This window comes from Mustela nigripes, chromosome 6 (assembly GCF_022355385.1).
Source record: "Mustela nigripes isolate SB6536 chromosome 6, MUSNIG.SB6536, whole genome shotgun sequence".
NCBI lineage: Eukaryota > Metazoa > Chordata > Mammalia > Carnivora > Mustelidae > Mustela > Mustela nigripes.
The window spans coordinates 107128136-107199347 of NC_081562.1; the positions used below are offsets into that span (position 1 = coordinate 107128136).

At 46.4% G+C, this 71212-nt stretch overlaps 1 protein-coding gene across 10 annotated transcripts; it reads right to left on the bottom strand.

Moving 5' to 3' along the window:
- Positions 1 to 3041: 3041 nt before the first annotated feature.
- On the bottom strand, positions 3042 to 48352 carry ADA2 (adenosine deaminase 2). Of its 10 annotated transcripts, none has more exons than XR_009404882.1 (13): positions 42055 to 42161; positions 41273 to 41444; positions 37510 to 37839; positions 36315 to 36540; positions 34425 to 34635; positions 24745 to 24872; positions 23020 to 23110; positions 21769 to 21877; positions 17761 to 17918; positions 16983 to 17185; positions 16629 to 16724; positions 7722 to 7884; positions 3608 to 3663 (listed from the first exon to the last, which is right to left on the bottom strand). XR_009404882.1 is itself a non-coding variant. In XM_059403920.1 (13 exons), exons 3-12 carry the CDS (start codon positions 37823 to 37825, stop codon positions 7763 to 7765), a joined length of 1656 nt encoding a protein of 551 aa, XP_059259903.1. In that variant the 5' UTR covers positions 37826 to 37839; positions 41273 to 41444; positions 42055 to 42161; the 3' UTR covers positions 3608 to 3663; positions 7722 to 7762. The 10 variants fall into 10 exon arrangements, 8 of the variants coding, with proteins under 8 accessions (XP_059259907.1, XP_059259903.1, XP_059259902.1 ...); XM_059403920.1 differs by having other exon boundaries at positions 7722 to 7880; XM_059403919.1 differs by lacking the exon at positions 3608 to 3663 and adding an exon at positions 4799 to 5222 and having other exon boundaries at positions 7722 to 7880.
- Positions 48353 to 71212: the final 22860 nt, after the last annotated feature.

A 71212-nucleotide genomic window follows, 5' to 3' on the forward strand; every position in this document is an offset into this window, starting at 1 on the left:
CTACTCAAAGATGCAGGAAACAAGCTGGCAGCTCAGCCTGGCACACCCAGCCTGGTTCTCCGGGCCTCACCCGTGCTCTGTCCAACATGTCCATGCGAAACACAGGTGGATTTCTGAGCATGGGGAAGGAGGAGAAGGGTTGAATGAAAGAAAGGGGAAGCTGGAGAGGGAAAGAAGAGAAGAGAGGAAAGAGGCAAGAGAAGACTGATCAAGGAAATGCTGAAAACCCTACCCAGAGACAAGTGAAGAAAGAGGAAGAAAACAACCGAATGGAGAGTCCTAAATATCTTGGAAGCATGTGATGTCCGAATGAATCCCCGGGCTGGGTTCCTAGCAGCCCCAGGGGTCCATCCCTCCCTGCTCAAAGCCTGTGGCCCTTCTGCCGACTCCCTGCAGCCTGCCCTTACTAGACTTTTTTTCTTTTCTTTTTTTTTTTTTTTTCTTTTTTCTATTTGCTAGTCAAATGAAGCATGGGGGAGTGGAGAAGGAACAAAAAAATCTGTAACTGGCTGTGATCAATTAATTGTGAAACTACTGCACTCAGACCAGCCCCTCTTAGAGATTTTCAGCTCCTTCCTGGACTGGGTCCCCAGGCTGCACTGAACTTCTGGGTCAGGGAGGCGACAGGATCCTGCCAATATGGCTCCTTGTCTGTTCCCTCTCTTGCCAAGCCCTAAGGGGAACGCTGGCCAATAGCAGCCCAGCCCTCACACCCTTCTGCCACTGACTCCCAGGGAGCTTCTGAAGGGAACCAGTGGGGCCCCACTCTGCCAGCTCCATCCCAGCTGACTAGCCCCCACTCCTATGGAGCCCCCAGCCCTGACAAGGAGGCAAGGGGATTCAGGGGGGATAGGGTGGGGAGGAGTCTGACCACCATCCAGAGCCCAGCCTCTTGAGGAAGCTGAGCAAATGGAGGAGCTGCCCCTCCCCAAGCTCTGACCCAGGGATCTCCAACTAGTTACTGCCTCTGCATCTCCATGGACAGGCCATGGGCTGTCAGGACTGGTTGCTCCTCACTGGTAACAGGTAGGAATGAAATAGTCCTATGGGAAGAATTACACCTACATCTTATCAAGACTCTGAGTTGGGTCTCTGACTCTTGAGTGCCTGTCTGGCTCAGTCAGTAGTGCATGTGACTCTTGATCTTGGGGTCAGGGGTTCAAGCCCCACATTACGTGTAGAGATTACTTTTAAAAGACTCTAATTCCAACTACCAATTTGCAGGAAATATGCCGGCCAGAGGAACATGTTAAAGAATACTCCTGGGCTCACTTCATTCAGTGGACACAACTAGATAACATCAGTATCAGCATAAATAACCCATAAAACAACAAGAAGTCTGGCAGAATATACTCCCCACAGCAGAGAAGAAGCACATCAAAGAGAATAAGAAGGGTAGAGACATGGTCAGGAGCTAAATGGACCCAGGGACCATCTGCAGGAGGGAGGGACGCAACAGGCACCGAAGAAAGAGAAGCAGATCCCTAAGCCGGGCATCCCAGGCATAGGGGGCCGACAGGGGAACATGAATCTTCATAACCCTTAGCCTTGAAAACAAGAGGCGCCCAAACACTCAGGGGGGCTTAACACCTGAACACTAAAACTCCGTGGGTTTAGCTCTAGAAGAGCCAGGAGGGTAGACCCCTTGCCCTTAAGAGACAGTACAACAAACAGCCCCACTGAGAGGTAGCATAGAAGCAGCAGTTTGAAAAATGCCTGGAGTTTATGGGAAGATATATTTACTGACCTGAGTGTGTGCTGGAGGAGCAGGAATCACTGGGAGACCTCTCGCAGGATAAAAGAGCTGGCAGACACCATTTCCTTCCCCTGCCTCAGCCTAGACACAGGGACACCTGTGGGAACCTGTGTGGGGCCAACATTCTCTATCTAACTTGCTAACGTGCCCCTATCCTCTTCTACAGACCCACCACCAACAACCTAGCCTAAGCAGGAGTTTTCCTCAGCGGCTACAGGTCCCCTCCAGCAGCTGACTGGCTAGGACCTCACTGACACCACATGCTCGGTCCCTGCATTCTCCTGAAGAGCTGTCCCCTCCAACACACCCTTGACAGGAGTCTGTCCAAAGCAGCACCACAAGCGCAGCAGTGTACAAGCAGCCCCAACAGGGCCAGCACCACCCCAATATGACCACTACCTGAGGGAGGAGGAAGAAAACCACACACACACACACACACCAGTTTCTAGCCCAGCAGTGGGCTGGGCAGACATCTAGTCTGACTGCAGGACATGCCCACCAAGGAAAGCTTCTCAGAGGACAACACCAAAAGAACACCAGCAGCTGTGGCAAATGTCTGGTCTGACCCAACTCAAGTCCAAGATGGCCCTGGACTGGCCCACTAACAACACAGGGACCAAACCCTGCCTACAACAGGTGAACAGAGCCATAGCAGATGACTGGACTAAAGGCAAATGTTTCTGAGCCACACAGCAGGGTACACACAACAAACACAGGAAACACCCCTGAAGCGCCAGTTTATGAACATAAGACTTCTTCACAAGGCCACTACTTCCAAGAGCAGAAGACATAGATGACTTTCCTAACACACAGAAACAGACACAGAGAGTTAGATAAAATGAGGAAACAGAGGAATATATCCCAAAGGAAAGAACAGGACAAAATCACAAGAGAGTAAATGAAACAAAGGTAAGTAATATGCCTGACAGATGACTTAAAGTAATGGCCATAAATGTATTTGCCAGATTTCTCAAAATATTCCAAAAAATAGAAGAGGAAGGATAACTTCCAAATTTACTCTAGAGGCCAGTATTATCCTGACACCAAAATCAGATAGAGACACGAGAGAAAGAAAGAAAGAAAGAAAGAAAGAAAGAAAGAAAGAAAGAAAGAAAGAAAGAAAAAAAGGAAGGAAGGAAGGAGGAGGGGAAGGGGAGGGGAAGAAAAGGACAGGACAGGACAGGACAGGACTACATGCCAATATCCCTGAAGACTATAGATGTGAAACTCCTCAACAAAATACTAGCAAATTGAATCCAACAATACTTTAAAAAAACTCATTCGCCACAGTTGAGTGGGATTTATTCTTGGGATGGGAGGGTGGTTTGATGTTTGCAAGTGCATTTGTGTGATACATTATGTCAATAAGAGAAAGGATAAAAAAAAAAAGTGACATTTCAAGAGATGCAGAAAAAAACATTTGACAAAGTAGCACATCTATTCATGCTAAAAACTTTCAACAAAGTAGGTTTAGAGGGACCATACTGCAACATAAAAAGAACCATATATGAAAAACCCACAGTGAACATCATTCACAATGTGAAAAAAAGAGAGATTTTCCCCTAAGATCAGGAACAAGACAAGAATGTCCACTTACCACTTTCATTCAATGTAGTACTGGAAGTCCTAGCCACAGCAAATAGATAACAAAAAGAAATAAAAGGTATCCAAATTGGTAAGAAGAAAAGTAAAACTTTCGCTATATGCAGATGATATGATACTATATACAGGAAACACTAAAGACTCCACCAAGGGGTGCCTGGGTGGCTCAGTTGGTTGAGTGTCTCCTTTTGGCTCAGGTCACATCCCAGAGTCCCGGAATCAAGCCCTGTATCAGGCTCCTTGCTCAGTGGGAAGTCTGCTTTTTTCTCTCCCTCTGGCTGCTTCTCCCTCTGCTTATGCTCTCTCTGTCAAATAAATAAAAAAAAATTTTTAAATATATTTTATTTATTTATTTGAAAGAGAGCATGAGCAGGATGAAGGACAGAGGGAGAAGCAGACCCCTGCTGAGCAGGGAGCCCAAAGCAGAGTTTAATCCCTAGACTCTGATCCTGAATAGCCAAAGCGATCTGGAAAGAAAATAAACCAGGAAGTATCACAGTCTCAGATTTCAAGATATACTACAAAGGGCAGTAACCAAAACAGTATGGTATTGGCACAAAAGTGGACACAATAAAACAGAATAGACAGTCCAGACATAAACTCACAATTACATGGCCAATTAATCTTTGATAAAGCAGGAAAGAATATCCAATGGGAAAAAGAAAATCTCTTCAACAAATGGTGCTGGGGAAACTGGACAGCAACAAGCAAAAGAATGAAAATGGACCGTTTTCTTTCTTTTTTTAAATTTTATTTATTTGACAGAGACCACAACTAGGCAGAGCAGCAGGCAGAGGGAGAGGGAAAAGTAGGCTCCCCAATGAGTGGAGAGCCCTTGGTGGGGCTCAATCCCAGGACACTGGGATCATGACCTGAGTCAAAGGCAGACAACCTACTGAGCCACCCAGTTGCCCCAAAACTGGACCATTTTCTTACACTATATACAAAAATCAACTCAAAATGGATTAAAGATCTAAATGTGAGATCTGAAACCATAAAAATCCTAGAAGAAAGTGTAGGCAGTAATTTCTCTGACATCAGCAGTAGCAGTATTTTTCTAGATAGGTCTTCTGGGGCAAGGGAAACAAAAACAAAAATGAACTATTGCTGGAGCGTCTGGATGGCTCAGTCAGTTAAGCATCTGCCTTCAGCTCAGGTCATGATCCCAGAGCCCTGGGATCAAGCTCTACCTCCAGTTCCAGGCTCAGCCAGGAGCCTGCTTCTCCCTCCTACCCTGTTAGTGCTCTTTCTCACTATCTCTCAAGCTCTCAAAAATAAATAAATAAGTAAATAAATCTTTAAAAAAAAAATAAAATAAATATTTTTTAATCAGGTCAGCATCATGACCTGAGCCAAAGGCAGATGCTTAACCCAACTGAGCCACCTGGTTGTCCCTTTCTGTACTGTTTTCCACAGTGGCTGCACCAGTTGCATTCCCACCAACAGCGCACAAGGGTTCCTTTTTCTCCACATCCTTACCAACACTTGTTTCTTGTATTGTTAATTGTACTCATTCTGACAGGTGTGAGGTGATATTGTAGTATAGATCTGCATTTCCTAACGATGAGAAATGTTGATCATCTTTTCATGTGTCGTCGGCCATCTGGATGTCTTCTTCTGGAGATTGGTTCACATCTCCTGTCCATTTTTAATGGGATTATTTGGGTTTTTGGTGTTGAGTTGTATTAAGTTCTTTAATATTTTGGATACTGGGGCGCCTGGGTGGCTCAGTGGGTTAAGCCGCTGCCTTCGGCTCGGGTCATGATCTCAGGTCCTGGGATCGAGCCCCACATCGGGCTCTCTGCTCTGCGGGGAGCCTGCTTCCTCCTCTCTGCCAGCCTCTGTGCCTACTTGTGATCTCTGTCTGTCAAATAAATAAATAAAATCTTTAAAAAATATATATATATTTTGGATACTAAGCCTTTATCAGATATGTCATTTACAAACACCTTCTCCCACTCAGTAGGTTTGTTGATTCTAATTTTCTTTGCTCAGCAGAAGCTTTTTATTTTTATGCAGTCCCAATAGTTTATTTATTATTTATTTTAAAAAGAAATCTTTATTTCTAAGTATAAAGGGGTAACATAGACCACGGGATAACATCAGTCTCTGCCATATTACTCCTGAAACAGAGCAGAAGAGAAGGAGTAGGCCTTCATCCAAGACCACCAGGTCCTATGGTTGCCCAACTTGCCCTCACCATGTTTCTTTCCAAGATTAACTCAGGGTCTGGGGTTTTTTAAATGATTTTATTTATTGGGGTGCCTGGGTGGCTCAGTCATTAAACATCTGCCTTTGGCTCAGGTCATGATCCCAGGGTCCTGGGATTGAGCCCCGCATCGGGCTCCCTGTTCTCCGTCTCCCACTCCCCCTGCTTATGTTCCTTCTCTCACTGTCTCTCTCTCTCTCTTTCTGTCAAATAAATAAATAAAATCTTTTTTAAAAAAAGGATGATATCTCCCTTTATTCGTTGTGCCCATTGCCTTCCTATAGACTGTGGTTTCTCCCTATAGTGTTAACTTTTCCTGAAGAGCAATGAAGAAGAGAATATCAGAGCCAGAAAGGTTCCTAAGAAAACACCCAGCCCAGACCCTCTAGTGACAATGCTTGCGAACACACACACACACACACACAATGGGAATAGAGGCAGAACTAGAGCTAGAGCACCAGCACTCTGTTCTCAGCCCAAGGTGAGTTATTCAAGAGTAAAGGAGGGCAGGACTTTTCTGAATGAGGTCTGGAAACTTAGATGAGCTCCAAGCATCAGGAGATGATTGAAGGAAGCAAAGAAAGAGTTTCAGGAAAAGGCCATTACCAGAGCTCACAGTCTAGAAGGCATCGACTCCTTGAGCCCTCCACCCCTTTTACAGAACAGTCAGTGTTGCAAAAGTCCCTTATGTACTACAGAAAATTGTGTCTGATAGAAAAGAAAATTGGAGCACAGTCAGTTGAGCGTGGGACTCTTGGTTTTGACTCAGGTCATGATCTCAGGGTCCTGAGCTTGAGCCCCATGTTAGGATCTAGGCTCAGTGAGGAGGCTGCTTCAAATTCTCTCCCCCTCTCCCTCTGCCCCTCTCCAATGGCATTCTCTCTCTTTCTCTCTCTCTCAAATAAATAAATCTTAAAGAAAAAGAAAGAAGAAAGGAAGGAAGGAAGAAAGAAAGAAAGAAAAGAAAGAAGAGAAAAGGAAAAGGTAAAGAAAGTGATTCCTTATTGTTCCTTAAAAATATCATTGGCACATTGTTCTTTTTTCCATTTCTATTTCTAATCTACGTGGACCAAGCCTGTGACCTATAAAGGAAGACCCTGCTTCCCATCAGCCAGTGCACAGGTGATGACAGCACCTTCTCTGGGCCTCACCTGAGCTGCCATCATGGAGGAATCCGGAAAGACACAAGTCTATAAACCCAGGGAAGTGTCTGCAAGGCTCTTGGTACTTGGCCTCTTCTTCATTCATCAAATAAAGCAGGTACTTAATCTAGTGCAACAGTGTTTATAATAAAGGATATTTGAAGGCTATCCAGATGCCAACTTGTTGGGGCTTTGTTAACTATGGCATGTTACCACAATGAAACACTGAGTTAGAAAAAGGAAGTACTCTCTGTAACCCAAAATGGAAAGATTCCCAGGGCATACTGTTAAATAAAAAAACCAAAATCCAGAACAGTATGCATAATATGCTGTCTTTTGTATCAGAAAAGGGAAAACAGAACATTCATATTTGCAGTCGTTTATTTTGCATAAAGAAACACGAGAAACTACTAATTATTGTGGGAAAAATAGGTGGGGGGCGAAAGAGGAAGGGGTGAAGTTGGGATGGACGTAAGGCTTTCCAATCTGTTCTTATCACATATTTTTTTCTTTTTAAAAATATGATTGTATACTATTCAAAATTTTTATTTTAAATACAATAAAATTTAGGGGCGCCTGGGATGCTCAGTTGGTTGGGCGTCTGCCTTTGGCTCTGCTCATGGTCCTGGGATAGAGCCCTGCTTGGGGCTCCCTGATCAGTGGAGAGCCTGCTTCTCCCTCTCACTCTGCTGCTCCCCTTGCTTGTGCTCACTCACTCTCTCTGTCAAATAAAGAAATAAAATATTTTAATAAATAAATATAATACAATTTTAAAATTATTATGGCACTACCCCCTCATCCTATACTATGTGCTCTAAATTTGTACATACAGGATGGCCCAAAGTCAAGAGCAGACGTTTCTACCTGGGAGGGGAAAATGAGGCAGCTAAAAGCAAAGCATATGAGGAAAGTAGTGGCAAGAGGTAAGGCAGAAGAAGGGAACTGGGATGAGACCTTGAGGACTATTATACTGTGGGTAGGGAATGGAGCAAAATAGTAACTGTAGAGCTACCTGTGTGGCTCAGTGGGTTAAGTGGCTGCCTTTGGCTCAGGTTATGATCTCAGGATCCTGAGATCCAGCCCCGCATCAGGCTCCTTGTTCCACAGGGAATCTGCTTCTCTCTCTCCCTCTGCCTGCTGCTCTGCCTGCTGGTGTGCTCTCTCTCTCTCTCTGTCTGTCAAATAAATAAATAAAATCTTTTAAAAAATAGTTTCATTTATTTAAGTAATCTCTACACCCCACTTGGGGATCAAACCCAGAACCCAGAAATCAAGAATCCACACTCCTCTGACTGAGCCAGTCAGGTGCCCCCAAATGGTTAATTTTTGTTTCATCTCTACTTTTTGGAGTTTACAAATTTCGCTACTACAAGCATGTTTTACAATCAGAAAGTATTATTATTAAATGTTACATATTGTCTTAAGTGTTACTCCCAGCAGTGACAGGAGGCGACAGCAGAGGATAAGGGAACGAAAAGGAGAATGGAGCTGCGGGAGAAATTTCTTTGGTCCCGCGGGTGGCCACCAGGGGTCAGCAGCACGCCGCAGTCAGCCTGCCCCTTGCCACAGGTGAAGAGAACGAGGTTCCCGCCAGGAAAGGTCCTTCTTCCCATCCTCAGTCTCACACTAATCGCCATTTGCTTTCCACATGCTTCGGTCTCGGGCCATTTCCCACTAAATGGCAGTCATGGGGGCCTCCGAGGACCACAGCTGTCTGCAAGCTGGGGAGCGGTGAGGGTGGGGGCTGGCGGAGATTCCCAGGACCTGAGTTCTGCCTTCCCAGGGACAAACCCTGGACAAACCCGACAAAGAGAAGGCCCTAGACGCCAAGGATCCATTTCTCCTGGTAGGGGACAGGAAATTGAGCAGGTTTCCGGGACTGGAACTCGGCCAAAGGAGAGCCAGGGGTCACAAGAGGGGTCAGCCTGTCCCAGGAGGAAGATCACTGCTCCCAGTAGGGCTAATGGTTCTGTCCTCATCAAGCAAAGGGAATGGTGGAGAGTTTGTCTGAGGGTGAGTTGGAGGCTGCAGTTGCCCAATTCCACCCTCTGAGTCGAGAACTGACCTAGGCCTGCCAGGAGTTTCTGGAAACCTGTTACTGAGAGGTGCCTCAGACAAGAAGAGAGAACAGCCCTGTGTTGTAGTATGAACCCCGACCTAAGAATCTAGAAACCTGCTGTTACCTACTGTGTGACCTTGAGAGAGTTGTTTACCCTCTCTGGGCCTTAAGTGAGTCCTCTGTTAACACAGAGTTAGATAAGATGATCTTTAGGCCTCTCCCAGCTCCAGTATGCGATGACTCTAAAAATTCCAGTCTTCTACCCTTCCCTGCCCCAGAAGGGCCTTAGTCCTGGGAAGATCTGGCTGGACCAGGACAGACCTCATCTGCCTTACGTATGATCTCTGGCCAGTCCCCAGGCAAGGTCCCTTTGGACTGGATCCAGGCCACCCTGAAGGTGGAGGAGGAAGAGGTTTTCGGCTGAAAGCTGAGATACACTGAAACGCAGCAGCTCTGGTCCTCACCCTGCACACCATTACATGTAAGCATTGAGTACTCAGGATGTGGCCCCCATCCCCGGAAAGCCAGCTGGAAACTGCTCCCTGTCCCCACTGGGCTCCCAGATACCCCAACAGCTCTGCCAGCCACCCCCTTCCATTTACCCCCTTTCTGCACAGAGAAGAAAGGACCAAGAAGGTTAAGTCATTTTTAGGGTAACTACTATATAAAGAACATACTACGTATGGGAAACAATATTTATAAGCCAGCATGCTAAATTACTGTTGGTCTGTGGATACAGTTCTATATATCCAGTTCCCCAATGACGGAGTCTTGGGAGAGGCAAGGATCCCAGCAGTCACACAAAATCTCAAACTTGTGGAAAGGGACACTCTGTGATTCTGGACTGGGTGGCTGGGGCAGTTTACAGAATTCTGTTCTGGTGAGCTTTAAAAATCAAGCAGGCACATCTTCCTGATTCTTTGGGTGGCTCTTCCAGAAGCGGCTATGGTTTACATAGCTTTCAGGATCCCTTCCAAGTGGAGACCCTGTAACACTTATCTCCAGTTTGCTAGTCTTATCAGCCAACATACATTCCCCTTGTTTTCCTTTTTTTAAAAAAACTTGTTTGGGGGCGCCTGGGTGGCTCAGTGGGTTAAAGCCTCTGCTTTTGGCTCAGGTCTTGGTCCCAGGGTCCTGGGATCAAGCCCCGCATCAGGCTCTCTGCTCAGCGGGGAGCCTGCTTCCCTCCCTCTCTGCCTGCCTCTCTGCTTACTTGTGATCTCTGTCTGTCAAATAAATAAAATCTTCTTTTAAAAAAAATTGTTTGTTTGTTTGTTTGTGAGAGAGATCACAGAGGGAGAGGGAGAAGCAGGCTCCCCACTGAGCAGGGACCCTGCCTTGGGGCTCAATCCCAGCGCCCTGGCGATTATGACCTGAGCCGAAGGTACACTTAACAAACTGAATCTTCCAGATGAAGAGCTGAGCTAGAGCAAGACCCAGATCCAGATTTTGTGGAACCCTGAGGCTTATACATATTTGAAGGACCCTCTTAAAGTATTTTTTTTAATTTTTTATTTTTTTAAGAAAAAATATTTTAAATTACTACTCCATGGGTTCTCTTAGAAGAGGTCCATGCATGTGCAAGGCCCTGAAAGGAGAGCTTCAGTACCACCAGTGAATCTGTTCCCTTCTAGAGATCTCTTCAAACTCTACAAGGCCTGCCTGCTTCTCTCCTTCTTCCTAATCTTTTCCCCTTTCCTCCCCTCCCTTCCCCTCCTCTCCCCTTCCCCTCATTTCTCTTCCCTTCCCTGAGTTCATCCCCTCCCTTCCCATGAACCAGAGGGACCTGCAGGGCCAGAGGAATCGGTGTTAGTGGGAGGTAAGGAGGGACCACATGCCCAGGGAATCAGGAACTAGGAAGATGCATCGGGGGTAGCAGGAGTCAGGTTTCTCACAGCTGGGGAACAGAGTTAGATATGGGAAGAGCTGAGGCTGGAATAAACCCATGGTATTGAATGGAATGGGAGATACGGGTGTAAACTTATGTTTGTTCACTTTTTTAAAGTAAGCTCCAGGTCCAACATGGGGCTTGAATTCATGATCCCAAGATCAAGAGTCACAGGCTCTACCAACTGAGTCAACCAGGCACCCTGCAAACTCATGGTTTTTTAATATACATAGATAAATTTGGAAATAGATATTAATGTATATGTGTAAATATATGTGTTCTAATATATACAGTTAACAAACAAAAATTCAACTGAGTAAATACAAAGATCTAATTGGCTTTATTAAGTGACTCACAGAATCAGGCAGTATCCCAACTAGCAAGTAGAAGAGCCCTATAAAATGGAAGGTTTTCATAGGAAAGGGGGTGACAGGGGTGGGGGCAAGGTACGCAGGGGTGGGGGCAAGGTAAACGGCACCTGAATGGTTCAGTAGTTAAGCAGCTGCCTTGGGTTTAGGTCATGATCCTGGGGTCCTGGGATGGAGCCCCACATCAGACTCCCTGCTCAGCCCGAAGCCTACTTCTCCCTCTCCTGCTTCCCCTGCTTGTGTTCCCTCTCTGTCTGTGTCTCTGTCAAATAAATAAATAAAATCTTCAAAAAAAAAAAAAAAAAGGAACGACAGTGGGGTGATGGGGTAAGAAGTTATTAGCAAAAGAAAAGATAAGTCCAGGCAAGGTCATCTCCCCTTAGGGTGAAGGGCATAGGCTCTTATTAGGTGGATGACCTCATCTTTGGGAGATGGAGAGGGCCTGTGTGGTAGATTATCTTACTGGTACTGATTAGAAAATTCCTGACTGACCAGTTAAGACTTACATTTCCAGGGTTGGGGGGGGCATTGAAAATGCGGTTAGATTAGGTATTAGGCCCCAGTTTGGTAACTTATCCTAAGTGACATCATTTTGGGAGTGTGGTTTTCTTTTTAACAATATAAGTTACAGTCACATATGCACATATATAAATTACATTTATGTATGTTTATACACACAGCAGCACATCTAATGCTCAGGTCAAGGTTTTCTTTTTTTTTTTTTTTTTTTTAAAGATTTTATTTATTTATTTGACAGAGAGAGATCACAAGTAGGCAGAGAGGCAGGCAGAGAGAGAGAGGAGGAAACAGGCTCCCTGCTGAGCAGAGAGCCCGATGTGGCACTCGATCCCAGGACCCTGAGATCATGACCCGAGCCGAAGGCAGCGGCTTAACCCACTGAGCCACCCAGGCGCCCAGGTCAAGGTTTTCTAACCAAGGAACCAGAGTTCTTTGGAGAAGAGCTCATGTCCAGTATGAGATGAGGAAAGTACAAATGAACGTAGGATATTTAATTGTGTCAAAAAATAAGGAAGTTCTCAAAAATTTTAAGAATTTATCAGTCACAGGAGCCAGCTTAACAGAGTTAAGCTGGAACAGTGTGAGCATCTTAAAAGAAATAATGATAGTGTTCGAGTAGAGTCCATTGAAAAGAATCAGAATCCATGGACCCTAGTGATAGAGCTAACATTTAAAAAAAAGAAACAAAAAACAGTTATAGGGGTGCCTGGGTGGCTCAGTCATTGTCTGCCTTTGGTTCAAGTCATGATCCCAGGGCCCTGGGATGGAGTCCCACATGGAGTTCCCTGCTTGACGGGGAGCCTGCTTCTCCCTCTCCCACTCCCACTGCTTGTATTCTCTGTCAAATAAATAAAATCTTAAAAAAAAAAAAAAGTTATTCAAAATGCCACAAAGACCGATTTCAGACCACCGTTGGTTTCACAGCAGGTGACTATTTGTTGCTTGCTAGTGCAGACGGCCTCCAGCAGGCCATGATCCATGTGCCCTGCCCCACCTCCCACCCCCGCCCCATGTGATGCACAAAGCATCCCTTCTGAGGCCTTTCCCCTGAAAATGTATAAATTGGAATCTCTTCAGAAGGAAACATTACATAGACGTGAAATGAGACACACTCTACCAAATAATTGTTTGTACTCTTCAAAAATGTCAAGGTCACAAAAGACAAGGAAGACTGATGAACTGTCCCAGAGTAGAGAGACAAGAGAGAGCAAAACTAAGTGTAATATGTGATCCTGGGTTCAGTCTTTAAGATCTTTCTGGGCCAGAAAAGAAATATGCCCAGAAGGGCCAGAGCCGGATGGTATTATCTAATCAATGTTAATTTCCTACTTTGGGTGGTTATACTGTGATTACATAGGAGAATGACACCATCTTTGGTAAATGTGCATGGCAGTGTTTACAAGTAATGGGTCATAATGCTATCTTAGGTCTCAATTGGTTAGAAAAAATAGGATCTATTATGCAGACATTGAAAGAGATACAGAGACAAACCATAAGAGACTTAATCTCAGGAAACAAACTGAGGGCTGCTTGGGGGGTAGGAGGGAGGGGGTGGCTGTGTGATGGACACTGGGGAGGGTATGCGCTATGGGGACAGTGCTGTGAATTGTGTAAGACTGATGAATCACAGACCTGCACCCCTGAAACAAATAATACATTATATGTTAATTTTAAAACAAGAGATACAGATATATATGCAGAGAGAAGGGTATAGCAAATGTTGTAAATGTCAATAATTGGCGAACCTAGACAAGGAGTATGTTAGAGTTCTTTGTACTATTGTTGTGAGTTTTCTGAAGGTTGAAACCTTCATTACTTCAAGATAAAAAGAAAAATGTTCCATGGTTTTCCCTAAGGCTGGATCCCAAATTCTCACCTGCTGGGAAACAGGATGATTTGCATCTCCAACAACATTCCCTCAGTTTGAGAAGTCTCCCTGTCCTTCCCTGGGAGCTATGCCAGCTGATGAAAAGTTCCAGGATGGAGCTAGACTGGGGCATTCATCAGGGGCCAGATAATAGGGACTTATACAATAAGCCTGGCATGTCAGGGACTCTTGGTGTCCCTGGCCATTACGTTTTTCCAGACCAGACAATTCACCTGACAAAGAAGGAAAAACCATTTAACCTTATTCCAATAAATAAATAAATATAGACTATATAATTCAAATTACAAAATATGTTTAACAGAAGGTTTTGCTTCAGATTTCCGTTAAATAAGTAGCAAGGCCCCAGGTGCAGCATGATTTCATTTACAAAAATTCAATTAACACACGAGTTCTCCCCAAAAACATATGTCAGGGTAACTTCTGGGAAGTCCTACAGGAGGAATAAGTGAAATCAGATTTAACGACTCAACTCCTGGCAGAAATATTACTTAGTTCCAAGGGGGTTACAACCTGTTTCTCAGATCTTCATAACTTAGCATCTGGTTCTGTTGATGTTTCTAGTTCACTGTTAGGACTTGGCCTCTTGAACCAGGCATGAAGACAAGAATAGTAGCTGGTTTAATTTGCCAAATCAGAGATCACACCAAGCCCAGGCCAGAGACCTTACACTCCTGGGAGAACTCTAAGTCATGACAACTTGCTGCAGAAGTCCATTCTGCTACGTTCCACTTTCACCATTTATTAAATTTAAGTCAGCTGAGTTGGGACCTATATTATGGGATTGGCTAAGGCAATAAATCAAAGACTGTCAGAATTAGACAGGATCTTAAAAATCATCTTGTACCATCTGGGTACGAGCCTGTGGTTGAGGATCCCTAATCAGCAAGACTCTTTCCAGTGTCATGAACCAAACAGTGATAAACCACTCATGAAGAGACAGTGGGCTGCTGCCTTTTAGCTCAGGTGCAGGTGATGGGTGATGGATGAGAAGACATTTGAATCCCCCTGCAACATCTAAGGAATTCTTTCATCCTCCTTCACCTCCTTTAGTCAAGTAAAGACAAGGCTGGCGTCTTGCTTTCCTTCTCCTGAAGACCAGGCCAGGTGCCAGAATTTGATCACATGAGGTCTTTTCTTAGGGGAGCCTTGGCTTTGTTCCCTCCTGCTTAAGCAACCAGCTCAATACCTACAAGTTATACCCATTTCATTCAACTTATCTTTTATTGAGTACTGACCAGGTTTGGGGCATGGAGCTAGGCTCTGGGTTCACAGTGTGCATGAAACAATCATTAGTACCTGCCTACACAGAGTTTACAGTCTAAGGGAGGGAGACTATAAACACAGAAATAAATATATAATTACAAATTACAGTAAGAGTCATGAAGGGGAAAAGCAAGGTGCCATGAGAGATATTAATATGTTAGGGGTCTAGAAAACTTCTCTGAGACAGTGACATTAAAGGTGAACCCTGAAGGATGAGCAGGAGTTAGTTAGACAAAGTGGAAAGAAAGAATATCCCAGGCAGAGAGAATGGGAGAAGACTCTGATGCAGCATAGAGTTCAAGATATTTGAGAAACAAAGGACCAGTGTGGCCAGAATCTGGTACAATCAGAGGGACCGGAGTAGGATGATGCTGGAAGGGATTCAGGTTAAAAAGGAAGCTATGTGCCCTGCTGAAACATTTGAATTTTCATAAGTGCACTGACTTGTAAGCAATGGAGTAAGGTGATTTAATTTAATTTTTAAAAAGTCATTGCTCTGGGGGCTCTTGGGTGGCTCAGTGGGTTAAAGCCTCTGCCTTTGGATCAGGTCATGATCCCAGAGTCCTGGGATCGAGCCTGAGTCAGGCTTTCTGCTCAGCAGGGAGCCTGCTTCCTCCTCTCTCTCTGCCTGCCTCTCTCCCTACCTGTGATCTCTGTCAAATAAATAAAATCTTTTTTTTTTTTTTAAAGATTTTATTTATTTATTTTACAGAGAGAAATCACAAGTAGATGGAGAGGCAGGCAGAGAGAGAGAGAGAGGGGGAAGCAGGCTCCCTGCTGAGCAGAGAGCCCGATGCGGGGCTCGATCCCAGGACCCTGAGATCATGACCTGAGCCGAAGGCAGCGGCTTAACCCACTGAGCCACCCAGGTGCCCCTAAATAAAATCTTAAAAAAAAAAAAAAAAGTCATTGCTTTGCAAAAAATGAAAGGAAGAAGGCAAAAAAAAAAAAAAAAAAGAAAGAAAGAAAAGAAAGAAGAGATCAATTAAGAGGCTATTATAACTCAGACAAGAAGTGATAGTGGCTTGAACTCAGCCAATAGCAATAGAGATAGAGATACGTGGAGGATTCAAGATACATTTGGATGTAGGGACCAAGTGGAGAGAACAGTATCAAGAAATTCACTGAAAAATTCTACGTAGAGAAGCTGGGTGGAATGGAAGGAGGTCCCATTTACCAAGATGAGAAAGTCCAGGAAAAAGTTGAAAGGGAAGAGATTGTGAATTCAGAATTGCACACAGTAGGTTTCTGAAATTCTTGTGACCCTTCCAAGTGAATAAATATATTGGGAATCATCAGCAAATAAATGGTATTTAAAAGCGAAGGAGTGGATGAGACTATCTAGGAAAAGACTATAGAGTGAGAGAGAAGAAGAGAGAAGCAGAGACATAACAGAGGAGAGGCAAAACTAAGCCCCAAGGAAATGCAACACAGAGATCTGAGAGAGAAGAGCATCTGGAAAAGGGACCCTGGGAGCAACTGCCAGAGAGAAAGGAGAAACCAAAAGAGTTGATGTCACTGAGGTTGAGAGAAAAGAATATTTCAAAAAGATTAGTTTGGTAGACTGTTTGAGTGTTTCTGAGAGGTCAAGCAATGTAGAGACCATTGATGACAAGTCAGTTTTGATAAAGAAATGGAGGTAGAGGGGCACTTGGGGGGCTCAGTCGTTAAGTGTCTGCCTTCGTCTCAGGTCATGATCCCAGGGTCCTAGGATGGAGTCCCACATCGGGTTCCCTGCTCAGTGGGAAGCCTGCTTCTCCCTCTCCTACTCCCTCTGCTTGTGCCCCCCCCACCCACCCCATCAAATAAAATAAAATAAAAAAGAAATGGAGGTAGAAACTATACTGGAGTGGGTTCAAGAATGAATGATAGAAGGTGAAAACAGCTTGCAGAGGGAAGCAGAGGAACAGGGTAATAAATGGCTATCTTCTCACTTTGGCCTCCTAGCCAGGTTGGCTACAAACTTAGTCCATCTTTCCTCCCAGGTTTTCATGGCAGCCTTTTTCTCAGTATCCAACAAGGTGCTGAACCTACAAGAGAAAAGGCACTCAGGTCAGGAGAGAAAAGCTGAGGGAAAAGCTGAGGGGGTCTCAGATGTTTGCAGAGCACATTTCTCCCCAGTCCAAGAGCAATAAGGAAACAGAGGCAATGTAAAAAACAAACAAACAAGCAAGCAAAAAACCATAAAAAACCTTCCAGACCTCTTCCCCAAAACTGTAAGAGAGATAAACACAAGTCATAGGGCAGAAGAGGGAGTTGGGGATCTGGGAAGTACACAAGATACTCACTTGATAGAGTTCATAGCCAGCTGTTTAAGGGTCCTCAGATCAGCTGCCATTCCCCCAATGCCCATGAAGGCCTCATAGAAATCATAGGATAAGCCTTTGGCACCAAAGACAGCTGGGTCATCAGAGCTGATCACCATGGGGTACCCAGTGGCCATCAGAACAGCAGCAGGGTGATTTCTCAAGTCAGACACCAGTTTCAGAACCTGCCAATAAGAGGCAAAGGAGGACAAACTTTGACCATAAAAAGAGCTGTCCCAAGAGAGGCAAGACCCTGAGGATAACCAGCTCCTTTCTTACCCTCATCATCCCTGACTACTGGAATGACTTCTGGGCACAACACAGAAATAGAGCCAGGCCTTGTGTTCTTCCTAATTTTTTCCAGGTTTCTTTACCACCACAAACATTTGGTCTCTCTCTTGGTCTGGCTCAGAGCTGCTCTCCTGAACACAGGAAGATAGACAGGTACACAAGAACCCCAAGCAACTGTGAAAACAGCAGTATCCCATAGCTCCTCCCACTTCACTAGGCTTCCTCACTGTCCCTTTAGCTTTGTCTATAGCTTTGCCCAAAATTCCACACCACTGGGGACCCTCACTGCTGCCTCATTGTTATGAATGGGTTAGGCAAGAGGCCATTCCTAAATAACTTACTAATCGGAGTGAGACAGTGGAGGAATACCAAAAACAGGTGAGCTGAGGAGCAAGAAATTATACAGGAAAGTTTGGGAAATCAGAACAGAGGCTGAGATTGGAGGGTTGGTTGCATGGATCACACATACCTGGTTGGAGATGGGACAGACTTCCATGGGGATGTTCTTCTTCCAGGAGTCAGCCCAGACTGCTGGGTGTTTGGTCAAAGCAAATCCATGGCCAATCCTGGTAGAGTTCAGTATTAGAGCATCCAGAAGATTTCTATCTATGGAAGTACCCTGCCAGTCTGGGGGAAAGGGATAGTTTTTAGTCAAATGGATCTGGCCCATAGACCATACTCAGATAAACACTTCCAATCCCCAAGCAAGAAAAAGAACACACAAATGTGCATGCACAAGTGTGCATGCGCGCGCACATACACACACACACACACACACACACACACACACACACAAACACACACACAATTTTCTTGGTAACAATGCTAGCAAAAGGTAATAAAAGCCTTTATTTTATGTATGTATATACCAGATGAGGAAGTTGAAATTTAAACAGACTTTATAAATTGAAGGAGTGTACTCAATTAAGTATTACTAGGTTTCGAACCTTGGTCTGTCTGACTCCACAGTCTATCTTCTTTCTTTCCATTTGTTTGTTTCAAGAGCGATTTCTTGGGAACTTTGTTTATTATCTTTACAATAATGTGTTGCAAACTCTCCATATAATTACTTGGATGTACCTACTCAATTTGTATCTTCACCAATTCGAACTGCAACATCGACTACAAGATCACAATGACCAGCAAGGTGGTGGCAGGTACTGCTTATTTACCAGCCAGCCCCACTGTATCTTTCTTGCCGGCAGGGCTTTCTTTGGAGGGTGAAAATTACAGGTCCTGACTCTGCTGGCTTCCCTTGCAGCTAGAATAGTCCTAATGCTGGCATGGAAGGTAATTGGTGGAGAGCTCTTGGGCTTCTTCCCTGATAAAAGAGATGCCCTGGAGCAAATATCTTGATTCTTGCTTCACTGAATTGGTTACACCTAAATGTAACTTGACTATCTGACAACCAAGTACAGTGAACCCCTGGATTTGAAGAGGAAAGCAGAGGTCACTTATTATGTAAAATAATAGGTGACTCAGTCAGTTAAGTGATTACCTTTGGCTCAGAATATGATCTCGGGGTCCAAAACAGACGATCCAAAATAGATGACCTTGTTGCAAAACCTATTAAATGTGCATATTCCATTCCTGGAAGCCAAAAGCATTCTAACTGATCTACATGTAAAATATGAAAATTCTAGGTTTTTTAAATTATTTTTTATTTTTTTAAAGATTTTATTTATTTATTTCACAGACAGAGATCACAGGTAGGCAGAGAGGCAGGCAGAGAGAGAGAGGGGGAAGCAGGCTCCCTGCTAAGCAGAGAGCCCGATTCGGGGTTTAATTCCGGGACCCTGGGATCATGACATGAGCTGAAGGCAGAGGCTTTAACCCATTGAGACACCCAGGCACCCCAATAAATCCTTTTTAAGAATAACTTATTTATTTATTTGAGAGAGAGAGAGTGAGGATAAGCCAGGAGAAGAAAAGAGGGAAAGGGAGAAGCAGACTCCCTGCCCACTGAGCAGCGAGCCTGATGCAGGACTCGATCTTGGGACTCCAGGATCATGACCTGAGCCAAAGGCAGGTGCTTAACTGACTGAGCCACCCAGGCACCCCAGATCACTTTTGTTTTATTTTATTTAATTTTTTGAAAGATTTTATTTATTTATTTGAGAGAAAAAGAGAACACATGAGAAGGGGGAGTGGTAGAGGGCGAGGGAAAAGCAGGCTCCGCTGAGTGGGGAGCCCAACATGGGGCTCAATCCCAGGACTCTGGGATCATGACCTGAGCTAAAGGCAGATGCTTAACCAACTGAGCCACACAGGCACCCCTCTTCTTTTTTAATTTTTTTTAAATTTTATTTATTTGCTTAACAGATAGAGATCACAAGTAGGCAGAGAGGCAAGCAGAGAAAGAAGAGGAAGCAGGCTCCCTGCTGAGCAGAGAGCCCGATGTAGGGCTCCATCCCAGAACCCTGAGATCATGACCTGAGCCGAAGGCAGAGGCTTAACCCACTGAGCCACCCAGGTGCCCCTCTTCCTTTTTAAAAATAAGAACATGACTCTTGGTAATAGTATTAATACCCTGTATTTCTCCTGGCAAAATCCTCTCTTAGGGCCATGCATCTTAGAATGTGGTTAGATCCTGGTACAGTGTTTCATACTGTTGAAATTATTTCACACAGGTAAGTATGGTTTTTCCAACTAGACCACAAGCTCTTAACGGTTAACAACCCCTAGCCCTTATCACATCCCCACAAACAATTCTTCAAATCTCCTACAAATCTGATCTAAATTGGATCCAAATGACTTAAAATGTCAGGGAAAAAGAGATTAATGCACACGGACCCTTCCTCTGAGAGGTGGTGTGATAAACGAAGGGTTGAGCCTGGTTGTGAAATTCAAGCCCCCACTACTCTTCACTTCTAAGGATGACAGGTGCCTAAGGCACTCAGGGACACCAGGTGAGACACAGCAGCAAGTTTTCCTCCTGACATCTTCATTTTGACCTGGAATTGCAGCCATGATCTGGGATTCCCTTGGCTTAGGGTTTACATATTTTAAGGACTGTAAAATGGGAAGGTCTCAGAGATGACCCATGAGCCTGTAGAGTGAGCTTTGGGGAACAAAGCTGTGGCTAGGCTAATGGCATTTCAGAAACAATAGCAGTGGGGACAGCTTGAGCTGGGTGGGGTCTCCTGTTCAGCACTGACAAGTGTGGACAGAGCCTCCTAGCTACTAGTGCAGGCCTGGTTCTAGACTCCTGTGTGACTTTGGACGAGTGCATTAATTTCTTAAGCACAATTTGCTCATTATAAAATGGAGATCATCAGAAAGGGCTCAAATTTAAACTCCACTAATGACCAGCTCCTTACCTTTGGACCAACCACTCTGTGTTTGGAGACTTGGGCTTTTCACCTATAAAATGGGAAGGGTGCCTGGGTGGCTCAGTTGGATAAGCACCCTACTCTTGATTTCAGCTCAGGTCATGATCTCAGGGTCATGATCTCAGGGTCTTGAGATGGTACCTGCTGTCCAGCTCTGCATTCAGCGGGGAGTCTGCTTGAGATTCTCTCTCCCTCTCCCTTTGCCTCTCCCACCCAAAGAAATAAATCTTTTAAATAAAATAAAATAGGGATTAAAAACACCTTCCCAGTAGGACCAGGGTGAAAATTAGAAATAATACATGTGGGGCACCTATGTGGCTCAGTAGGTTAAGCATCTGCCTTTGGCTCAGTTCATGATCTCAGGGTCCTGGGATCGAGCCCCACATTGGGCTCCCTTCTCTTCAGGGGGCCTGCTTTTCCCTGCCCCTCTGCCTGCTGCTCTCCCTACTTGCATACTCTCTCTGTCAAATAAATAAATAAAATCTTAAAAAAAAAAAAAAAGAAAAGAAAAGAAGGGGCACCTAAGTGGCTCAGTGGTTAAAGCCTCTGCCTTCAGTTCAGGTCATGATCCTGGGGTCCTGGGATCGAGCCCCATGTCGGCTTCTCTGCTCAGCAGGGAGCCTGCTTTTGCCTCTCTCTGTGCCTGCCTCTCTGCCTACTTGTGATCTTGGTCTGTCAAATAAATAAATAAAATCTTTAAGAAAAGAAAAAAGAAATAGAGGCGCCTGGGTGGCTCAGTGGGTTAAAGCCTCTGCCTTTTCAGCTCGGGTCGTGATCCCAGGATCCTGGGATGGAGCCCTGCATTGGGGTTCTGCTCAGCAGAGAGCCTGCTTCCCCTCCTTCTCCATCTGCCTGTCTCTCTGCCTGCTTGTGATCTCTGTCAAACAAAAAAATAAATAAATAAATCTTAAAAAAGAAAGAAAGAAAGAAAGAATGTATGTAAAGATACTGTTATTATCATTGTTATTCCTTCTCCAGGGGTTGCCATTAGGATTAAGTGAAATAATGCATATGAAATTAACAAGTGCCACAAAAAGACTATCAATAATACTAATACTGCCCCAGAATTCTATCAGTTCTCTTGAATGAGGAGCCGCCCTCCTATCCATCACCTCCTTTGTTCTGCTTGTCTTCAGATGGCTCACCTGTCTCTCCAGCATGGAAAAAGTAAGGCAGTTTAATGCCCTGCAAGGTGGGTATCATCAAAGCCTTCCTGTAGTCATACAAGGTATGGCCAGTGTCCTCACGCCCCACCTGCAGGACAGAGAGGAGGGGACATGGAGCCATCTGCTTGGTCCATGCCTCAGCTGTCACTACAACAAAATTATACTTCTCAAACTAAACCACACATACCCCCAGGGCTTTGTAGCTATGTGCCAAGAGGAAGTGCGCCTTAGGATAACAAGCATATCTCCTTCAGAATGCTGATTTTAATTTGTTGGGGGGGGCAGACAAAGACACATTTTTATAATAAGTCAAATACGGATATTCAACGTAGTAGAATGGAGTGCAGGCTCGCAATAGAGCTGGAACTTGTGAGTAGATCCCTTTGAACAACTACCTAGCCCCCTTCCAACCCTAATTTCCCTCTAGGGCTTGTCCATTACAGCCCTTGTAGGGACTGTTCTGGAAGGTCTATACTAGAGGTGCTCTTTCCCAGCCTCCTTTGTCCGTGCTGCACGCAGAGGGAAGAGGTGAGATGAGAGGGCCTTCTGCCCCATTCAGGAGAGGCCAGACCCTTTGAGCAACCCCCAGGGATCCCAGGAGGGCATCCCGGGTCCAAACAAAATCAGTCTTTGAAATCCATTCCTGAGCTCTGGATGGTCTGAAAACAGGAGCTTAAGCATAGACTCAGGTAAAATGTACAGATTCTGTAAGAGGGAGTCAGGAGCACCTTTTAGCCAGTTAGTTCAAACTACTTGACCTTCCCTAACAAGATTTAATGAGTTGTCCTCTGGGAAGTGTGCCCTGGCTGGCAGAACCTGGTGATGGATTTTATTTGGTGGAGGGGCAGAGGACAGTTTTGCCCAAGGCTAGCCCCATCTCTGCTTCCAGTCCTCCTCTTACACTCCCCTGCCATGTGCTCTGGTTTTAAGAGCCAACCGTGGGTGGGCAACGTGGGCTAGAAAAAGGGCGGAGGGCAGGGGAATGGGAGTAAGCCCACCATTCCTGCCCAACCTCCTTGAATTCTCCTTATTCTGCAACTCCCCCTTTCAGCCTTCTGGCCCTTTCTGCTCCCCTTTCTCTTGTGACTACAGGCCCCCAGAGAAGGTCAGTGCTAAACTCTGGCCAGGCCTGTGCCTCTACAGAGTGCTTCCATGGGAGCCAACAAGGCCTACGGGAAGAGCTGCCTGCAGGGCCCTGCTCTCAGACAGCTTCGTCATGCAGTCCATTACCAGGTCAAAGCCTGCCACCATCCTGGGGAATGTGGCCCGAAGCATCATAGCTGTTTGGACGGATTTCATGATGAAGGACACATTTTTTAATCTGCGAGAGAGAGAGAGAGAGAGAAGCAGGGGCAACAGCGTGACTTGGCGTTGGTGCTGCTGTGTACCCCAGAGTGGCTCTGCCAGTGCTTGGACCTGGGCCGGGTCAGGGTACTCAGCAACCACTCCCCATCGCCCATGTGACCCTCTCCTGACTAGACCATCGTGACTCCTGCCAGGGGCTACCTCTGAGAGATGCTTCACTCAAACTCAACCCTATCGAGGACTCTGGCTTGCTCCAGGATGACCCACAGTGTCTGAAAGGCAAGACCCATGGCATATGCTTCATTATCTACATTCGGATGAAGCAAAGAGGCCTTGTCCAAAACTTGCCCTGCCTCCCTGAGAGGATGGCTCCTGGAAGCGGGTGCAGTACAGAGCCTGGCTCTCTGTCCACTGGGCACCTAGGAAATGCAATAGATGACCAAGTCCCCATCAGGTCAGCAGGACCTGGCAATGATGGGTCCTTTGCCCCCAATTAATTCAGCAAGGCCCTGGGCACTCCAGAAACCCTATGACCGAACTTCTGTCTTCTCTTCGCACCCTCTTTGTTCCAGTCCAGGAAAAGGATGAGGCAAACAACGAGACAACAGAAGCACTGAAGGGAAAAGTCTGGTACATTTCTGTGACAGGACAAAGGTCTCTGCACAACAGCTGGCTCACTTGTCCCTCAGTGACAAAATTTCTGTGGGCCTAAATTTCTCTTGCCCCCTACGCCACATTGCTCACTCCCTCTCCTGCAGAGCTCTAAGGGAAGACGATCAGCTGCAGCCCAGCCCTCGCATCCTCCTGCCATCGGCTCCCAGGTTGCCTCTGCGGGGAACCAGTGGGGCCCCAGCCTGCCAGCTCCATCCCGAATGACTAGCTCCCGCTCATGCATGCCCCCACTCCCAGCCCTCACAAAGAGGGAAGGGGATTCAGCGGGGATGGGGTGGGGAGGAGTCTGACTGCCCCCCAGAGCCCAGCCTCTAGGGTAAGCTGAGCAAATGGAGGAGAGTCCTGATTCCATGTGGTCTGCATTTGAGAACCCCGCATCTCCAGCCCAGTGCACAGTCACAGGCCTCAGACTGGTGGCCCTCTGACAGGAGGAAACAGCTGTCCTTCAGTATAATCAATAGGAAAATTCAGCTTTAAAGCTTTCTGTGCTTGCTTGGGGGAAGAGTGGGTCCTTGTTCATGCTACCAGGTCCCACATACATGCTCCTGTGGGACACAGACTCTGAGATAGCGGTCCCTCAGGGTTGGGTCACCAGTCAAGGCCTTGCACACAGCCATCACCCACGGATGACATTAAGCAGAACCCCAGAGGCAAACTGAAACAAGGAAATGAGCCAGTTATCTGAACACATAGGCCAGAACATATCCCAAGCCAACATGGGGCCTAGAATTAATAAGGAAAATTGCCATAGGTCTTCATTTAAGCTCAGTGGCAAAGATTCGAACTAGAAGTGACTTTAGAGGTAGATGTTTGCACCCATGCATGAATGTACCCACTGAGTCCATGGTTCTTTGGCACAGGGTGTAGGTCTCTGATGCCAGCCTCCCTCTTTTTCCCTCTCTCCTCCCCTCTCTTCCTAGAGGCTCTGTCTGCATCCTATGCTCCCAAACCCTGCACTTCACCCATGTCCTCTCTCACCTGCGATCTGAATAAATGAGTTTGATTCCAATAAATCCAGGATGCTTTTTCGCAAACATATAAGCCACTTCTCTGTAAGTCCTCACTGACCACTCTTGGTTATGGATGGTCCCATTCAGTTCATATACCTGGGAAGGAAGCATGGTCATGATCAGACATCAAAGGTGAGCAAAACTTCATTCTCATTGCCAATAATCTCTAAAACCACGTTGGACTTTTCAATTTCCTTGCCTAGTGCCTTCAGCAGTCTCTGACATTTCTCAGAAGTCCTAGTCCTATCTGGGATAATGCTCTTGAACACCACAAAGTGGGCTGTCTGCCTGTCTCTTTCATTGCTGGGTCCTCGCACCTGGAACAGTGCCTAGTGCTCGATAGGCATGTGTGTAATGAATGAATAACAGGTCAGCGGGGGACAGCACCCACTTCATCTCCCTACTTTCCCATCCCTGAGGTGGACATGGTTAGGGGCAGAGTGAGAAGAGCCAGCAATGGACAGTGGGTAAGGCAAAGGGGAAGGAATGGGTAGAAAGAAGTCCCCTCTTTGGAGGTTGGGCCTCATGAAACCCACTGAGAGGCCAGAGAGCGTTGGTGTGGACATGTCCCCTGAAGCTCCCTCTGCCCTCCCCTGCCACTGGGTCAGCTCTCACCCCTGCAGTGATTGGCAGTTCAGGGTCAGGACAGGATGTGGGAGTTTTTTCCCAAGAGATTGTGGAGCGAGAGAAGATGGGAAGAAGTAATATGCAGAAGTCATTTCCATGAACATCAGTTAAAAACCTGCCATGGGCAAGGAACAAGGCTAGGTCCTGGAGGGGTAGACAAATGCTAGTAAGACAAGATGCCTCCTGCCCTTAAGGAGTTCCCGATTTAGTGGAAACAGGCTCTGTCCATATTTATGATATAAAGCAGGAAGAATTAAGTGCTAAATAGAGGTTTACAGGACCTCAGAAGGAAAGGGGCTTCCTTTGAACTGGGTAGGGTCAGAGACGCTTTCTAGGGGAACTGGCACTGAAGCATTGCTAGGCCTGTGTGCGAAGCAGTGGCCCTACAGGGAGCCAGACCTGCAGGGTCAGGGAGCAGAGGCTAACAGGCAGAGAGACAGAATGGAAGTCATGGAAGTCCACAACCTGCAGGAGAAAAGTCCTTTTCCCTCCCTGGGGTCTGATATCCTGGAGCTGGTCGTGTCCAGGAAGCTCTGCTCATTGCCCAGCCAGTCACTTGCTCACTCTCGCCAGCCCACAAGGCCTCCCTTTTCCCTCCTACCTGTACCCCGAGGTGTTGCCTTCTGTCTTGGGGCAGCCTCCCCAGCACCCTCTTCTCCCCAGGCCCACAGAGCAGCCTCTTGGCTCTTTTTCACCTCCAGGGGTCCTATTTTGCAGCCTGGCTTGGGGGAAGTGGGGTGGATGGGCAGCTCTTTCTAGCCCCTTCTCTTGGCCCCATTGGCCTTGGCTCTTTGGTTTCCTCTGCTGCTGCCCCAGTGAAGCCTGGCCTCTCACGCAATCCGCCACAAGGCTGCCTCAGCCAACTGGGCTTGGTAATGGCAGGTGGGCCTTCCCTGACTGCTTGGCCTAGGAGTGGACATTCTCAGGCTTACTGAAGGTTAGAGCTGAGCTGCCAGAACTTTCCAGAGGACAGAATCTTAGAAACTGCTAACTCAGTATCTAGTATAGCCTGTTACTACTATTAATATTGTTACCAAAGGGGATCAGAGTATGCCACCCTAAAATACGCTCCTTTTGCATAAGGATTACTTTGAGTGGAAAGCAATTAAGCAGCAAACACAGAGCTCTTTGCCCTCCTCCTATCTGCCTACAGGCAGGACCAACAGTTGCTGGTGAAGGTGCTCCCCCTCCTATCTCCCATACCAGAAGAACAAGGCTTATCACTGGAGACAGAAGGTCAGCACCTAGAGGAGTCTGCATAAGCAAACCTTACTATTATAACCCTTATCTTCTATGAGTGTCCCCCATATATTTCCCTCACCACAATTTACTGCCCCAGAAACCCAAACCCCTTTTCCTTTGTATTATCATTTCTCCACAATTTATCACCACTGGTTAAAATCATGTATAAGCTTCTGTTCTACCCACTTCTTTGGGTCTCACTTTTTTCTACAAGACCTCCATGCACACAAAAATTAAACCTTAACATCAAATACAATGTGTATGACTTTTCTCCTGTTAATGTGGCTTTTGTCAGTTTAATTTGCAGACCCCCAAAACAGAACCTTAAGAGGGTAAAGGAAAGTTACTTTCATCCTCTCCTCAAGCATTTTTTATTTTATTATTATTTTTAAAAGATATTATTAATTTATTTGACAGAGAGACACAGCGAGAGAGGGAACACAAGCAGATGGAGTGGAAGAGAGAGAAGCAGGCTTCTGGCTGAGCAGGGAGCCCAATGCAGGGCTAGATCCCAGGACCCCAGGACCATGACTGGAGCTGAAGGCCTAACAACTAAGCTACCCAGGCGACCCTTACCAAGGATTTTTTAAAAGAGAACTCTTCCTGCCGCTGATCAAAGCTTCAACATGGGGCACCTGGGTGGCTCAGTGAGTTAAGCCTCTGCCTTTGGCTCAGGTCATGATCTCAGGGTTTTAGGATCAAGCCCCAAATTGGGCTCTCTGCTCAGCAGGGAGTCTGCTTCCCCCTCTTTCTCTGCCTACTTGTGATCTCTCTCTCTGTCAAATAAATAATATCTTTTTAAAAAAGAAAACAAAAGCTTCAACAAACTTCCAGGTGCTCTGTTAGAATCTTCACATCTTTGATGCTCAAAGAACCTATATCCCGTACCCCAGCAGTACTCAAAGTGTAGTAAGGGAACCCCTGTGGGTCCCGTAGACTTTTCTAGGCAATCTGCAAAATTAAAAACTCTTTTTATAAAAGTTTTAACATATTATGTCTTTTTCATTCTCATTCTCTCACGAGTGCGCATAAATTTTCTGGAAGTTGTATCATATGTGACAATATTTCTCTGACAAATAATGGGTTATGTGCTTGTGCAGTCTTGTGTTTTGAAATTTTCTCAGTTAAATTTTTAACACAGGCTGGATTATACAGCAAAGAGTAGATATAATCCATATAAACAAAGTTCTTCGGGATCCTCCAAAATTTTTGAGTGTCAAATTTTGAGAACAATGCATTAAACAAACCGAGATTGATACTCGAAGTTGTCTTGGCATTCTCCAGCTGATTTGCAGAAGGGCAGAACAGAATTCTTCCTCATGCCTTGACTGCTGTGTCATTACTGAGTCACCTGCCCAGACACACCCACAGGATTCTAAACCGATGACAGGGAGGATCCGGGTCCAGGTCCTTTGGCTCTTTCCACCTCCCCTCCCACAGCACCAGAGTAGGAGCTCCACAAATAAGCATTAACTTAGGAAAAACACTCTCTGCTTGGAGTTCCAAAAGTACTAAACCCCAGGCAGCACGTTTTTAGAGAAGGGATGAATAGTTGGAGATTGGAGGGGTGGCCAGTAGAGTCTAGAGTTGGTAGAGTCTTTTTTTTTTTAAAGATTTTATTTATTTATTTGACAGAGAGAGATCACAAGTAGGCAGAGAGGCAGGCAGAGAGAGAGGAGGAAGCAGGCTCCCTGCTGAGCAGAGAGTCAGATGCGGGGCTCGATCCCAGGACCCTGAGATCATGACCTGAGCCGAAGGCAGCGGCTTAACCCACTGAGCCACCCAGGCGCCCCTAGAGTTGGTAGAGTCTTGATCGCAGAACAGAAGGGAAACAAACGAACCTTAAAAAAAAAAAAAAAAAGACAAAGGACAATTCTGTCTAAAAGAAGATACTTGGCATATGAAAAAAGTAGGTACAGATATGCAAATGAAACACCAGAGGCATGATGGGGGTTTGTATATGGCCACAGTTTCAAGCCATCAATTCTGTCATTCCAGCACTTACTGCTGGAGAATCTGGGCCACCTGCATTGCAGGGTTCCAATCCCACTGCCAGTTCCCATAGCATGGAGAGACTCGAAGATGGAATCTGGCCCCTGGGGCTATAGATGCCAAGCCCTTGTCTCTTGGTGTCTCACTCAGTAAATCACAACTGGGGCTGCCCAGGGCCTTGTGCTCCTGGGCCTCTGGCTGAGAAACTGTGGACTTTACAGAAGCACCCAGGGCAAGATCTGAATGCTCAAGAGCACCCCCATTTCATGGAGCAAGAGACCTTTTTCATGGGGAGACCTGCAACTCCTCACAGCCTCACAGCCATTCCACTACCCATTAAACGGTTACAACACAGCTGCTAAGCCAGGCACTCAAGGAAAGTTCTCACCTAGTTAGGGGGCTCTGGGCAGCCTTCTGGGTTGGGGCTCCCAGTGGAGGTATGTTTTGCCCCAGTAAATCATACCTCCCAGGGTCGCTACAAGGATCAAATGAGTTAATATTTGTAGAGCACTCAGAAATTGCAACTATGAGGGCGCCTGGCTGGCTCAGCCCGAAGAGCATGTGACTCTTCGCGCCCCCCACTGGGTGTAGAGATGACTTAAAAAGATAAATGAAAACTTTTCAAAAAAAGATAATTATTAATAATAATGTTACTATTACCAATCTTATTATTATCACCAGATACAGAAAAACAACTAAAAAATCTGCAGTTACCCTAGGAAGATGAATTAATATCTAAGAATTTAACAATTAGTAAGTACAAGTAGGTGGTGGGAGTCATTGACCTAAGACCATGTGATACAAAGCTGCTATATCCATATACTAAGCCCCCTTGAGTTGAAAACACTGGATTCAATGTAGATTATGATCTCCATTTTCATTATAGTTCATTTTTTTAAGATTTTATTTATTTATTTGACAGAGAGAGAGCAAGAGAGCACAAGCAGGGGAAGTAGCAGAGGGAGAAGGAGAAGCAGGCTTCCCAATAAGCAGGGAGCCCGACAGGAGGCTCAATCCCAGAACTCTGGGATCATGACCTGGGCCAAAGTTAGTTGCTTAACCAACTGAGCCACCCAGGCACCCCATGTTCATTATAATTTAATTGTGAAACTATAAAGTTGGCTATTTATACAAGCCAATATAAGATTACAAAATTTTATTGTCTGTGATATCGTGGAATTATAGAATTTTGAAGCTGGAAGGAACCGAAGGGAAATGTGAGATTGGACAGTTGCTCAAAGTCACACAATTAGTTTGTATCAGACCAGAAGCCAGGACTCAGAATTTCTAACTCTCAACACAACTGGAACACCATGCATTTCACCTGCATTAACTGAGCTTCTATTATGTGCCAGGTAATGCGAACAGCCTTATATAATCATCTCCTTTAATCTTCAAAACCACACTATCAGGTAGTATTCACTTTACAGGTGAGGATTTTGAGGCTGAGAAAGGTCAAGACGAATTTCAGAACCTTGCTGACCCTCAGTGTCTCCTGTCACCAAAGCAGCCCCTGTCTTTACCTTTATACTCCAGTGGCAGGTAGGGGTCTCAGTGTCTCAGCTCTGGGACACATTAGAACCTGGGGGAGGGAGATGCCTGGGTTTCACCCTGGACTAATTATATCAGAATCTCTGAGATCAAAGCTGGTTATTTTTATTTTAACCTCCCCCTAATGTACAATGAACAGCTAGGGTTAAGATCTACAGTGTTTGTGGACTTGACAGAGAAGAAAATGCTTGATTACAGCATAGTAGGATAAGTGCTATCATCAAGGGAAGCCGTTAAGGTGGTCCCCCCAACCTCGCTTGTCAATATTCTCACAGAGTCACACCAGTAACGTCACTTCAGCAACAAGCCAGGTGGGAATTTTCAATGGACGATCTGCCAAGAATCCAGGAAAAACCCCAGAGTGGGGGCGGGAGTGGGTAGGGGAAGCCTGCCTGAATAGTGTTGGTTGTACAAGGGACAGTATCCAAGAAAACGTCTGAGGATGACCATCGTGGGTTCTCTAGGCCACTGACACGTCTCTCTCCTAAGACCTCCTGTCAGGAAGTGCCAGCAGGGCAATCTCCTGTTGATAATCCTCTGGGGTCTCACACCAGCTCCACTCTGAAGCCTGGCCGGGACCCAGTCTGGGCCTCCGATTCTGGCAGTGGGGGAAGGGACTGGAGCCCAGGAGATAAGACCCGCCTAGCAACTGTTGCTAGAGGCAAGTAGCCTTTGTTATCAAGCATTAGTAACACAATAGGAGGCTGAGCAGCCAGGATAGTCCATCAACATCATCCCAGGCCCTGAATTAGCCCCAGAAGCTAGAAGGGGGAGGTTGTGCGGCTCAGCAAAAGGATTCCCGTGCAGACGGTTTTTAGTTGTTAATGTGCTGACGGCTCCCCCTACTCTGGCTAATGGGGGCATTAAGGCAGAGACTCTATTGCAAGAGGCCTTTGTTCCAGGGTCAGAGCAGAACAAATGGTCAAATCCCATCCCCCTCAGCCTCTCCAGAATCCCAAATCCCAACCTTCTAGGATGGTGGGGGTGGGCAGAGAGGGAGGAGAGGTTAGGGGCTAGTCAGGGTCCCCACGTGAAATGCCCCCAGAGCCCACTCCTCCGCGGGGTAAGGAGAAAACAGTCCAGCCGAAAAAGGGGAGGGATGAGACAGGAAACTATTGGCTTCCCTCCAGTTTCTCAGCATCTTCCCCTAAATGCTTCCCCACCGAGCTCAAGATGAAAGTCACAGCCCTCAAAGCGACCAACACCCAAAGCCTCTGCGATTTCCCCCTCCCCCTCCCTCCTCTGCCCTCCGCCCCCAAAGGCACCCAGGGCTCTGACAGGATTGAAGGGCTATCTCCCCGGTGCTCCACACTGGGAAAGCCTCCGGGATTGCGCAACAGGAAGTGGTCCCCCCAGCAGGGGCCAGCACCGCTCTGGGTGAAGCATCCGCTCAGCCAATCCCAGGGGCTCTCTATCCCCTGCGGAAGGGCGAGACTGGAAGCCGCATGCCCTCTCTGGCAGTTCCTTTTGAGCTGGAGCATGGGTCCCTCAATGCTCACGAAATCCAGCGCCCTGGCCTCTGTCTAGTCACTCCTTACCACCAACACAATTTTGGCCGAGCTCTCTGACCTTCCCGAGCCTCAGTTTCCACGTCCATAAAACGCAAGCTCGCTATGCAGCTCAAATGCTTTGTAAAGGTCAAGGCGAAGACGGCCTTTGCTACAAGTGCGGTCTGGGTCAGATCATCTGCATTAGAATCATCGGGAGGAGGGGAAGCGCTAGTTAATTCTGCGGCTTCCCGGCCCTACTCAAGAGCACAGAACTAGAATCCCGGCAGGCTGGGGCCCAAGGCGAATTTTAAAGAGCACATCCAGATGATTCATCTGAACAGCCAAGTTTGAGGACCATCATCAGCAAGCATCACTATCACTACTGGTGCCTCTTAGCAACCTAAGATGTGGTGCCGGTCTGAAATATCTCACAGTCCGACATAAATAACGGGGCAACAGATGCTGGTGCCGGAAATCCACATTTCTAGGAGGCAAAGAGGGAGATGTGGGCTGCCACAGTCCCGGGTCAGGGGCGAAGGAGGGGTTGGCGGACTTAAGAACCAGTTTCAGTGGAACCCAGAGGAGAGGACAGGGCTTAGATGGGGGTGGAGCGGATGCTTGGAGAGAAAAGGATTTTCCAGGCCCAAACCTGGCAATAAATTGTTTTGAGAGGTGCAATTTCTTCTACCCCACACAGTCCAGGCCCAATGCCAGCTCCTCTCTTTTAGAAATTCTTCTCTTTATAGATGGATAGACCCTGGCTTCCTGTAAAAGGATCCTTTGTCTCCAGGTCTTATCTACTTGGCTCACAAAACTGAGGAAAGCTCTACTGAGGGACAAAGGTCAGCCCCTCTCCCACTTCCCAAAAACTGTCCTCAGAGCTTTCACTACCAAACAATGCAGTCAGATCCCAATGGTGATAGGCACCCTTAGCTAAGTGCCAACTCTTCCCAGCCCTCCCAGGCTGGCCTTGAGCTAAGCTCAAGGATTATATTAACATATCTCAGGAGAAGGGTGGGTCAGTCCTGAGAGTTGAGCCTTGAGGAAACTTGGTCACCAATGAAGGGAAAGGAAGCCTGGACCCACAAACTGGAATTACTGGTTCTTGAGACAGGCATATACTTCATCAGAGGGTCCTTGATCATTCTAGATCAAACTGGGGGAGTAAAATCAATTTAGGAGTCCCAACAAGAATTAAAAATTTTTTAGAATGCAAAAATACCAGAATCTCTGTACATTGCATTGTTTCCTAAAATATTTTATAGATACATACGGATACATGTGGAAACACTATATAAATAAAGTCAACTTATTGTAGCACTTTCTCCCCCCTCCTGGCAAAAGGGTGATAATTTTCATCAGATTTTCCAAAGATTAAGTACGCTATTACGGACTCCCTTAAATTCTCAGAGCCCAGGGACAATAGGGCTCCCCACTCCACTCACCAACATCCTTCTGGCTATACCTTGGCTTCAGGAAAGGCTAAGAATTACCCTCAAGGAGAGAGAACTTGCTGGTCAAGAAGGGAGTCTAATCTAATTGAGAGTTTTCTCTGAAAACCAGCACTCTGACTTTCTTGTTTATTCTTCTGTCTTTTATGAATTTGGTCAATGTGTTTTGGTCCTCTGGAGCTCTGCCACTTCTGAGTGTACAAACAATAACATTTCTGAGCCTATAAAGACCATGGAATATGGTAACAAAGCCAAAATGCCACCCTGTGGATTTTTCCACAAACTTGAAGGTTAGTCACCAAGGCGTTGATATGCTCAACAAATACTTCAGAGAATAAGCAGACTAGTTAGGATACCATATAGGGGAGAGCTCTACACAAAGGTCACATTCCCCAAACCACTTAAAATATTTAACCAGCTCAAACTCTTGGTGAGCGCACCAAATGGAACGTTCAGAAATCCTGCCTACTCCCAAAATACCCAAATCCCTCCCACAAATAGTCTTCAGGGAAGTTCTGTCCAACAGACATCGCAAAAGAATGGTCCAGTAGCATCTGATCACCTGGGGCTGCTCTCCTCAACGATGTGTCCCCTAATGTGGAGACCATCCTCGTTCTCTCCTTCTACAATGGCTCCTTCTCAGCCCACTTCATGAACTTTCCATCCTATTTTTGTTTGTTGGGCCCCTTTCTTGACCCACTCCTCTTTTCAACTCACAGCTTCTGTGGGAAACTCACCCCTCTGACAGTTTGAAGAATTACCTTTCTGCAGACAAATGTTAAACATCTGTTTCCAGGCTAGAACTCTCCTCCGGGCTCCACAGTCATATTTCACCATTTCCCAGACATCTTCACAGGATTATCTCATAGACCCCTCCAATTCTACAGGTTCAAAACCAAAATTTCTATTCTCCCTCCCCATCCTGCTTGTCCTCTTACTTCCCCTATCTCCATCAATGTCACCACCAGTCAACTCAACTCAAGTTCAACACCAGCAAGTGGCTCTAGAGCTTCACCCCAACACGGTCAGTCAGGAAGACCTCTAGAGTCCTCCTCATTGCTCCTGCTCCCCCAGCCTTGTTATCTCATACCTGCTATTGCCCCACTCTCCCAGTCTCTGTCCCCAACTCTCTCAGCCCGCAACCCTCTCATTGTGATCTGTTCTCCCCAGTGCTACCAGGGTGATCCATTTGCCAGACCCATCAGCTGTCCCAGGACCAAGAATGTAGTCTTGAGCGACTCTGGGAAGCTAAATTTTGATAGTCAAGCCAGAGCAGAGCAAAGAGTTGGGCTCACCGGGAGCAGCATGGCTCTGAGCTCCAGGTAGAGCACATTGTCCTGGTAGAACTCCTCTAGAGCCTGGAAAATATAGTCTCTGAACACCGGTGCATAGTGGACAAGGCCAGAGATTGTGAAGAAGATGCTTTGAAACTTGGACCAGACGATATTTTGGTTTGCATAATCCACCTCTGGGTTCTCGGTCATCAGCGTGAAATTCCTTAGCAGTCTGCCCAAGACACAAAACCAGTAAATTGAGGAGGTATATTTCAAGCCATCAACTTCAGGCACCTGCAGGATTCTTGCCCACCTTGCTTCTCCCACCAGAAGCAAACCCAGATGCATCATAGTGAACAGTGATGAGAGGCCATGGGAAGCACCCTGGGTTCTCTCATTGAACCCCTCCCTGAGACCTACTTTGTGCTCCTCAGGACCCAGCTCAGGTGGGATGTTTCCACTAACCAGGTTCTCCTGCTCCCTTCTGCATGCTTAGCCAGTCTGACCCCACTGTACTTCTATTCTAGACCAACCTCTCTTTGGGGGGGCAGTGTGTTATACATGGAATTATACACCCTAAAATCTGTATGTTGAAATCCTAACCCTCAATGTGACTATATTTGGAGATAGGGCCTTTTCAGTGGTAATGAAGGTTAAATGAGGTCATAAGGGTAGGAGCCCCATAGACTAGGACTGGCATCAAGGACACCAGTGACAGGTGTCACACACACAGGGGAAAGGCCCTGTGAGGACCCGCTATCTTCAGACCAGTGAGAAAATAAATTTGGGGGGGCATCTGGGTGGCTCAGTGGGTTAAGCCTCTGCCTTCAGCTCAGGTCATGGTCTGAGAGTCCTGCATTCGAGCCCCACATTGGGATTTCTGCTCAGCAAGTAGCCTGCTTCCACCACAACCCCCACCCCCACCTGCCTCTCTGCCTACCTGTGATCTCTGTCAAATAAATAATAGGGGCGCCTGGGTGGCTCAGAGGGTTAAAGCCTCTGCCTTTGGCTTAGGTAGTGATCCCAGGGTCCTGGGATCACCCCGCAAGGGGCTCTCTGCTCAGCAGGGAGCCTGCTTCCCTTCCTCTCTGTCTGCCTACTGTGATCTCTGTCTGTTAAATAAATAAATAAATAAATAGATATCTTTAAAAATAAATAAATAAATAAAATATTTTACAAAAAGAAAAAGAAAAGAAATTTCTGTTGTTGAAGGCACCTGGTCTGTAGTATTCTGTTATGGCAGCCCTGGCAAGCTAATACAGGAGGTAGGATGGAAATATGGGGACTACACAACCCAGGCTTTGCCCCTGAGTAGCCATGTACTAGCTCTGTGGCCTTAACCTTGAGCTTTACATTTCTTATTCGTAAAAGGAAGTAAGCTCATAAAAGCACTCTATAGATGATTCTATGCTGAAAACAGCTATTACTTATAATATCACTTTACAAGTGTGTTGGGAAGTTGCTACAAAACATTTTCAAGCTGTTTCACCCACCAATGCACTGTCATTATTCCAGGAGCTGGGAGCTTTTCATCCTTCTGGTATTAAGCTTCTAGGCAAAATTCACCTGATGCAACAATAGTGTTACTGTTAATACCTCTTACAGGTCAAATGAGATTTTAAATGAACCAGGAACTTGCTATTTGAATGCTTTTGTGAAGCAAAGTATCTTATAAAGTTAAAAGCCTCCTTATTTTTTTTTATAAACATATATTTTTATCCCCAGGGGTACAGGACTGTGAATCGCCAGGTTTACACACTTCACAGCACTCACCAAAGCACATACCCTCCCCAATGTGATTTTTTTTTAAGGTCCGATTTGCATATATGGTTTGTACCAAGGAAGACACACCCACACACCACCCACTACGTCCTAAGGCCACGTGACACATTCTTTCGGAACCACACTCACCCGTAGTCAAACTCAGTGACGTTCTGCATCTCCTTTCGATATTTCTCCAGCAAAACCCACTTTGAACACTCTGCTGGCATAGGGGTAGGGGGTGTTGGATAAGCAAATTTGAACTTCAGGGCCCCCTTCGGGGTAATACAGAAATGACAGTGAGGTCTATAGGTGACATTTTTTACCAGCCAGTTCATGCTCAGGATGCCGAAGTCATGGACATGTAAGGCAGCCCCTGGAAGGGAAGAAGGGCAGGGGATGGGGTGAAGCAAAAGAGGTGAAGTGATCCAACCCCGCATTGTATTCCCTGCTTGATGGGCAGCCTGCTTCTCCCTCTCTGCTGCTTGTGTTCTTTCACGCACACACTGTCTCTCCTGCACACATACTCTCTTTCGCTCAACTAAATAAAATCTTTTTCTTTAATAAAGACTCTATTTATTTATTCATGAGAGACACAGACAGAGAGGCAGAGGGAGAAGCAGGCTCCCCACTGAGCAGAGAGCCCGATGTGGGACTCAATCCTAGGACCCCGGGATCATGACCTGAACCAAAGGCAGAAGCTTAACCATCTAAGCCACCCAGGCACCCTCAACTAAATAAAATCTTTAAAAAATTAATGTAAATATGCTCTAGACATACCATACTAGAAATGCATTTATCCAAGATGCTCGTTCGTACCATACCCTGTTTGTTACCTTAGCCTCTGAGAAAAGGCAGAAGAGGCAAATCAAAGACATGAACGGAGCAGTAGGTCCTATGGCCCAGACACTGCCTTGTGGGTGGAGGCATCTGCTTTATCAGGAAAGACAGTAAAGCCCAGCTCCCACTCCCCACTGTCTCTCTGAGGCAGAGTCCCTTCTGAAGCTGGGCTTTTGGTAAACCAGAAGACACCTTGGATGTTTGCCAAGGAAGAACAAAGGTGCAGCGTAGCGGAGTGGGGTTCTCACTGCTCCACTTATTTATTTATTTTTATCTTATTTATCATTATTTTTTAAATAATAATGATAAATATTGGCTCCACATCCAATGTGGGGCTTGAACTCACAATCCTGAGATCAAGAGTCCCATGCTCTACGGGCTGAGCCGTCCATGTGCTCCTCCCTGCTCCATTTACAACAGCAACAGCTCCAATAACAATGCTAGTTCCAACTTTAGTTCCCCCTCCCTGCCCAGCATGTGCAAACCATCCCCTCCAAACCTCTACCTTTTGGCATCTTCTTCAGGATACTAAACACCTCACTTTTCTCGATGAGATTCTTGGCCTGGAAGAAGTGGATGCTGGGAGGGAAATTCTGGATCTTCATGGCCTGCACCACCTCAGCCTTTTTGAGAGCCATGAGCCTCTCGTTGGCCAGCTCCTCCTGCTCAGTCAGCACCAGCTGTCCCCCCAGCTGCAGCATCTTCTCTCTCATCAACAGCTGGGTCCGTGCTTCATCTATGGATATGGCTGAGCAGAAAAAAGGTATCGCCACCACCAAAAGCAGGGAGATCAGGGCGGGCCACCCCGATGGGCCACCCATGGACACTGGGATGCCTGGAAGAGGAAATTGCTCAGATGGAAACCCAACATGGCTAAAGAAGGGAGTAGATCAGTGCAAATCGACAGATTTAAGTGTCAAACTCTGATTTTCCTTCTCCCACTCTGTTCTCAGGTAACCAGGAGGCAACATACTTCTCTAAGCTCGCAGAGAAAAGACCTCCAGGTACAGACCTAAAGGGGTTTCCCAAATCATAAGTCACCATGAGCCCTCCTTGAACAAAGTAGAGCGTTTCAGTTAGTGAGACATGTTCACACATAGAGGAGTATACTGCAATCAGATTTTTAGTGTTTCACTTTTAAATATCATCAGAGAGTAAGAGCTCACAAGGCACACAAAGAACATCTCCAGCATCATAAAGGAACTTCAGGAAAAACACAAAAACAAAAACAAAAACAAAAAACAAAGAGAAACAGAGACAATGCATGAAATAAAAGTAAAATTCAAAAGAACCATACTTAATAGCCTAAGAAGGATATGAAAAGATACTGTGTCCATAAAACAACTACAGGGAATTATAAAAAATGTAATTTCTTTTATATAATGGCTTGCTGGCTCAGTCCATAGGGCATGTAACTCTTTTTTTTTTTTTTTTTAAGATTTTATTTATTTCTTTGACACAGAGAGAGAGAGATCACAAGTAGGCAGAGCAGCACAGAGAGAGCGAGGGGGAAGCAGGCTCCCTGCTGAGCAGAGAGCCCGATGCAGGGCTCGATCCCAGGACCCTGGGATTATGACCTGAGCTGAAGGCAGAGGCCCTGGGCATGTAACTCTTGATCTTGGGGTTGTGAGTTCAAGCCCCACAGTGGGCATAGAGATTACTTAAAAATTTGAAAAAAATTAGGGGCACCTTAGTGGCTCAGTTGATTGAGCAATCTGCCTTCAGCTCAGGTCATGATCCCAGCATCCGGGGATCCAGCCCCCTGTCTGGTTCCCTGCTCAGCAGGGAGTCTGCTTCTCCCTCTCCCTCTGCTGCTCCCCCTGTCTGTGCTCTCCCTCTCTCTCTCTCTATCTCTCTCTCTCTCTCAATAAATAAATAAATAAATAAATAAATAAATAAATAAATTTAAAAATAAACAGAATGAAAAACAGCTTTTAGAAATTAAAAATACAAAGGTTGAGGGGCTCCTGGGTGACACAGTTAGTTAAGTGTCTGACTCTTGTTTTCGGCTCAGTGGTGGTCTCAGGTTGTGAGAATGAACCCTATATCAGGCTCCATGCTCAGTAAGGAATCTGCTTAAGATTCTCTCTCCTGGGACACCTGGGTGGCTCAGTCATTTGAGCGTCTGCCTGCAGCTCAGGTTATGATTCCAGGGTCTGGGATCAAACCCTATATCAGACTCCTCGCTCAGGGGGCAGCCTGCTTCTCTCTCTGCTTGTTACTCCCCTGCTTGTGCTCTTGCACTGTCTCTCTGACAAAAAAATTTTTTAAATCATTAAAAAAAAAAAAGATTCTCTCTCTCTCTCCCTCTGCTCCTCCCCCCATGTTTTCTTACTCTCTCTCTCTCAAATAAATAAGTGAATAAATCTTTTTAAAAATACAAAAGCTGAAATTTTTAAAATTTCCTAGCAATATTATAAGATGGAATTGAAGACGATCTTTTTAAAATTAGGACGAAATAAGGTGCGCCTGGGTGACTCTATGGGTTAAGGCCTCTGCCTTCAGCTCGGGTCATGATCTCAGGGTCCTGGGATCAAGCCCTGCATTGGGCTCTCTGCTCAGCGGGGAGCCTGCTTCCTCCTTTCTCTCTGCCTGCCTCTCTGCCTACTTGTGATCTGTCAAATAAATAAAATCTTTAAAAAAAAAAATAAAATTAGGACAAAATAAGAAAGAAACAAATGAGGTGATTTTAACTCAGGAAACCCAATCCCAAATAACAGACATATCAGAAGAAAAAAGAAGAAATAGGAGAAAAAAATAAATAAATAGTAGAAGAAATTGGGCCAGAACAGAAGACCTAACTCTGGTTTAATGAGCTGATTTGTTGTTGAGCTCCTAGCAAAGCAGAAGCAATTGCTCAATAGCTACACCAAGATAGTCATTGTGATATTTCAGAATGGTAGCACTAAAAGCTGCTTAAAAGCTTCTAGAGAGTAGCTAGTCCAGGTTGGCAGTGAGCAAGGATTTAAGGGGAGAAGGAAAGAAACTAGCTTGTATTGGGTCTCCACATGCCAGGCACTCTACCTGGGTCATTTATGTGAATTACATTTAAGAATTACGGGGTGTCAGGCCGCCTGGATGGCTCAGTAGGTTAAGCCTCTGCCTTCAGCTCAGGTCATGATCCCAGGGTCCTGCGCCCCGCAGCATCAGTCTCTCTGCTCAGCAGGGAGCGTGCTTCCACCCCCTGCCTGCCTCTCTGCCTACTTATGATCTCTGTCTGTCAAATAAATAAGTAAAATCTTTTTTTTTTTTTTTAAAGATTTTATTCATCTATTTGACAGACAGAGATCACAAGTAGGCAGAGAGGCAGGCAGAGAGAGATGGGGAAGCAGGCTCCCCACTAAGCAGAGAGCCCGATGCGGGACTCCCTCCCAGGACCCTGGTATCATGACCTGAGCTGAAGGCAGAGGCCCTAACTCACTGAGCCACCCAGGCACCCCTAAATAAATAAAATCTTTAAAAAAAAAAAAAGAATTATGGAGTGCCTGCATGAGTCAATGAGAGGAGTATGTGACTCTTGATCTCAGGGTTGTGAGTTTAAGCCCCATGTTGGGTATAGGGATTACTTAAACAATTAACATATATAATATAATATATAAATTAATAAATATTAATCAATATCTATAATAATTAATTAATAATATATTGATATATAATATAGGTATTAATTGTTTTGCATACTTGAAAGTATGATATGGTATCCTGGAAAGAATCAAGGCTATAAACTGGAAGACCTCATGACCAGTCCCAAATTAGGATGTCTTCAACAGTGAGACTTAGGCAAACTGCTTAATGTCTATGGGTCTCAGTTTTCTCACTTGTGAAAAGGGTGAATTACACTAAATCAGTGCCTCCAAGTGGGATACCAGTATCATCAGTGATACAAAATACCACCGTTTAGGTTGAATTAAAAAATTTAAAAATAAGTTAATTGAAAGAAAAATATTAAGGAGGGGCACCTAGGTGGCTCAGTCGGTTAAGCCTCTGCCTTCAACTCCGGTCATGATCCCAGGGTCCTGGGATTGAGCCCGGCAAGGAGCTCCCTGCTCAGCAGCAAGTCTGCTTCCCCCTCTCCTACTCCCCCTGCTGTGCTCTCTCTCTCTCTCTGGCTCACTCCTTCTCTCAAATAAATAAATACAATCTTTTTTTTTTTTTTTTAATAGAAAGATATTAAGTAAAGAGAGCTGCAGAGATATGACGAAGGTGAAAAGCTTGCTAATCATTGAAATACAATATATCCCAGATTCTTTGCAGGGCTATTGACTTACTCTAAGCTACACCAGACACCAAGAGGGAATTTTCAGAAGGAACAGGATACTATTTACTCTTGTGCCACAGCTATGGCAGGTGTACCATCCTAATCAGAGAGCTGGACTTTAGAAGAACCCTGCAACTTCATGAAGTCTTTGAATCTCTCTTCAGACCAGTGTTTGCCAACAGCTAAAAGAGAAGAATGACATATATGTCACTGTCCCATCCATCCCATGCTGTGTCCTCCAATCAATGGCCCCAGCCCCTTGTCCCTCTTTCCTTACTGACATGTAGCAGAGGCCACTAAGTACCACAGCCTCCAATTCTGCCATCTCCACAGACCCCAGAAGCAGTTGTGTGGCCCAGCATTCCAGGACTTTTCTTGGCCTGACAGACAAAAGCTTATCTAACACCGGTCCTGGCCAAGGCTGACTGAGCATCACGAAAAGTCATCTCTAGAACACTTGTCACTAAATTTACTCCATCTCTCTCCTCATGAAAAGTGTCTTTTACCTTTAAAAGAAGGTGCATGAAGACACTATAGTTTGTCCCCAGGGTAAGAACAAAGAAATAGACCATGTGCCTCTAGGACTCCAAGTCAGTGTCCTGGGGTCCACAACCATTTCAAAAGCCTATTGTGGGGCCAGGCTATGCCATTCCTCCCCTCTGGAAGGCACAGGCCCACTTGCAGTGGGGGCAGGGAGGGCAGCCAGCTGGGAAACAGAGCCCAAGTGCCAGCGTCCCTACTCCCTACCGTAACCTCATGAAATAGACCCCCACCCCAGGGGATCCCAGGTACCTCAGAGCAGCTCCAGAAACTGCAGACTGTTTGCTGAGTCCCCCGACAGCTGTGTCACAAGCACCAGAAAAGCTCACCATCCTGTTTTCACTTCCTGTCAGGGCAGGTTTCACTTCCTCCCGCCTCACATTGCTCAGGCCTCCAGAGAGAGGCAAGGAAGGCAGGGTCTGGCTGAGCTGAGGCAGCAAGGAGGCCTGAGAATATGCATTTACGTGCGTGTGTGTCCATGTGCACACTTATGTGCTTGTGCGGTGATCTCTGTGTGTGTATGTGTGTGTGGTCACGTGTATGTGTGTGGGAGTTACAAACATCTGTGTGAGTGTACATGTGGGTTAATGCATGCAGAGGTTATGTATGTGTTTGTGAGGCAGTTATATGCATGTCTGTGTGTGTCTGTGTGTTTGTGTGAGTTTATGTGTGTGTGTAGGCTTCTGTTTGCTTGGGGGAGGATACCTGTGTATTTGTGTTTGAGGTGTCTTTGTAGGGTCCAGAGCATAGTTTTAGACAACAAGCACCACAAGGAGGCACTCCAAAATTTGCTCATAAACTTTGCAGAGAATAGCTCTCCTCTCCTCCAAATGTGGTCATGGATCCTGAAGCAACCCTCTAGACACAGGGTGAAAAGGTAGATATAAAAGAAGGTAAATACTTTAGGGGAACAATTCAGGGATCTGGGGGCGGGACCGTTGAGAAAGTAGGGAGGTGTGAGGCAAGAGCAAGGGGGCGGGGAGGACGGGCGAGAAGGCAAGAGGCAGAAGTTTCTGGAGAGAGAGCAGAGGAGGCCCAAGCCCTGACACCCCGATGCCGGAGTCAGACCTACCTTTGCACACTGGTCTGGCCTTTCACAGCTGTGTGGCCTTGGCCATGTTATTTAAACTCTCTATACTCCAATGTCCTGATCTGAAAATGGAGGTCATCAAAGTAAGGACTACACGCCGTCCACTGTGAGAATGCAGGCTAAGTGCCCCGTGCATTGTAAGTTCTCAAGAGATAGCAGCCGTTCCTACTTTTAGAAATAACTCTTGTAACATATCATCCAAGTCAAGCTAAAATAGAAGGGTCAGGACACCTGGGTGGCTCAGTGGTTAAAGCCTCTGCCTTCGGCTCAGGTCATGATCTCAGGGTCCTGGGATTGAGCCCCACATGGGGTTCCCTGCTCAGCAGGGAGCCTGCTTCCCCCCCACCCTCTCTGCCTGCCTCTCTGCCTACTTGTGATCTTTGTCTGTCAAATAAATAAATAAAATCTTAAAAAAAAAAGAAGGGTGAAACTGTACCAGTGACTTCAGCAACACACGCCTGCTCCACAAACTTGCTGAGTACCCCTCCTTCCCAGCCCCCTCTCATGGCCTTCTGCCCCACAGACACCCACAAACCCTCAGTAGTTCCACTTCTGCTGTTCCTAAACCTCTGGAACACTGGGGCCCCTGGCCATCATCTTCTCCAAAAAGTAAAAAGGTCATCTGTTTCATAAACAAGAAGAAATTCAAAAGTGAAAATACAGAAGAACTAGCAATTCCCTCATCACAAGTTCAAGATTAATTTGTTTACAAGTCCGTGAAAACAGAAGAAACAAACAAGTGGTAAAGACAGATCAAACTGACCTACGGAAGGATAGGAAGGAAAAAAATCACCAATTTGAACATAAATCATTAGAATTTGTTTTTTTAAGATTGTATTTGTTTATTTGACAGAGAGAAAGCACAAGCAGAGGGATGGGCAGGAGAGGGAGAAGCAGGCTCCCAACCAAGCAGGGAGACCCATGGGGGACTTGATTCCAGGATCTGGGATCATGACGTGATCCCAGATCACGTCACCTAACCAACTGAGCCACCCAAGCACCCTAGAAGATTTTTTAAGATACCAGAGCAAAACTAAGATAACGCTTTTCTTTCCAAAACCTTTGGTTAAATATAAGACCTAATGTTCACATCTCAAAGGATTGGCTCTGGAGACTCCCGGCTCATGACTTGGCAGGGAAGGGCAGAAAGCCAGGGGACGGCTGTGGGTCTTGAGGCTGAGGTTACTGCCTCAGGCAGAAGCTGTTTGGACCAGGGGAGTGGAGGCCCCAGCTATTGAGACAGAAGCAGAGGGGGGAATGGCTGGGACCGCACGCCTGGACACAGGATCAGAAACAATGAACTGAACAAGGAGACTCATCAGCGGAACCTGCAAACCTCTTGGCCTTCTGAGCCACCAGCCTCTTTGCGGCTGTGGCAGTAAGCACGAGTAGCAGAAGAGGTGTGCCATCTGACGACAGCACGCCCTGGTGTAAAAGGGTGAGGCCGTTCTGGAAGAAAATTCTGCCAAGCGCAGAGATCATAAAATGTAGAATAGGGCTCTGCTATTTATGCTTTATTGAAGACAACCATCAGAAGCAGAGCTGGCCTTGTTTCAGAATCTGAAAAATCTACAGGGCAGAAAAAGGGGACCCAAGCATCTTTTGGTGATTTCAAAGCTTAACCTAAATGGATGAAGTCTGAAAGGACAGGCAGGTTATGACCCCAAAACTGGAGACAGGAGAGGTTTTTAGAATTAAAGATGGTGTATGGCTAACACAAATTTTTGAGAGGTATTTTCTTTTCTTTTCTTTCTTTCTTTTTTTGTTTTTTAAATTTTATTTATTTATTTGACAGAGAGAGAGAGAGAGAGAGAACACAAGCACAGGGAGAGGGAGAAGGAGAAGCAGGCTTTCCTCAGAGTGGGGTTTAATCCCAGGACCCTAGGATCATGACCTGAGCCAAAGGCACATGCTTAACAACTGAGCCACCCAGGTGCCCATGAGAGGTATTTTCTTTAAAACATTGTTTTGTCCCCTCAATACCATGAATTATATGTCATTGCTACATGTAACCTACAGCAAACTATAGGAGCGTTACCTACAGTGGAAGGTTTACAGTGCTGATTATACCACTTCTAGAGAAGATAAATAAGGTTCTCTGATCCCAGAGTTTAGAAAAATGAAATACTAATTGCTAAAGTTTATTGAGAATTATATATATTTACTAATCTAATTCTTGCAGTGATCTTATAAATTGCTACCTCTCCTTGACAAGTGAGGGCACTGAAACACCGGGGTGGGGGTGGGGAGGTTGCTAACTTGCTCAAGGTCCCACAGCTGGACTTGGAAGTTCCCACCTACAGCCTTCCCTGGCAGCAAGGAAACAGGAGGTCTTCAGGGTGATGGAGAGCCACTGGTGTGGGGGAGTGCCCCTCAAGACAGAAGGGCAGATCCCTGGAGGAGAGCCCAATTCCCAAAGATGGGACACAGAAACAGATATTATCAGGCATAACATGATTTTTCTAGATACTGGGAGCTTGTGCTTTTAATAACCAAAGTTTTTCAGGAAGCAAAAAATTAGCTCTTTCAAGGAATTGTTGTGTGACAGATTTTACTTATTTATGTGACAGAGAGATCACAAGTAGGCAGAGAGGCAGGCAGAGAGAGGGGGGAATCAGGCTCCCTGCTGACCAGAGAGCCTGATGTGGGGCTCCATTCCAGGACCCTGAGACATCATGACCTGAGCCGAAGGCAGAGGCTTAACCTACTGAGCCACCCAGGCACCCCCCACCAAAAAAATTCTTAACATCTATGAGCTTAATGCCTTTATCTCCAATAAGGGAAGAATAACATGTTCTTCCTAAGTTTTTTACCAAGTAAGTTTGTGTGTGTATGTTAAATAATACAATAATACACATAAAAATATCTCTCTCACTTTTTTTTTTTTTTTAGGGAGAGAAAGTGCACAAGAGGTGGAAGAGGCAGAGGGAGAGAGAATCTTAAACAGGCTCCATGGTCAGCGTGGAGCCCCACATGGGGCTCAATCTCACGACCCTGGGATCATGACCTGAGCTGAAATCAACCCTGGGATCATCCCACGACTAAGCCAGTCAGGCCCACCCAAACTAGACCCTTTAAACACAAAGACAAAATCCATAGAGCTACAGACATTCTTTCCCAACTCTGTTTAGAAGATCACTGCAGATTTCTTTGGGGGAAGAGAAACAGTTTCTAACCTACTTAAGGAAGGCGTACCCTACTAAAAATGAAGATAATATTGAAATTTTACACACTTAACAAGACTTTTCCCCTACTAGTCTCCCTGACATCAGCAACCAGCTTCATACCCACAGTGAAGAAAAGAGAAAAGCCTTCCGCTGGGGCCTTCACCAGCCCCTGACAATAGCCCTATAGATACAGACAGGGACTTGCCAGATCACTTTATAGCACAAGGCATGGCCAACAACCACCCCTCCCCCAAATACACAGAGCTTGTAGCATCCTTTTATTACCCCACTCATTTTTTTTTTAATATTTTATTTACTCATTTGAGAGGGAAAGAGACAGTGACAGAGAACAGAGCAGGAGAAGAGGGAGAAGCAGGTTCCCTGCTCAAAAGGGTCCTGGCCCTGGGATCATGACCTGAGTTGAAGGCAGAGGCTTAACCAACTGAGCCACCAGGTGCCCCTACCCCACCTAGCCCACTCTTAAATATAAGCAGACATCCAGGAGCTGCTACACTTGAGATATGCTATTTTATGACAGAGCAAAAAGTATCTTGAAGGAAAGAGAATGGGAGAGAGAAGAAAACTCCATCTAATATATTAGTCTTGGAGAGGTAAGAGAAGATGTCATACCTATAAAACAAGGACAGGATGTTATAAAGAAGGGAGAGTCAAAGAGTGAAAACTCAATTCCACACAAATAATGGAAAGTAAGAATGAAAAACTACAGAAAAGTTGAATGATAAAGTTAACATCTTCCAGAAGGCAGAACAAAAAGACAAAGAAAAGAAAAAGTGGAAGGGAAAGATTTATTTATTTATTATTATTATTATTATTATTAAAATTTATTTATTTGAGAAAGTGAGAGCATGAGTGGAGGGGCAGAGGGAGAAGGAGAAGCAGACCCCCCACTGAACAGGGGGCCTGACACAAGACTTGATCCAGGGACCCTGGGATCATGACCCGAGTCAAAGGCAAATGCTTAAACGACTGAGCCACCCAGGCACCCCAGGAAAGGATTTTTTTTTAAAGTATAAACAGTTGAAAAAAATCAAAGGTATGAAAACATCATGTTCCAGAAACAGAAAACAGAGCAGAGAAATGCCAAAGAAATAATTCAAGAAAATATCTTAGAACAGAGAGACAGGTGAATCTAGACTCAAAGGGTCCTTGGAAGGCCCACAAGATAGCTGAAAATGAACCTGGGCAAGGCCATGGTGGTGAGAGTGCAGAACACTGGGGACAAAGTAAAGAAATCCACCTCATCTAAAAAAAGAGGGTTGGGGGTTCCTGGGTGGCTCTGTGGTTAAGCATCTGCCTTCCGCTCAGGCCATGATCCCAGAGTCCTGGGATCAAGCCCCACGTTGGGCTCCCTGCTCAGCGGGAAGCCTGCTTCTCCCTCTTCCACTCCCCATGCTTGTGTTCCCTCTCTCGCTGTGTCTTTGTCAAATAAATAAATAAAATCTTAAAAAAATAAAAATAAAACAAGAGGGTGAACCAGAGAAAAGTAATTCAGGGGACCCGGGAGACCAAGATCCAACACAAGAGGAGTTTCAGAGAAGAGAATCTGGGGATGACTAAAGGGAAAAGACAGAAAACTAAGTTAAAAACAAAAAACAGTGACTAACTCCATAAAACACAAAATTGTGGTGACAGGGGAGAGTTATCACAGTGAACCACACAGCTTAGCCGTGTCTAAACAGGATCCCTAAGACAGCCCTGAACATAGAGCTGACAAAATCATATAAATCCATCAGGATGATGGAGGGATAGAAAAATTAGGGTGTGGTGGTAGAAGTAGAGGGAAAGCTGAGAGAGACGAAACTTTCTGGAGCAGGAAGCCTGCCGCTCACGCCTAAAACAGAATAAATCAAGAAGGGGAGCAGTAGAAACAGTTATGAGGGGTATGGAGGAAGATGCCAAACGATTCGGCTGAAAGGCCTGAAGAGCACAGCCTCTGGAGAGCACGGAATGACTGGCGTGGGGGCTGCAAGGGAGGCGTGAGTCTAAAACATTCTGACTCCTGAACCAGGGGTGGGAGTGCATGGCCCTAGTCTTCTTCCTCTTTCTCTGGCTGCTGAGCCAGCCCGTCCAGGGACCTTGTGGAGTGGAGAAATGAGCGGTGTTGCACACAGACACACCCCAGCAGAGCTCAACAGTTCGGCACTCACCGAGGACTGGAGAATTCCTGCAGAGGACCCGTTTCAAGATTCTATGAGGCAAACTCTGAAAAGGAAGACCGAGCGATCCAATGATTCATCACTCTCCAAAGTTATTTGCTCAGTGTCTAGCTTCTCCATTCATTAGATTGCAACACTTAGTAAATATATGTTCAAAAATCATTAACATTTCAGGGGCGCCTGGGTGGCTCAGTGGGTTAAAGCCTCTGCCTTCGGCTCAGGTCATGATTCCAGGGTCCTGGGATTGAGCCCCGCATCGGGCTCTCTGCTCAGCCAGGAGCCTGCTTCCTCCTCGCTCTGCCTGCCTCTCTGCTTACTTGTGATCTCTCACTGTCAAAAAAAAAAAAAAAAAAAAAAAAAAAAAATCGTTACCATTTCTTTAGCATTTACTGTGTACCAGACACTATGCTCAAATGCACTAGCAGCAGTGGTCCTCGGGACAACTCTGCAAGGTGAGTAATCTGCCCATTTTACAGATTCTGAAGCACAGCCCAGACTCAGTGAAATATTTGTTGCCAGGCACACAGACTCCAAGGAGCATGCTCTTCCCACTCTGTTCTACTGCCTTCAGTGTTTTTTTGTTTTTTGGGGTTTTTTTTCCTAAATGTACTTACTTTTTTTCCAGCTTTACTGAAATTAACTGACAAATGACATTTGTACGTTTAATTTGTCCAACATGATGACTTGATATATACGGGTATTGTGAAATAATTGCTCTAATAAGGTTAGTTAACACATCCATCATCTCACATAGTAACCATTCGGGGGGTGTGTGTGTGTGTGTGTGTGTTAAAAACACCCAAGATTCTCCTCTTAACAACTTTAATAAATAAGACACTGCTGTTAACTATAGTCACTATGCTGTATGTCACATTCCCCAGAACTTACTCCTCTTCCTTCCATGTTACCTTGTTCCTTGCTGACTTTGCAGTACTTAACAGGATGTTGGCACATAGTAGGTGTTCAATAAATATTTATTTTTACCGCCTTTCTTGTTGGAATACAAACACTGAAAGGGATACCACGTAGAGAGAAGCCCTTAAGCTCATGTCTCATGATGTTGTGAAGAGTAACTGAGCAAACTCTGACCTCTCAAACCCAAACTCACTCATACTGACGTTTTTTACTACCTGTCCCCACAAAGCCCAATTGTCTTCCAGTTTTCCCCTCCTCATTATGTGGCACCTCCATCCACTTAATTGCTTCTGTCAAAGACCTGATTCCCCCTTAGATAAAGAGCTGGCTGACGCTGGCCACATCTCCCCTACCAAACCTTTACCAGTCCCTGCCTGGTGCCCCATCACCCGTGTCTTCCAGCTCCACCATCCCAACATGAGGCCCCAGCATCTCTCATCTGCTCTATTTCCTGAGCTTTCACTTTTGTCCCCTTTCTATTTATTTTCTAGCTCTAAAAGCACAAAATCTCAGCATGGTCCTTATGTCCCTCCCTGCTGAAAACCTTTCAAAATCTACCCCAACTCCTCTTCTTGACCCACTAGGGCCATGTTCTATCTGGTCCTGGGACTCTCTCTCCACCCTCTCCCCCACCTGCTCCCTTTTGCCCACTGACCAACCTTCCTGTAGCATTTCACATGTGGCGAACCCTTGCTTTTCTCAGACTTTTCAAGGTGATTCCCTTTGCCTGGAATGGCTGTTCCCCTTCTCTACCAGGTCCCAGTGCAAATGCTTCTGCCCAGCGAACCTTTCCATGAACACTCTGCCATCTAAATAGAGTTCCTCTGGGACACTCTTCATTATATCCTTGTCTTTTCTTCTGCAGTATGTACTCCAATTTATAATTGCGTATCTACAGATTTCCATGATTGTTTAATATGCATCTTCACATTAGATTGGAAGCTGCTTGAGGGCTTTCTGAGGGTTGTTTACTGCTGTGTCATGTAGGTATATTGGCGCCATGCTCAGAGTAGATGTCCAAAAAACATCTGCCGGCAAGCAAGTGAGCAGGCAGGAATGGACACGTGAATGAATGAATGATGAATGAATGATTGCATGAAAGAAAGTACAGAGGAAAAGAAAATTCTGAGTATTTGTTGCATGTAATAGACACGTGGGTCTTCTCAAGTTGGTGTAATAGAGAAGAGGGAAATGAGAGTAGAGTATCTAGTAAAGGGGGGCCAGTCAACACAGCTGTTCACCAACATGGCCTGTGCCGTCTGTGAACAATTGCTGTAATAAATAGATAAGTCTATGTCAGTGATGTAAGTGGTGCCCCCTAGAATTATGCAGTGCTCATGCTGCACAATCACACATGGTAGCCTAGGAGGGAATGATAAATGTCAATGGCCTATTGATAAGCCTGGGCTGGCTGATCTTGTTTGTATTTCATTTTATCCATCTTTGGTGAAACACTGAAGTATCTCTAGGAATCAGGTCTTATCTCAGAGTCACCTACTCTTCCATTCTTTGGTTTCTAGTCTCCAACACACTCTTTGCAAGCACCAAAATTTACCTTTGCCCTCTCTATGGTTTTCTTTGTTCCATTCTTATTTTTCTTTTCCTATTTTTGGGGGGTGGAGTTCCAGTTTTTTGTTTATTACACCTGTCACATCTTGTGAGCCTGTACTCTGGCCCTTTGCTCTGGCTAGTTCAGAGAGTCAGTCATGCCAATACCAGTGTCTTGCTACCTTCAAAGTGGTTTCTGAATCCAAAGACAAGAAATGGCCGCTAGTGTAACTGTGTGTTTTTGGCCAGCATTTTCTCTGCTATAGACACAAGGACCTTAGACTTCTTGGGGTGAAGGACTTTCATTACCATCTGTTGACCAGGCAACCGTAGGACTTCCTGTACATCCTGGGCTGAGGGGGGCTGTGTTATCCTTGAACACGGAAGGGAAAGAGCCAACTGCTTTGGAAACCCAGACATCCACCTTTTTTTTTTTTTTTTAAAGGAAGTGCTATGCCCAATGTAGGGCTTAAACTCACGACCTGAGATCAAGAGTTGCACACTCCACTGACTGAGGGAGATATCTGTGAGCCAGCCGGGCGCCCTCACTTCTCTGAGTATTGTCTCCTCCAAGGATTCCATTCTGTTCCTCTACCTGTACAGCATGAGCTCTTTGGGATTTTCTCCTCTCAGAAGAAGAGATGTCAGTAAAATAAATCAGATCATGTCACTCTTCTAAAAACCTTCCAAAAGTCTCCCAGAACAGCTCACTAGTTTTATTGCTCCCCCGACAGTCTCCTGCTGGTCACACCAAATTCTTCACCACTCCCTGAACAAGCCAAGAAAAGGTTTTCCTTCCCCTTCGCCTGGCCAACTCCTACTTTCCAATCTCAGCTTGCACTGCTTTTACTCTCAGAAGACCTGGTCCCCTCCCCCAGGACAAAAACCAAGTTCAGGGGCCAGTCAGGTGTCCCTCCCATGCTCAGCCCCCGATCTCAGCACTCACACCCATTGCAATCTTCCAGGTACCTATGTGTTTCTACCACGAGGAAGCACCTTGTCTGAAGGCAGAGACTCTGGCTCACCAAGCACGTGCTTGGCACATTACAACCACGCCATTGGTGTTTGCTCAGTGTGAGTAAGTGAATGAAAGAAGCCACACAATATCCCTTACCTCTTTCATGCTTCAGTTCTTGTCACTGAGGGAGCATCGGAAACAGGGGCTCAGAGCTGTTCCTTGCCGGTCTCTGTTACTCTGATTTAAGCAGGTCTTTTATCCCCAGAGTGCACTTCCTTACCACTGTTCTCTATCTCTCCACCTCCTCTTTAGCCCCAAAACTCCAACTAGAACCTCCCAATCTATGACTATTCAGGAGGATCATGGGAGGACCTGTACAAGGAGACACAGAGAGACAAGAGGCACCGTGAGAAGGGCAAGGATCCCTGCTTCCTGACTGCCTCTTTTGTGCTCTGCCCTTTACCTCCTGAGCCTTCCAAATCTGTGAAGAACCTATTATTGTCCTATTTGGGGAAGGTGTGGACACTGAGGCCCCGAGGCTTCAATAGGCAACCCATCTAGTCAGTTCCGCAGCCACCAAGTGTTGGGACCAGGTAAAAACAGCGATAGCACTATCCCCTGAGCCTGTAGGGTGGCTCGGCCTAGGACAGGGATGGCTTCCTGTGATGCTCACAGTAAGCCTCAGGAGGTGAGCAAACCATTCATCCCCATTTGGCAGGTAAGGAACCTGAAGTCTGGGGAACTTAAAAAACTCCATCCAGGTCACACAGTCAGTGGCTGAGCGAGGACCACTTTACTATATCTGCCCTTTGCTTAAAGCCCTCCAGGGGAAGAAAACAGAAAGTGTGTGAAAAATAAATAAGGCATAGGAAGGATCATTAGGAGGGCAGAGGGGTTCTGGAACAAGGAATGCACATGAACCTCAGTCTTCTTCACCAAGAGGAGCCAAAAGGCCATCCATATACATCGCACATGGGGAGAATGAGCTGACCACATCCACCACACGTGCCCTCACCACCTTCCTACTGGACACTTCTATTTGCCCTTCCCCCCACGACTGCCCAGGGGCCAGTATCAGTTCTCAGGCCACTTGCTTTCCAAAGGTCAACGGTCAATGCTTCCATTCATGCAGACAGAAGAAAGCCCTATAAAAGGCTGGGCCCAGCTCTCCAGTTCTCAATCTAGACTGCACATTAGAATTACCTGGAAAACTTTTACAGGGTTCACACAGCTAAGCCCCACCCCCAGACCAATTAAACCATATCCCTGGGCTGCAGACTTGGGTACTGGTATTTTAAAAGCTTCCCTAGTGGTTCTCATGTGTAGCCAGAGCTAAAAACCACTGCATTTCGGGAGACGGGTCCACGTGGAAAAGTAAATAGCATTCTGTGGCACTATCTACACACATAAAAGATCCAAATTCTTTTGGAGTCAGGGAGGGGAGTTGGTGACAGCCCCATAAAGGAGGTGAGATTTGACGCGACCCTGAGCAACGCGACCCCGAGCAACAACCGGAGGAAGAAGGAGGGAGATATCTAAGGAGGAAATGACATGACCTTGTGCTTTCCTCATCCTACACTGGGCCCATCCATACTCTTCTGCTCCCCAGTGCAGGCTTACCAGGGACGGAATTCAGCAAAGGCACGCGGAGCAGAGCTCCAAGTATAAAGGTTTATTCCGAGGCGTATTTAAATGGTGCTTGATGGTTGCTGAACTGGAGAGAAGAGAAAGGGAAAGTAGAGAGAACAGGAGAAGAGCACTTCCTCTCCTCTGCCCTCATCTCCATCGTCCTCCCTCGAACATTATCACGTTTCCTCCACCCATCTTCAAGAGCCCCTATGCTTACCACCAACCTCAGGGACTCTCTCGGGACTGTGCTTCCAATGTGGCACAGCAGTTCAGAGGATACTGCCCGGTTCCTCTGCTCCCAGAGCACAGAGAGAGAGGAATGCCTCCATGCCTGCAGTTTCCCCTAAGGAGAGACACGGCAGCCACGGGCGGAGCCCAGGAAACCAGCTACGAGGTGTGGGCCTGTAGCCTCTGAGGCCCACACCCTCTCCTTACTGCCCTCTCCAGATGCAGGTGAAAACGTGTTTGCGGCTCTAATTCATGGAGAGAAACTGCGGTCCCCTGCAGGAAAACGGTCTGTGGATGGTGATAGACCAGAAGTTCCAAGCTGAGGGTAAGTTACCCCAGAGACCAGTTCAAATGCAAGAGGTGGGTCAAGATGAAGAAAAGGGCCATGTCAGTCAGTCTCAAAACATTCCCTAAATAGGGTTTACAGTACCTCCACCAGGGACCTTGGGTGGCTCAGTCAGTTAAGCATCTGCCTTTGGCTTGGTTCATGATCCTGGCGTCCCAGGATGGAGCCTGCTTCTCTCCCTCTGCTGCTCCCCCTGTTTAAGCTCTCTCACATGTGTGCTCTCTTTCTCAAATAAATATCTTTTTTTTTCTTTTTTTTTGGTGTTGTCTGTGTGTGTGTGTGTGTTTTGAAGATTTTTTTTTTAATTTTATTTATTTATTTATCACCGAGAGAGATCACAAGGTAGGCAGAGAGATAGGCAGAGAGAGAAGGAAGCAGGCTTCCTGCAGAACAGAAAGCCCGATGCGGGGCTTAATCCCAGGACCCCGAGATCATGACCTGAGCCGAAGGCAGAGGCTTAACCCACTGAGCCACCCAGGCGCCCCCAAGGTTTTATTTATTTATTTGACAGACAGAGGTCACAAGTAGGCAGAAGAGGCAGGCAGAGAGGAAGGAGGAAGCAGGCTCCCTGACGAGCAGAGAGCCCGATGCGGGGCTCAATCCCAGGACCCTGGGATCACGACCTGAGCTGAAGGCAGAGGCTTTAACCCACTGAGCCACCCAGGTGCCCCTCAAACAAATATAATCTTAAAAAAGAAGAAGAAGAAGAAGAACATCCCCCACAATTAGGACCTACTTTTCAACACTGACCCAAGCCCCTCTAAACACTTCCCCACAGCCTCTCAGTCATGCTGGTGATTAGGGTAGGGTCAGTCTTTCTGGGCTCAAGATCCAGGCTTGGGGGTTGTATGTGCCAACCCCTCACCACCCCCAACTAACCAAGAACATCAATTTGCATCTGGAATTGTCCTACTTCAGAGCGCCCTCCCAGGCAGCATTCCCTTACCTCCAAACTAAATGGAGAGATCTGGGGCGACCCCACCTCCAGACATGGGACCTGCAGAGTCTGTGTTAAAATGCAAATATGAGAGGGGCTTAAATATTTTTAAAGATGGAATACAAGAAACTCATTGCCCCGGGGCAGAAAGGATTACCTTTTATATGCAAATGAAATAATGAATCTTTAAATGCAGTTTTTGTCAGGGTGATGAGCTGACTGAGGCTGGAGGGAAGGGGCCACCTGGGTGGGCCCCAGTGCATGATAAAAAAACCCACCAGGGCCAAGCAGAGAAAGGGGATGCAAGACCCTGGGAAAGTTGATACAAAAGTCTAGGGGCAAGCCAGCATGAAGAAAGAGGATCAGATTCCTGGGGTCAGTAACTAAAGGGTGACAAAGAAGATTTTGACTTTGTCCAGAAATCCAAGTGGTCAGTTGGGGCAAAAGTAGGCGAGGAAGGTCCTACCCCAGAATCCGGAGGCAGGAGCTCAAAGCAAATGGAAAGTGCTTGCCTTAGTGGCCTGGACTTCTGCTCCTGCTCAAATCTGACTCTTCTCTCCCAGAACACGCTCAACTGTGGATTTCCTGATTGTAGGGGGTTATGTTGAATTTTAGTTTGATACTCCCAGTGCCTGGCATTCATTAAGCAATCACTGGTGAAGGAATGATTAATTAATTATTTGCTTCTGTCCTCCTTCTCATTCATTCATTCACCAAGAATTTACTGAGGTCAGCTGTATGCCAGGCAATGTAATGGGTGTGGTCCCCATACTCACTAGACAGAACGTGAAGAAATGATCTGTTAATTCTGCAAATAATTACTTTTATGCGGGCGCCTGGGTGGCTCAGTGGGTTAAAGCCTCTGCCTTCAGCTCAGGTCATGATCCCAGGGTCCTGGGATTGAGCCCCACATGGGGCTCTCTGCTCAGCAGGGAGCCTGCTTCCTCCCCTCTCTTTGCCTGCCTCTCTGCCTACTTGTGATCTCTGTCTGTCAAATAAATAAATAAACAAAATCTTTTTTAAAATAAATAATTAATTAATTAATTAATTACTTTTAGGGTATGGAAGGGTAAGAACAGCAGAGAAGGGAGATCCAACCCAGAGCAGGGGGGTACAAGGCTGTTTCCTATAGGAAAGCTTATTTCAAGTAAATCTGAAGGAGGGATAGAAGTGAGAGGAAAAGGCATTGCAGGCCAAGAGTAGAGCAAAGGTCCTGAGGTAGAAAGTTTAAGGAACTGAAAGAAGGATGGAGACTGAGCGGCAGCAAAGGAAAATAAAGTCTATTACGTGAAGCAGAGAGGTAACACTGCATATTACCTTCCATCTAGAAGGCCTGCCCTGTCAGAGAGATTATAGGGAAGTCCATTCCAATGGATTAAAGTAGATCTGCATCAGTCTCACTGCTTGTCCTTTTCTGATCTTTGTTTCTCGGTCTGCTTTTCTGCAGCTCTTGAACCTGGCTTTGGAAGCAGCCCTCCTCCTTTCCTGCAGAGATGGGTGTGGGAATCTGCTAGTGCAGTGTCTTCCCCTGGGAGCCATTCGCTGCGGCAAGAGTCAAGTTTGGGGGAACTCATCGCTGATGAGTCACCAGAGAGAGTCTGAATGGATGTGCAGAGCACCCCTGAGGAGCCCTTGGGAAAGAAACTTCAGCCCTTTCTGTCTGACACCGAGGCCTCCACCAGACAGAATGGGAGGAGCAGAGGCGGCTCATGGAGATGGGGGATTGAGTGGGTAGGAAATTGGCTTACAAGAGGCAGACAGTGTGTACCTTGAGTGGCCAAGCCGGCTGTAAGCTGAGTTTTCTATTTAGGTGAAGATGTAGCAGCTTATGAAGCTTCTCTAGACACCTGAGGACAACTCAGAGAACAGATGAAAGGAGACAAAGTGGGAGGCCTCCCAAAGGCTCAAAGGAAGGCACCGTTTCTAACCATCCAGGTCAGAAGGGACTACTAACTTAGGACCTGAAATGCAATTTCCTCCCCTGGGCTTGGGAGACTTTAAACAGAGGACTCAGGGCACCTGGGTGGCTCAGTCAGTTAAGTATCTGCCTTCAGTGCAGGTCATGGTCCCAGGGTCCTAGGATCGAACCCCCTGTCGGGCTCTCTGCTCAGCAGGGAGTCTGCTTCTCCCTGTCCCTCTGCCTGCTGCTCACCTTGCTTGTGCTCTCTTTCTGTCTAATAAATAAATAAAATATTTTTTAAAATAAAAATAAATAAGTAAACAGAGGACTCAGCCACCTGGACTTCTGACCTACAGAAATTGTAAGAAAATAAATTTGTGCTCTCTTAGGTTGCTATGTTTGTGGTAATTTGCTGCATCAGCAACAGAAATGAAAGGACTCTTCAATATGTTAAAAAAATATTGTTTTTTAATTGGTGCTCAGAAAATCTCTTCCTTCTTTGTAATTCTTCCTCCTCCAGTGAAATTTAGAGCATGAGTCAAGAAGAAGCTTCTGAAAACTCAAGCTCAGTCCCATCTACATTTTAGGGCAAACTAGGTCCAAGTATTCACCACTGGTCTTATTTTGTCAATTTCTGTTCAGGACCCTGATCCAGGCTTTCCTCACATTCTCAAGGGAGTGTTGAGGAAAGCATGACAAAATCAAACACTGAGTTATACACACCCAAAGAGATATCATAGTCTATCACCCTAGCCTGGGGTTCTCGAAGTGCAGGCCCTGGGCCACAGTCATGAGCATCACTTATAAACTACCAGAAATGCAAAACCTCAAACTCTTTCCAGATTTACCGACCAGAAACCCTGACAATGGTGCCCAGGTGTTTGCGCTTTAAGAAGGCCCCCAGATGATGCTGATGTACGCTCGAGGTTGAGAACCATCGTGCCTCCTAGCTTGTACAGCACCACCTTCCTATAAATGACTGGGATGAGTGGCAGAGTTGGTATGGGGGGAGAGTAGAGGCATTCCAGTAGGTAGAGAGAGGTCCCTAGGTTTATCCTAGCAGTTCTCCAAGTTGCCACCAAGTCTCCAGGGCTTACCGACGGAAACTCTTCAGTGCTGGATAAGCACAAATGCAGTGCTAAGGACCCAGCTAGGTTAGGCAAACTGGGTGGGTAATAAGGGGAAGTGGCAGGTGCCCTTTCACCAAGCGTCGGCTCTGAGCTGACGCTGGCAGGTACTGCCCAATAACACACTGTGGATGGGCACCGTGTTCACTGCAGAGGGCAACAGGCCATTCTATCCTCAAAAGTGCTCTTCTATGTAAGTTCAAGACCTACCAGAAAACATTATTCCAGAATACAAGTAAGGCACACCTAAATAAACCAAGAGGTGCCTGCAATTACTCACTGCAAAATGTTTTTTAAAACCTGAAAGGAGTCCTCATGTACTTAGCTCACATCCTACGTGACCGGGCGAAAGTCGGCAAAGGAGGACGCCTGGGTGGCTCAGTCAGTTAAGAGTCTGCCTTCGACTCAGGTCATGATCTCAGTGTCCTGAGATCGAGCTTCCACATCGTGCTCCCTGCTCAGCAGGGAGTCTGATTCTCCCTCTCCTTCTGCTGTTCCCCCTGCTTGTGCTCTCTCTCTGTCAAATAAATAAATAAAATCTTAGGGGGGAAAAAAAAGAGCTGGCAGAGGATGATCCACAGCAGACCCAGGAAACAGGAACTCAGGGGAAAAATCAGCTTTTCTAGGCACCTGTAGGAGAAAAGAGGGGGAGAGTTTGAGGCACACAAGAGAGAACTCTGGGGACTGAGTTGTGGAGAGAGTCTGCCCACCCAAGGCCCCTGGGGCCCTGGCCTCCCCTTGGATCTCTTCAACAAACAGGCTGTTGTCCAAACGGGTCAGTCAGGACTCCACTCATTAGCTGCCTTTTGGTCTTCTGCCCATTTATGTCTCCCTTGTCTTTCCCCATGAATTGTTCAGACTCATATCTCCGTATGCCCACCTGACATGCAGCTTCTTGGCAGGTGCCTAGGAATTCGCCTCCACGCGCCCCTACCTCTACCCAGATGGCCCCAACAGCTTAAAACGGACTGAATGGACTGTCTAGTGTGGTCCACCTAGGCAAAGAGGCAACTCCTGGGAGAATGTTCTTGGGGGTCATCTCAACCATGCGCAGCTCGTGTCCTATTCTTCCATACAATGTGAAATGACACCCGTCACGGGGGTGCTTACATGTGTGAGAGAGTAGGAAAGAGTTCGGACAGGCCAGGGTCAGGGAAAGAGTTGTTTGTTTGTTTTTTTTAAGGGAAAGAAATCTTTCTTTTTCTTTAAGATTTTATTTATTTATTTGACAGAGAGCATGAGAGAGTGCAAGCACAGGGAGGGGCAGAGGAAGAAGGAGAAGCAGGCTTCCCACTGAGCAGAAAGCCTGATGCAGGGCTCTATCCCAGGAGCCTGGGATCATGACCTGAGCTAAAGGCAAACGCTTAACCCTCTGAGCTGCACAGGAGCCCCTAGGGAAAGAATTCTTGATGGAGACAGAGACCCTCTTTGTTGGTGTATCAGAAAGTATAAGCCCAAGACACAGCTGGACTGTAGTGCCCCTTTGGGAACTCCCACACACGTGATACATACCAGTGGGGGATTTCCAGAAAGCCTGGGCACTTGATATGTGACAGAAGTTACTTCCCTTCTGGGGGGTCTCAACTTCTCTATTTGTATTGCTTTGCTATGACTCCTGAAAAAACACAACAAAGTACCACAGACTGGGGGCTTGGACGGCAGATATTTACTTCCTTACAGTTCTGGAGGCCACACGTCCAAGATCAAAGTGGCAGCCGATCTGGTTTCTCTTGAGGCTCTCCACGTGTCTTGCAGGTGGCTGCCTCTCTCTGCGTCCTCAGGTGGCCTTTCCTGTGTGTGTGTGTGTGCGCGCGCACCTCTGGTGTCCCACTGTGTGTCCAAATTTCTTTTTCTTAGTAGGACACCAGGGGCATCTGGGTGGCGCAGTCAGTTAAGCGTCTGACTCTGGGTTTCGGCCAGGGTGGTGATCTTGGGGGGATGGCGTCAAGCCCCATGTCAGGCTCCACGCTCAGCGCTCAGGGTGGCGTCTGCTTGACAGTCTTTCTCCCTCTCCCTCTGCCCCTCCTGCTCATGCCCTCTCTCTCTCTCTATCTCCTCTCAAATAAGTAAATAAAATCTTTTTTTTTTTTTTAAGATTTCATTTATTTATTTGACAGAAAGAGAGAGACAGTGAGAGAGGGAACACAGCAGGGGGAGCGGCAGGCAGAGCAGGCAAGGGAGAAGCAGGCTCCTGGCTGAGCAAGGAGCCGGACGCAGGACCCTGGGATCCTGGGATCCTGACCTGAGCAGAAGGCAGACACTTAACAACTGAGCCACCAAAGCGCCCCTCATTTAACTTCTTTAAAGGTCCCATCTTCGTGGATGTATGAATTTCAGAAGGCTGCAAGTCATTCCAGGGCATTACTGAATAAGAAATACTAAGAACAATCCATCTTCTTAGGTGAAGGAAGGGACAGTGGAGAGAAGACAACTGTGTTATCAGCAGAGCACCTCTAAGCACCCCTGCAAATTTTCAGAAAGGTCTTTCTTGTCCTTTATTAATGAAAAAAATATCACTCGTTCATCTAAGAACCATGAACTGAGGGCCTCCCTAGGCCAAGTATTGTGAAGGTAAAGTCGTAAGAGCTGAGAGACGAGGCCCCCGGTGCAAAGCAGGTGTTATCTGGTGCCATCAAGAAGCTGGAGGTCAGGGTAGTACCAGCCGCCCCATCCCAGTCCTGAAGGAGCCCCTAACTCTTGCTGGGGAGGCCGGACCAGCTCTATCGGTACAACAGGAACACCCCTGGGCAGCGCATGGCCAAGTTCTCACTGGCGTGGCACAGACCTCAACCGCTGTGGGCCTTCAGAATGGGGAAGACAGCGGCAGCGGGGATGGGGAAGTGGTCACCAGCCTGGGCCATCAGTCCTGCTGCAGATTTGGGCTCTAGATCATAAAAGCCAGCAGTCATCACACCTCCATCATGCGGACGCCTCCAGATCTGCAGTTTTTAAGTTTCCAAAATCACCCTTCCAGCATGAGTCTTGCTCTGCTCAACACCGTCCCACCCACCCCCCACCCCGCAACATTCCCCAACACCCAGTGTGAACTGAAAGCTTCCCCCTCGGGGGCGGAGGAGGAAAGGGGTTCCTCACCTCTGCACACATACCTGATGGAGGCAGCTTGACTGGACCGGGCACAGAGGTTCACCCCCGCGCCCCCTTCCCAGCTCAGCCCAACCCCTCAGCGCTGGTGGAGGACCTGCTGGCCCACCAGGAAGCAGGCCCAATTCGAGGGGGGAGGCCCGGGCTGCTCACTGACTGCACCAGGCATCAGGGGACCACATGTGGGCAGGAGGGGGAGCCTATAGGATCAGGGAGACAAACAGAATCCCAGCAAGGCAAAGGACACACAGCCCAGGGAACTGATTCTCTCTCTTCTACATTTTTAGGGCCCAGGGTCCAGACTGGCCTGGGAGAGCAGGCAGGGTCTCCTCACCTCTCCTGAACCCCACAGGGCGGGTCCGAAAGGCCCCCATATGCTCACCCCCAGGGTGCCTGTGCCTAGCCTGCAGATGGGCCCCTCCTAGGTTTCTCAGGGATGCTGGGGGCTCTGCTGGTGGGGCCTCGCTGCCCTCTATGCTGGGCAGTCCACAGGGGGCAGTGGGCCGGCCCCAGTGAGGGCCAAAGCGCCTTTCCTGTGGTGATATGTGGGGAATATCTCTAAAACACCAAGGAGATTAGAATTCACTTTCATGGAAAAAGGGAGTGTCCCGTGGCCCTTTCAGAAGCAGCATTTGTTGGTGCGGAGTGGAGGTCCGCAGGGTGAGGGGAGATGGCTAGTGCAGGCTTCCACATGGCTGGGTCCCCCAGCCGCCTGCCTCACACGCAGCCCACAGATGGAGACAGACAGAAAAACTGACAGCCAGCAAAGGGGCGGGGGGTCACAGCATCCTCATTCAATGTCTCCTGTGTTTCTTCCGTGTCACCACCAAAGGACACCAGCAGTTCACTGCAGTAAAGCCAGGGGGAATCTGGCTTTAACTACAGGAACAGAAAGATGTGAATCTACCCTCCTTGAATTCCTAAAGAAAAGGAGCTTAGACCTGAATTTCTCTGGGGACACTACTCTCTCCTGCAGACATGCACACAGCTCCTAGAAACCCTAGGAAGTCCCGAATCTCATCTCTTCAGGCTGAAAATGTGGGTTGACAACTTGTGAGCACTCTGAACCTCTGAGGCGTGGCGGGAGCCCTCCTTCCAGGCACTAAGGAGCATCAGCAGTGGTGTTCTCGGTCTACCTCACTCAACAGCAGTAGCCTTGAGGACCACCCAGCTTCCAGGAAGGAGAAGGAGAGACCCACAGTCTGGGTTCAAAATACATAGGGTAAGCTTTGTGGTGAGAACTCCTAAAAACAAATATATTATTTCTTCAAGACTCATATTGTGGGGCGCCTGGGTGGCTCAGTCGTTAGGCGTCTGCCTTCTGCTTGGGTCAGGATCCCAGGGTCCTGGGATCGAGCCCCATGTCAGGCTCCCTGCTTGGAGGGAGGCTTGCTTCTCCCTCTCCCACTCCCCCTGCTTGTGTTCCCTCTCCCACTGTGCCTCTCTCTGTCAAATAAATAAATTAAAAAAAAATAAAATAAAAAGACATTGTGCCAGATGTTTTACATGTATTGTATTATTCCACTCAGTCTTCTAGGTATTATTACCATTCCGCTGTAGAGATGAGAAAATGAGTCTCAGGAAGGTAACTAGCTTAGAGAATTAACTTGCCTATAGTCCCCTGGCTAGTAATTGGGGGAGGTAGAATTGAACTCACTTGACCCCGTGGCCCACATGGTAACTACTAGGCTCTACTCCCTCCCTTGTAAACTGAGGCTGTCGATCCTCATGGATCAGCAAGGGCGGTGCCTTTACAAAACCAAAAGTCGGGCTTAGGAAAAAATACTCTAGTTCATAAGCAGTCTGCAGTCTTAAGGTTAAAAAATTAAAAAATAAAATAAATAAAAAATTATTCTTTCTTGAGGCACATTTTACATAATTCATCTATTTCAGCTGTCCAATTGAATGATTTTTAGTAAACCTACCAAGTTGAACTGTACAAGCATTATCTTCAGTACTTTTAGAACATTTCCATTACCCCAATCATAACCTTTATGCTCATTTACCTGCCAGTCAAAATATGACCCACAGATGTTGTGTTTGGTCCACCAGATTTAAAATATTAAAAAAAATTTTTTTGTTAGTTTTCTAAATTGAGATGATTTCAGATAAAAGTTTTAAATTTTAACCTCTTTTTTTTTTTTTAAGATTTTATTTATTTATTTGACAGACAGAGATCACAAGTAGGCAGAGAGGCAGGGAGAGAGAGAGAGAGGAGGAAGCAGGCTCCCTGCTGAGCAGAGAGCGGATGTGGGGATCAATCCCAGGACCCTGACCTGAGCCGAAGGCAGAGGCTTTAACCCACTGAGCCCCAAATTTTAACCTCTTGAAAAATCAGGAGATTGGGAAAAATTTGACCTTCCTTTATACAAGGCAAAACTATTACCTGCTCCTTTCAGACAAACATGTACTTGCTAGTTCCTCATGAAATCAGAGAGGGGGCCCAGGAGGGGGCCCCAGAACCATGGCCCCAAATGTTTGCCCTGCAGCCCCAGGCACCTGTCTGTACAGCTCTTGGCAGATGGCAGAACCGTTGTGACTGTTTTGTTGTGACACAGATAATTTTTGGTTCTTACCAAAAAGGAGCTGCTCTTTTTACTGGAGCAAACTTCTCTGAAAACAAAGCCATATGTCTTATTTTGAAACTTTTGATTAGGGTTTGTACCTGATATGGTCAAAGAAAGCTCAGAGTTTGCTTCTTTTCTTGCTATCTCTTTGGACTCTACCTCTCCTTGCACATAAAGATGGCATTTCTCGAGTCTTGTTTTTTGGCTTAAATTTGCTAGAATCAATGCAGACACACTTCTCACAGAGCTTGTGACAGCCGATCTGAGGATGACTTTCTGTTGTTACTCAGGTAGACATTGCTAGTTATCTCCCCAATTCTTTCTTTGCTCCTTACCATTTCATTCAGAGCAGCGATGTTTTCAGGGAAGGTGTACCCAGCCCTAGGGAGTGAAGTATGACTGGCCTGATCCATTCTGGGGACTCAGGTTTCTTTGACTGACTTAGGAGTAGGCATATGACCCACACTAGTCAGAGACAGAAGGGGGTATTGATCTCAGCTGGGGATTTTTGGAGCAGATTCCCCTCTTTTGCCATCTTTGCTTATTGTCACAACAATATGTAATACTTGGTGCTACAACAGCCACCTTGTGATCATGAGGACAAAACCGAGAGAATCACAGAGAAGCTGAAACAGAGCCCTGGTGTTGCTGAGCTCCCACATCATCCAGACCTTTCCTTCTGGACTTCTGGTTACATGAGACAAGATATGTTCTTATTGCTAAGGCCACTTCTACCTATGCATTCTGTTATTTGAAACCAAAAGCATCCTGACCAAAGTATAACATTTGAATCACAACTCCTATTGCCGAGGACACCTCCCTGCTTTCCATCATTTGTTCAATTCACTAACCATATTTTGGGGTGGGTCACTCATGTAGAAAGCCACATTCAACCAGGTTATGTTGGCACGGGTTTTTTTGTTTTTAAAGATTTATTTATTGGGAGTTGCCTGGGAGGTTCAGTCGGTTGAGCACCTGCCTCATGCTCAGGTCATAATACCAGAATCCTGGGATAGAGCCTGTGTAGGGCTCCCCGTTCAGTGGGAAGCCTGCTTCTCCCTCTCCTTCTGCCCCTCTCCCTGTTTGTGCTCTCTATGTCAAATAAATAAATCTTTTTTTTTTTTTAAAAAGAAAGAATTATTTATTTATTTGAGAGACAAGTGAGAGTATGTGCCCGTGCCCCAGGAGGGGCAGAGGGAGAAAAACTCAGGCAGACTCCATGCTGAGCACAGAGCCAACGTGGAGTTTGATTCCACGACCCTGAGATTATGACCTGAACCAAAATCCAGAGGTTGAGTTTTTCCTCATCTTAACTCCAGAGTTTATGCACAAATGATATGACCTAAAAACCATAGAACAAAAGACTTTGAGGTTAACCAAGGAAACAAAGGACAAAGGCACAGACCTTGCCACAGCAGATGGACTTCCAGCAGCCATCCTGGATTAAATTAAGAAGCAAGCAAAGAGGGTCATCCGGCAAACCACATACTGGTGGCCAGCCCTGAAGACCGCCAACCTCCACCCACTGGCTTGTTTTAATTAGAGAATTAATAGTCCCTTATGTCAGCTAGGGCTACAGCTGCTTCAAGCCTCACCCCACCCCAGCACCTGGGGGAAGAGTACTCAGTCACCCTATTGTGGGAGCGTGAGGGGGCGGCCCCAAGTACTGGCCCTAGCCCCCGGACTAAACCCAAAGCTCTATTCGCTGATAGTAGCTCCCAATTACCGAGCACCCACTGTGTGCCAGGTATCCCTTGTCATAGTGCTAATCCCTAAAACTACTCTGTTAAGTGGCATAATTATAGGGCCCATTTCACGGGCGAGGAAACCAAGGTTCCAGGAGTTCAAGTGACTTGCCTGAGACCAAAAGGCTAAAAAATTGCAGTGCTCACTCTGCCTCCAAAGTTTGTCCTTTTTCCTTTGAGCATGTTGCATCACTGCCACCCAAATCCAGAAAAAGGGGGCCAGAGTTGTCACTGAGCTCCTGGGAAAGGCCTTGAGCTGCCGCTCATGGGTCTGAACAACTCCTTTCTGTCAGTGAGGCCTGAGCCCGAGCCTGCCTCTCAGGCTCCCAGCCAGACAAGGATGGCCCCTCTACCCTGACACACATTCTGAGATTTGTTACGGTAACCAGCTGAGGGAAGGCCCAGGAACCTTCCAGCCCACACTCTGCCCCCTTCTCACCTGTCCTCCACCCTGGAAATAACCTGCTGATGACAGCTTCCACTATTAATATAGAACCAGAGGCAATACCTAAGATGTGTTCTGGCCAAGAAGTTTTAACCAGAATCTAAGCAAACCTTTTAGATCTAACTTTCAGTTTACAGGAAATATACAGATAATGGAACAAGTTAAATGACAGTCTGGGGAAATAATTAGACAAATTCATGGTCTGCAATAGTATATAAGATATACAGGTCAGTACCTGTCTCTTTGAAAATCGACAACTATAAAAGGTGAAGTGATTATGGTTGTTGTTAAAATAGGTTTATTAAATAATTTATTAAGTTATTTAATATTAAATTTAATAATTGATTTATTAAATCTAATTATTAAGTTATTAAAATAGAATTGAGAGAAATAACAATAAAATGCAAATGTATGAGCCTGATTGTGTCCTCGTTTCAAAAAACCAACTTCAAAAGATATTTGGGAGCAAATGGGGAAATTTGAACATGGCCTTTTTATTAGATTAAATTCGATAATTATTTTCATTTTGTTAAGTGTGACAATGGTATTATGACTATAGAGGGCAATATCCTTACTTTCTGGAGATGTACTTAAAGGAGAAAAGTCACTGTTTATAATTTACTTTAAAAGGATTCAGAGACATAGAGATAATACGGAAGTCCGTAGATAGATGATAAATGAGCAAATATGGCAAAATTTTAATCATTTTTTAATCTGGGTGGTACATATATGAATATTCTTTGTACTATTCTTTCTACTCTTCTGTGTGTATTTTAAACATAATAAAAATGTGACTCGGTCAGTTGAGCACCTGACTCTTAAAATTTTGGCTCAGTCTGTGATCCCAGGACCCTGGGATTGAGCCCCACATCAGGCTCCCTGCTCAGTGGGGAGTCTGCTTGTCCTTCTCCCTCTGCCCCTCCCCTCTCATGCTCTTGCTCTCTCTCAAGTAAGTACAATTTTTTTTTTTTAAAGATTTTATTTATTTATTTGTCAGAGAGAGAGCGAGCGAGAGCGAGCACAGGCAGACAGAGTGGAAGGCAGAGTCAGAGGGAGAAGCAGGCTCCCTGCGGAGCAAGGAGCCCAATGTGGGACTCGATCCCAGGACGCTGGGATCATGACCTGAGCCGAAGGCAGCTGCTTAACCAACTGAGCCACCCAGCCGTCCCTATTTTTTTTTTTTTTAAGATTTTGTTTATTCGAGAGAGAGAGAGATCACAAGCAGTGGGAGCAGCAGAGGGAGAGGGAGGAGCAAGCTCCCAATGAGCAGGGAGTCCGATGAGGGGGCTTTATCCCAGGGCCCTGAGATCATGAGCTGAGCCAAAGGCAGCTACTTAACTGACTGAATCACCCAAGTACCCCTAAATAAAATCTTTTTGAAAATGGGGGAAAAAACCTTTCATAACAAGAAGTTTACAGACCAAATGAGGATGACCATAGTATGAAGACCTGAAGCCATGGCCTCTGTTGGTGAAGTTTTTTTTTTTTTTAAAGACTTTATTATTTATTTGACAAACAGAGATCACAAGTAGGCAGAGAGGCAGGCAGAGAGAGAAAGGAAGAGAAGCGGGCTCCCTGCTGAGTAGAGAGCCCGAAGTGGGGCTCAATCCCAGGACCCTGGGATCATGACCCGAGCCGAAGGCAGAGGCTTTAACCCACTGACCCACCCAGGCACCCCTGTGGTTAAGTTTTGCCCACCTGGTCCTTTCCCTTGCCATTCTGCCCAGCTATTAGGCTCCCCTGCTATTCTAGCCTGGACTCTGAGGCTTGAATGAGCTCAGACTGCTGAGGCTCCTAGAACCAGACCAGGAAGAACTAGTTCTGGGGCTGGACAACGAAAGTGGGATTCCTAAATGGTGACCTGGAGTGAAGATAAATGTGTCTCCCATACAGGCAGCCCCTGAGAGAGAGAGAGATCGAGAGAGAGAGAGACCCTATACAGAAAAGTGGAAGCCCCTCCCGGGCATCACTCTCAGTGAGAAAAGGAACAGTTAAACAGTAAGATTTTAAAAAAAAATAGTACAGTAAGATGTAAATTATCAATCAATACACTGTACACTTTAGGCTTACACAATGTTATGAGTCAATTTCATCTCAACAAAACTGGACAAAATAAATAGCATAGTATGATAATGGGCAGCAAGGCTGGGCCCTGAAGTTAGAACCATTTACCAGAGTAGAAAGTCATTCCTGGCTCTAAAGATCAAAAATAAGGGGTGCCTGGGTGGCTCAGTGGGCTAAAGCCTCTGCCTTCAGCTTGGGTCATGGTCTCAGCGTCCTGGGATGGAGCCTCCGCATTGGGCTCTCTGCTCAGCAGGAAGCCTGCTTCCCCGCCCCCTCTCTCTGCTTGCCTCTCTGCCTACTTGTGATCTCTGTCTGTCAAATAAATAAAATCTTTAAAGATCAAAAATGAGGTTGATATTCCCCAATTGGCAGACTTAGCATATTTTCCATAAAACACCAGTGAACAACTCTATAGAGCTTGAGAAAATTATCATGTAACTCATATGAAAAAGTGGGCCAAAAATACAGATTTGGGGGCACGTGGGTGGCTCTGGGATAAGCCTTTGCCTTCAGCTCAGGTCATGATCTCAGGGTCTTGGGATCGAGTCCTGCACAGGGTTCTCTGCTCAGCAGGCCTGCTTTTACCCTTCCCCCCTGCCTGCCTCCCTGCCTACTTGTGATCTCTTTCTCTCTCTCTCTCTGTCAAATAAATAAATAAATAAAATCTTTTAAAAATATACAGATCTGAAGAATATTTTTGGAGATTATAAGCTCCTTGAGGAGAAGAATCATGCCTGGTTTATCTATCTCCCCACCAAAACCTCCATTACTGCAGGATTTTGCATACAATAGATACTCATAAATTTCTTAAATTTGATTGGGATAAGCAAGCAACGAAGTCAACCGCAGAAGCCTGGCTCCCTGCATTGGCCAGAGAGCCCTGTATTGATATCCCTGGGAGGCAGACGGTCATCAAGCCCGACCAGCGGCACACAGAATGGAGGAACATAAAGCCTCAGAAGCCAGCTTCCAAGAAGTTTGGCAGTCAGATTGATACTGCTAGGTTGCAAAGGGCTGGAGTAGGGACCACAGGGGTCTGGGCCTTGGGCATTTGCATCACCAATGCTGGGGCAAATACCATCTGCAAGTAAAGAATCAGCCACATCGGCCAAGACTGCTTGAAATTTCTCTAAAAGGCTGGTGCTGGCCTTGGAGTTCAATACTGGCTCTGCCAAAAATGTATTGATCTTTGAGCATAAATTTCCTCACCTAAGATGGAGATTTTTTTTTTTTTTTAAGATTTTGTTTGTTTATCTGACATAGAGAGAGAGACACATGGAAATAGAGGGAACACAAGCAGGGGAGTGGGAGAGGGAGAAGGAGGCTTCCTGCTGAGCAGAGAGCCCCAAGCGGGGCTCTATCCCAGGACCCTGGGATCATGACCCAAGCCAAAGGCAGTCGCTTAACCAACTGAGCCACCCGGGTGCCCCTAAAATGGAGATTTTAATAGCACCTCTCTCATAAAAGAACCCAATAAGATAATATTTGTAAAATATCTGCCAACATTCATGGCCCATATATCAGACACCCAGTAAACAGTAGCTGGTATTACTATTGTTCGGACTGCAAACACACTTGACAAAGCTTTTCTAAGTACAATCTACCTAGATACTTTTCTCATAGCTATTTTTTTAAACATAAGGAAGAAATTCCACTGGCACCTTCTTTTCCCACGTTCATTAAGGTTGTAGGGAGACATGGGAGATGTATGACAGAACTGTCCTCTCACGGTCTCATACATAAACTCTGGCCCCCAACAGGTCAGTCAACACTATAGGATCAGAACCAGATCATTTCCCTCCTTGGTACTCCTTCGGGTCCAGCAATGTCAGTCACAGACTAACCTCTCAGAACAAACATCTGAAGCCCAAGAGCAGTGATGTGACTGTTATCAGTGGTGCTCAGGGCACTTCCCTCAGAAGGCAAAGGCTTACGCGGTGCAGGAGGTGTGTGGAAGGACCAATGTGCCCAGGAAGCGCTGAACGATGGTATCCTGGCTCTTCTGCCCTTTGGAATTCCTGACCTGTAAGAGCGAAGCTTCCAGAGCTTCCTCCTGATGAAAGTTTTAACTGGGGCTATGGTCAGAGCCCCTGGGGTCAGGAAAACAAGCAGTCACTGGAGCTGGCTTTGTTACTAACCACCAGGGAGGTGTTATTTTATTGGGTTACCTGGCCTCTGCAGAAGGAAATGGGCTATAGGCAAAGAAATTAGCATTCTAAAAGCAAGAACGTAGAAAAGGACATTGAAATCAGAGCCTCCAACCCCACACTTTCCACAGCAAGGCCCAGAGCAGAGAGGTGCCTGGCCCTCCACCACCTCACTGGTTAGCAGCAAAGCGGGTACTAACTAGAAGTTAGAAGCTGACCCCACACACCCAGCCCTTCCCACTGGGGCCAGCCTCTTCCAGGAGGCTGTCTGTCCCCTTCACCACCGCACAAGACGGTCTCACTATTCTGCCTTGCCCAAATCTGTATGTCAGTCTTCCCACAGGCCTCTGCCAGGCTTCCCACCCTGTGGGCACCATAGTTCCAAGGGGCACTGTGCTCAGAGAGCAGCAAGCTGGGACTTGTGGTCTTCCTGAGTTGTTGTTTTTGGCTGCTTCAGGGAGCCGGTGGCCACCAACTCCCTTTCCCAACGTTAGGGAAAGGCATCTGCGTTTCGTACACGGTCCTCAGTCCCCAGCCACCAGGCTCGGTGCCAGGGAAGCAGGCCCTTTGTCAACAGAGATGCCCCGGCTTTGTGCGCCAAAACGGAGGCAGAGAAAGTCCTCAGGCATCAGACCCGCCTCCAGGGGAGGAGGGAAAGGGAGTCCTCTACGGAGGTCCCCATAAATGTTCTCATCTAAACAAACAACAAGAAAATAGTAAGAGGGAGAAAGAGCCAAGGGGCGGACCTAGCAAACTCCAGAAACTGCAGTATAAATGAAAGCGTGACTTTGCTCCGGACACTCCCGTGCCGAGAGCGGTGGTGTGTTTACCAACCAGGTCAAAAGACATCAAGCCCAGCCCTGCTGCCAAACGATTTAGCATGCAAATGAGGCAAGCACTGAGGCGCGAAGGGGACCAATAAGGTCTTGGGCAGTTGAAGAGGGAAATCCAAACTGGGCTAACTTGAAAGTGAAGGGAGTCATGGGGGAGACCAGAGCAGGGGTGGGTTCAGCTATCTCTTTCCCGTCAGGGACGGTTTTCATTGGCTTGGTCCGTGCTGATAGGAAGGCGAAGAGCTAGCTGGTTTGGCCCCCGAGGACTGTGCCAAGTCACACACGGGAGCACAGCTCACTGAGGCCCAGGAACATTTATGTGAGTGTGTGCCCGGAGTAACCCAGCAGGAATGCCTACCCATAGTCACTGTGGCGCTGAGGCCGGGAGGGCATTGCCAGGGTGTTTGCGCGGCGGAGGTTTGCAGATGGGCCCCAAAGAAACCTTTCTGAGTCGGGGGACAGCAGGCTATCCCCCCGTGAATCAC

Bases quoted from the DNA above. Each gene is read 5' to 3' on its own strand.
- ADA2 (XM_059403920.1), bottom strand. From the start codon at position 37,825: ATGGGTGGCCCATCGGGGTGGCCCGCCCTGATCTCCCTGCTTTTGGTG. The intron at 36,541-37,509 runs GTAGAGGTTTGG...CTTCCCTTCCAG, and splicing joins CCTGAAGAAGATGCCAAAAG to GGGCTGCCTTACATGTCCAT. The intron at 24,873-34,424 runs GTGAGCCCAACT...CTTCCTTCCCAG, and splicing joins TCAGAGCCATGCTGCTCCCG to GTATATGAACTGAATGGGAC.